Source organism: Oryzias latipes, chromosome 7 (assembly GCF_002234675.1).
Source record: "Oryzias latipes chromosome 7, ASM223467v1".
Classification (NCBI taxonomy): Eukaryota; Metazoa; Chordata; class Actinopteri; order Beloniformes; family Adrianichthyidae; genus Oryzias; species Oryzias latipes.
The window spans coordinates 16,387,520-16,448,467 of record NC_019865.2 but is presented as its reverse complement, the minus strand read 5'-3'; the positions used below and the strand labels follow the sequence as shown (position 1 = coordinate 16,448,467).

The following is a 60,948-nucleotide window of genomic DNA, read 5'->3' as shown; positions in this document are numbered from 1 at the left end:
ACAACATCGCCACCATATCCAGAGCTCCGCATTCCACCTGAATAGAAGTTTCTGCGGGAATTGGTTTGATGGAACAACCAACATAATAATAAAAGCTGTGAAAAAGTTCAGGTAGACCTTAAGCAGGGGTGGAGAAAATGAACAAAAATATGTTAAGCAAAACGGAAAAACACATTTCATTCTATTTTGACTGTATAGTTTCAAATTTTGCAGAATAAAAAAACAAATATCTACATATATATATATAGGCTTTATTTTTTACATGACATGGCAGGTGGGATGCACCATTTGTGATTGGAAGCATCAGTGCAAAGTCGTCAGGGAGCACTGCTTGTTCTTCTTTAACCAGCCATATCAATATTCAAAGCAGCCATTCTTTCACTCATTAAATTTTCAAACAGGTTCAGACACGTGATACAGTTGTTGAAAGCAGCCAAAGCGGGAGAAGTTCGACGGTGCGTCCTTAGCAGACGTCTGTGAAGTCCCACAATCCTTCACTTGGCTGCAGGTTGGTCAAGAACTACCAAACCATCTGCTATCCTCTGCTGGTACTCCCGTTCTGATCGTTTTCTGCGGTAGACGTCATCTAGAAGAAAACAACAACATTGTTTGTCTGATATGCCTTTATTCTTCATCGATATATAAAAACACAACACAATCTAAAGAATATAAATAGTATAAGCAACCTTAAGAGCAATCAGAGTTGAGAGCTTCAACAAATAATGGATGATATAAGCTCATTTCAAACGTATTGCCTGATGCGGGTCACTAATTTATGACACAACTGCAACTTTTCTGGACAGTACTATGAGATTCTTGAATTCTCCTCAAGAAATACACATAGCTTTCACAGAAAGACGAAAAGTATTTGCTCTAAGATTATGCCATCAGAGATACAGACTCTTGAACTGAAATCTGGTGACACACAAGAAGAATTTCATCTTTCACCTGGAAGACATGGAATCCACAATTTGCCTGCCTGACAATAGCATATATTCCCATTTCTTAATAACCAACCTTGACCCTTCTAAACCATGTTCATGGTTTACAGGCTAACTTCTGTTGGGGTCTTTGACAACACTGGTTTCTGGGAGGAATCCTTCAGTAAACACTGACACCAAAATGCAGAGGAGTCATTCAGTCATAAATCAAGCCTATTCAAACAAAAGGTCCCCAACAAATGAGTGTTTTATTTTATTTTTTTACAAAACGTTCCGTGTATATGTATATAAATGGAAATATGTATTTGTTTATTTATGTATGTATCTTTTACCTCATTGTCAAAATGGCTTTTGTTCTCTTAATTATTTTTTTATCTGTAATATAAATGTTTTACTTAATCACCATATGCACATACCTGTTTGTATTTTGTATGTATTATTTTTTTTTGCAGATATGATGACAGCCGATAATCTCACTGTTAATGTGGACAGAGACAATAAATGCATATCTATCTATCTATCTATCTATCTATCTATCTATCTATCTATCTATCTATCTATCTATCTATCTTTCTATAAAAAAGGAGTGCTCTTATTTTTAAAAAATTATTTTAATGCAATTTGGTAAATATACATCTTCAAACTGATTTGAACTGTTTCTCACTGAAGCTTTTTGCAGAGTTCACCATTAGATAGACACAGTACTGTAGTATTTTTTTAAACAAAGTAATACCAAATTCAAGTAGTAAAAGTGCTAAAAAATAAAAACACATTTCAGTAATTCCCCCAAATAAAATAATTAATTTAAAAGTCATTTTATGCTTTAGGAGCAACATTTTTTTCCGTTATTTACTAAACATTTTGACATATTACAATGTTTACACAGCACAACTGTTTAAACCAGAAGTTTCTAGAGGATAATCTTTGGCCACATCACCAAAACATGCAGAGCAGCATAAAAGTTAGCATCCTTTACAGCAGACATTTTAGGTTTCCACTGAAAAAATCAAAAGCAGAAGCTGAATGTACCTTGCATTCTCAGGGCTCAGTAACACAATGGCTTTGTGGCTTTTCTGCACACGCACTTTTTTAAAAATCTGTTTGTCTTTTTTCCCCCCACAAAACTCGTATTCATTAGGCTGCAGTAAATGATGATGACCCTTTTAGGTACAGTGTGCAGAAAATTTTCATAAATCTAGTTCATAACCAAACCAAGTTAATCAAATGAGGAATAAAAGTGGTCCTTTTTTGGGGGGCTAAAACATACAAAACAATCGGTTTGTGCCAGAGGAAATAACAGGATTAAGCCTGTGGTTGAATTATTCATTTATTTGTTTGTTTGTTTTAAATCACAAGAGGATTTAGAGCCCTTTTATTTCTCCCATAGCAGCACACAAGCACAACTAGAATAATGCCAAACAAGTTTTCAGTGGAAATAAAACCCTTTTTGGCTTACACTGCCCTTTTTGAATCTTCTTTTTTTTGTGATTTTGTGTCCTACAGCCGTGTTTTTAAAGCACAAGGACTTTCAGGCTTCAGCAGATAATAATCATTTTTCCCTTTTTAATAATCATTTTATTTGCAAAAGAAACAATAAGTGATTGCTCACATTCCTTTGCATCAGGATTTTTCAAAATGTGATGCAAAATACTATAAATTACAGTAAGCAGTGGCTCCTAAAGGCTTTTTGTGGCTGTAATTGTATTCAAAAATATATTTATTGAAGCAACAGCTATCCATTAAGCCTACAGTAGTGGCTAAAGTTTTTGGGAATTACATAAATATTGGAAATTGGAAAAGTTCCTGCTTAAGTGTTTATAATAGCAATTTGCATATACTAATATTTGAACTTTTGGCCACAGCTGTACTTGAAGTTTTTTTAGGTTCGTTTGTCAAGAATGTGTTTAGTGTGATTGTTCCTGCTTTTCTTTGTGTCATCTGTGATTTTTAACAGTCTGAATCAATGTTGTGTTTCCTGATCTTTCATATTGGGACATGATTTTTGAAAAGCTCTACGTTTGCATCTATCTGTGCTAAGCTAGAACTTGTCTTCTGACCCCAAACATCTACACCTAATCCTCACACATTAGTAATATCACACTAATAGCTTTTCTTTTTGTCCCTAAGCAATATTAACTTTGACAATTTCTTGCACCGTCCACCACAGCTGTTGGTCCATGCATTGGTCACATCCCGTATTGACCACTGTAAGCTTCAGATGGTTCCAAACTCTGCATCCTGGTTCATATCCCGAAAGCTCCTCCACATCTCATTGATGACATCTCTCCTGTCCTACACCGAAGTCCGTTTCAGCACCTCCCTATCTCTGATCTCTTCCAGCTGCATCTACACTCTCACTCCCCACGATCATCCCCAGGTTCTCTCCTGTCCCCTCCATCTGCTCATCTCTCCATCATTAAGAGCATTCGGCGGATCTGCCCCTCGCCTCTGGAGCTGACCTCTGCACCATAAACGATCAACCAGTGTTTAGATTATGGCTTAAGATTCACCTTTTTTGGGTTGGCTTTCAATTCTTAAGATGTCTTAAGATTAAAAAAAAAAGGTACATACAAACAAAATGTGATATTATAATTACTAGTATTGATCTAAAAATCAGCTGTTTGGAACATATCCCTTCCCATCAATTGGCAGGCTCCTTCTTGCTGTGCTAAAACTATCATTCATCTAATTTGGACCAATCTAGTCAACCAGGAACAGCATGGATGACTACCAGGTTAGCATTATAGAGCTGTTAATAACTATTTCTTTGTTAAATATATTTTTGTGTTGTCTTACCCGAAAATAGAGGATCGTGGGGCTCATTTTGTCAATAGGAAGAAGAAAATTTGGGGATCACCAGAAGAACTCTAGGATTTATGTAAAAAAAAAACTACTCTTTACAAGTGAAGGAAAATAAATTTAAAGTTGCTCTCCTCATTTTATTAATTATATTTAAATGATTTCATATTTGTTTTTTCTGGGAAACTCATCTGACCTCTTAGTTTAGTTCATGATCAAAGATGAACTCAATTGCACTCTAACAGATTTACCACGAGGCAAACTACACGACGTTCCCACAAAAAAGATGAGCGATTTGACGACATGTCACATCGGCATAAAATGTTGTTTTTGAAACACACAATGTATGAGAGGTTGGGTTCCGGCTGCACTTACAGAAAGTCTCCTTTCCTATCCTCACATTGATCATGATCCACTCCATGACTCCTCCGATGCAGAAAAAGATAGGAAGGAACCTGTACGCTCCCAGGCGCCGTTTACCCGGGACGATTTCCAGCAAACCTCTGATGGTTTTACTACGATAAAACATAGTTTGTTTTCAAAATACACATCCGTGCATAACCGCTCACTGCACCGTGTGACTCTTATGTGTCCTCTGCTTGTTATGCGAGAAAGTGACACAGCGTTTGCTCGTTTTTGGCAAGGCCGAAATGAGACGGGCGGAGACCATCAGAAACAACAGATGATCCACTATTTCTTCATGAAAGTGGATATAACGAACGCACACATGTCGTGACGTAACATCCGGTGTAGATGAGCTACATAAATGTTTAAGCTAGTAGCGCGGCCAGTCGGCAGCCCACCGCTCCCCCAGGGAATGATGCTCCAACGCGGAGAACAATTTCCCCATTGTGGGATAAATAAAAAAATTAACAAAACAAAAAAATGTTTAAGCTAGTAAATCGATGAAATGTCCCAAGAATGTATGTAACAGTTTAAAGTCTTTTTTTGTAACAGTTTAAAGGTGTTTTTTTTTTTCAGAGCGGTGCAATTCAAAGTTTATATTAAAAAAAATTTATAACTACAGTTATCGGGAAAGAAGGTCCAGTTATGTTGTTTTATGGTTTTGAACAGACCTTCTGTTTCATTCCTACATGATGTACATCTTCAGGAAATCTCAGTGTTTATATAGACATTAATTATTCTGCTCAGTACGCATGTCTATTTTATTTGTTTCTTTAAATACCAGAGGTTTGAAAAATATTACAAAACGCAAGGCACTCTTTTTATTTAGTAAAGAACTTAAGGCAAATCTAATTTTGCTGCAAGAAACCCACTCAGATGAAGTATTTTGGAAACAACAGTGAGGAGATCCAGTCCTTTACTCAGCAGGAGTCATGATTCTGTTTAACAGGTTTTCAGGGACGTTAATTAGGCATCTTGGAGACAGAGAAGGCCACTGGTTATTAGCAGCTACTGAAATGAATGAGCAAGTCATTATTGTGCTGACTTTATATGGGTACAATAACAAATCACAAAAGAATATGTTGGAAAAACTTAGCTAAGATTTTGGTGGAATGGAAAATTTCTCATCTAACAGATAAAATAAGTATTGGAGAAGACTTTAACATTGCGTCAAACACCTGGCTTGATAGATTACCTGTCAAAGGACCACAATCAGAACACAATGATGTCATCAGAAACTTCTGTTTGTCACCAAACACATTTGATTACTGGAGATAAAAAAAAAATTCTATAAACTATACTTGGATTAGTGCGTCAAACAATAACCAGCGATCAAGAATAGATTATTGGCTTATTTCTCAACCTATATCTGGAGATGTAGAAAACTGAAGCAGAACCGTCTCCACTTTTTAACAATACACTTTTACTTTATGATATATTTACTAAGGAGATCAAATCTCTATATTTGAAAGTCAAGGGAATGGAAATGACAAACAAAGAGAAGTGGGAATGGTTTTAATTCAAAAGCAAACGTATAGCAGGTGAAATGGGCAAAAATGTTGTAAAAAAAATAGAAAAATAAAGCAAAAGGAAATTGTCAGAAATGTGAATATTTTATGCAACAAGGCTGATCCTTCAGAGGAAGAGTTAAACATGCTCCAAAAACAACTTGATGAGATTTATTCAGAAAAAGCAAATGGTGCGTTTATCCAGAGCTAAGTGGATTGAAGAGGGAGAAAAAACACAACATAATTTTATGGATTAGAAAAATGTAGACAAACAAAACAACAAATAGGTAAAATAAACACAAATGGAAGGTTAATTGAAGACCAAGAGCAAATAAAATCTGAAATATTTTCATTTTACTCAACTTTATGTAGCTCAAATTTTTGTAAAGAAAATTGCAACATATTTTTTACCCAAATTAAAGAACACATCCAAAAGACAGAAGACGATGATAGAATTAGTTTAGAAGAAGATGTAACTATATCAGAAATTGAAATTGCATTGAAAAATATGATTAATCATATGGCAAATCACCAGGAATAGATGGACTGACTGCAGAATTTTTAAAGTTTTTCTGGCAGGACATTAAACATTTAATGATTAATGCTTTCAGAGATTGTATCCAGGAAGGTTGCCTAAGTCCATCTGAAAACTGGACTGATAACCTTACTCCCTAAACTTAATAACGACTTGAGAAAATTACATAATTGGAGGCCTATCACCCTGCTGTGTAATGATTATGAATTATTGGCACTGGTTTATGCAAACAGGATTAAACTGGTTCTAGACAAAGTAGTGGATAGTTTTCAATCTGCCTTTGTAAAAGGAAGAAACATACAAAATAATGTTAGATTAATTCTGGACATGATGGATTATCAATCTATGCTAGAAACAGAAAGTCTCATTTTATTTGTTGACTATTTCAAAGCCTTTTATTCTGTAGAACATAACTTTTTATTTTCAAACGCTGGAACATTTTGGATTTGGAAAAAAAATTTGCTCAATTATAAAAATGTTCTATACTGAAATTTACAGTTACATCACTGTTAACTCAGAATTAACACCCAGAATAAATGAAACGTGGAATAAGGCACGGATGTCCAATATCACCAACAATTTTCATTTTATGTACTCAACTCCTAGCATACTTAATTCTGAAGAACCCTAATTTTCAAGGCATTAAAGTTTTTGATTTTGAGTTCCGCCTCAGCCAGTTTGCAGATGACACAGTATTTTTTCTAAAAGACAAAAACATGGTAACGAAAGCCCTGCAAATTATTTCTATTTTCTCAAAAGCTTCTAGTCTTTGAATAAACTTACAAAAATGTGAATTACTCCCCCTGTACTCTTGTCTGGAAAAATAAATTTGTTTTCAGTCCCAGTAAAACACGAAGTGAAATATTTAGGAATTAAATTAATTAGAGATGAAAAAGAAAGATAAGAAAAAAACATGATGGAAAAAAACAACCAAATGCAAAAATCATTAAATCATTGGTTAATCAGAGATTTAACAATTTCTTGAAGAAATTTGTTTTCCAAATCAGAAGGAATTTCAAAATTAATATATCCATGCCAATCTCTCTACATTAACCCAAAGAATGTAAAAAAAAACTCAATTATTTATACATTTATTTGGAGAAAAAAGACCCGTTACATCAGAAAATTTCAACGAATTAAGGGATATAATTTGGGAGGTATAAATACGACTGATTTTGTATCAATGGTTGAAACTATTAGAATAAAATGGTTAAAAGACTTTGCGGCTAACCCTGACTCAATATGGTTTCATATTCCCAAAAACATCTTCAAAAAAGTAGGTGGATTAGATTTTTTGCTGAGATGTGACTTTGAAATTTCCAAACTTCCCATAAAGATTTCAGAATTTCACAAACAAATACTTTTCCACTGGAAAATGATATTTAGTCACAATTTCACCCCTCACGTCGCCCCCTGTGGAATAATAGAGTAATTACCACAAACAGGAAGACAATGTTTCATCAGAATTGGTTTGACCACAAGATTCTTTTTGTAAGTGATATTCTTGATTCAAATGGAGAAATTCTTCAGTTAAGATACTTAACTAAAAACTAAATATGATATTGAATGCTCAACCAAAGAATTTCAGAAAACCTGCAGAGCAATTCCAATTGCTTTGATATATTTAATAAAAATACAATATTGTCTTCCAATGTTCAAATTAAACTACCAAATTTAGTAATAGGAGAAATAAAACTTAGTGGAAAAAAATGTGATAATAAACACCTAAACAAATCCTTTAAATGTCAATTATACAATGACTTAAATAGAAAAGTAAATATAAAATAACTGAGACAGCTGTCACATCAGGTGCAATTCATAAAATGGAAAGTGGTCCCAAAAAATAAAGAAATGCAGTTCAAAATTATGAACAATTACTACCCATGGGCAGAGACATGGAGGAGTAGATTTGGCTTTGAGGTTGATCCATTACTGTCATACAGCCCCAGAAACAACACAACACCTGTTTTTTTCCCATGTCCAGTGATCCAAAGATTCTCATCATTGGCTTAGTCAAAGAATTAACATCATACAATTCACAGAAAAAGATATTTTGTTTTATAACAGTAAGAGACAACAAAATTAGTGAACATCCTCCTGATTTTGGGAAAACATAATATTCATAAGAAAAAGTGGAAAAAAGATCGGCTGAATTTCCAGTGTTTTAAAAATGAAGTCAGATTGTATTTATCCTCATTAAAATGTATTCACAACTCAAGTCCTTTCATTGATGACATTTGTAAATCTGCTACAGAATGGTTACAGATCTAGGGTCCAGATTGTTAATTGCATTTTAATTTTGTATTTTAATTTATGCGGAAAGCTTTTTATATTTTTTATCTATTTATACTTTTTTTTCGTGAAGAGCTGTGCCTTCCATCATAGTGTGGTTGTGTCGGCGAGAGTTTTGTAATGATTATATTTCAATTAAAAAAAAATGTATGTAACATACATAAATTCAAATAAATATGTAAATATATGAATACAATTTTTAAAGTTATTTTATTTAAATATATATTGTACATTTAGTTTGTTTTAACGCAAGCTCAATTTTGCTATTAGAGAAAAACAACAATATTTACCCAAAAAGATGGCAGAATTTTACTTTTGTCAACGATTAATAGTTGAAATTTAATTGGACAGTGATAATTTTCATTTATTTTTAACAACACTGTAACTGAGTTGTGAGAAAGTACTAACTACCTATGTAACTTTGTTAACAGATCAGTTAAATATTTGTTTGGAAGCAGATGTAGGGATTTATTCTTTTGGGCCATTATTTTTTCTCCCTATAAAAACAAAAGATTAGAAACTGTCTAGGCATAAAATATTTTTTTAATGATTTTTTGTGTGTAAGATAAGTCAAATAGCCTTAACATTAAAATAACTAACCCAAAACCAGCTTTAAATTTTCATTTTTTTAATCGTTAAGTCAAAAGAATGCAAATATGTTAACTACACTGAAATTAAGATGAAATTTTTCGCAATATCTGTAATCTGTTGAATCTGTAAACAAACTTGTATTTTCTGAAACGTATTTATTCAATGATTTCTATGTACAAAGAAAAACTTTGGTTTACAAAAATGCATCCAGTTCAGAGAAATTATCATAATAGCTGATTCCTCTTTTTTGGATTCCAAACTGCAATGACTTTATAAACGCACAAACCTTTAAGTGTTAGATCTGCAACTTGGATACAAAATTTGTGCTCACAAAGGCAAATACAACTAAGAACTTCATGAATAAAATGAGACAGCAATTGGATTTATTCTGGCCGGGAGGATGGAACACATCCTCTTTGATATGACAGCTAAGCAGAACATTCTAAAGCGTTCACAGCAGATACACATAATACACAAGACACATGCAACAACTTTTAGGGGATTGAGAATCAGTACCATACAAATGGGTTAAGAGGTCTAAATTACCTATCCTACTCAGCACAAGTCTATTGGAACAGAAATAATCCTGGTATAATATTTACCATAGCAAAAGTACACAACTAACACCTCCAAGTCCACAACTGTGACTGTTTTAATCAAGATCAGGGGTTATTTGGAATTGAGTACAGAACTATAAACTACATAAAGCAACTAGGCTCCTTATAATAAATAATGGATCATTCATAAACATTTTTATTATGAACATCTAGTCGTAAGATTAGTTTCTGGGAATTAAGTTTCCCGAGGCATAAAACTTGAGTTGTGTGGTTTTAAAACTAGGGCGCCAAATCCTTATTTCACAATTAATTTGTTTTTATTTTATTGCTTTGTGTATTGCACCATCATTTCTAAAATTAGAAATATGAAGATCAGACTTTACTGCAACAGAATAGAGTTTTGCCCTTTCCGTTCATTTTTTTTTTGTTTTCATGACTTTATTAATACAATGTTATTTAACAGTAATGTCACAACAACTATGCACTAAATCAGTCTTCAACTTTGTGTGCTGGCCTACAGAAAGTCCAGTGATGCTCCACAGTGTTCTCATTTGCACGCTCGCTCATATGGTGCACACGGGTGTTCCGGATGGTGAAACCTTGCTTCATTATATAGTCCATGAGATGAACCCGCAGTGAAACCTCTTGATGATAGTCACATGGTCCAAATGTAAATGACACCTGACAGTCTCTGGTGTCCATCATGTGCTTGTTCCACTTGGTGAAGTTGTTCGAAATCCCCTCTAGCAGGGCGTGAACTTTTGTTGTTATAGTTAGCTGTGTAATGATAACAGCGACCGGGTTGGAGTATTTGGACAGTTTCCGGGTGCTAGAAAGCTCCACCACCTGCTCGAAGATATCAGGAGGATATAGGGGTTTAGGATCATTAAGGCACTGAATCAAAGGTTCGATCTGGTAGAAGTCAGCCTCTTTCCGCAGCAAGTCCGTCTCCGTGAAGTCCACGGGCAGTGTAAGCTCAGATGTCCTCAGGAAGTTCAGGATGTACCTGAAAAGTGTCCCATCTCGATCAATGAAATAATTTCCCTGAGCGTCCCGAGCTGTAGGGAAATCCCCCCGAAACATGGCTCCCAGCATGGAGTCTGGATAACGCTGCAGGGTGGATAGACTGGTGGTATATAAGTGGCCTCCCACATTCAAGGTAACAGGAGTGGTCATCTAGAGAGGATAGCAGAGTTTGTTTTGTTAGCTCACACACTGGAGTGTTGTATAAGCAAACGTTTTATTAGAAATTATTTCCATCTGAGAGGAACTAATGTTTGCTCAACTACTTTTTGGCACACAAACTGAAAGAATAGTTTCATTCAATTGATAATCTTATAAACACTCACAGCTTGGTAAAAAGTACACAGTTTAAGATGCATCTAAAACCATGAACAATGTTGAAATTAACACCAAATGATATCTTTCACAAACTATGCAAGTTTCTGACTTGACTTTCAATAAATGTAAAGTATTGAAAGTCCAGAAAGTCAGCTTCATTTATCATTGTGGTGTTTGTTGTCAGTGTGGAACAACAACCTAGGTTACCCCACCACAAGAACAAATGAAGGTGAATGAGAAACAGCCAAATTAGTATTGATGTAAGGTCTTCTGCAGAGTTGCTTCGGCGTTGCAGCATAAATGGTTATAAGGGGAATATAAGGAATTGGCATTAAATAACTCATTCCTAGCATTTGTTTACTTCCATCGGTATGTCTCTGACCAATATGAATATCTTTAAAATGTGCCACTGCTGCTGAAAATGAAAAAGAACTACACAACTACATATCTGATCAGTTGGTGAGGATGTAAATGTTTAAATCTGATGCCCAACAGAGGAAATGAGAAATCAATACAAAGAGAAGTTCTGTAGAGTTTGCTGAGACTGGTTCTTCTGTGACGCGGTTCTGGTTAAACAAATGAACTGAAAGGCAAAATGATTATGACTTTCAACTATGTCTTACCCTATGGCCCCAGTCTCCATTATCCATTTGTAGAATTTCTACCAGGTTGAAACCAAAGTAGGGAGAGAACTTGATCAGGACAGACTCCCTTTATTTGGACCAGTAAAACAAGCACAAGAAAAATAATTACATTAATACGAGGCACTAAGAAAACTTGTCAGCAGAATGGGAGAGAAGTTTGCATTAAAACTCAAGTAATGCTTTCTGTAGCAATAACTACTTACATAATCAGACAATATTAAAGTTCCACTCCTATCATCTCTTGATCTTTTTTTAAAGCATTCTTAGTGTTTTTTTATTATTATTATTATGCTGCTTTTAGCCTAAATAAAAAAGAAAATTCAAATAAAAACCTGTGTCATTTTGGAAAAGGTTTTTTGAGCCAGATGCCAGCTGAGACGAGGAAAACAAGACGTAAATGGGTCTATGGTCTGCAAGTGGATGCATCAGAATGGAGCGGAGCAGGGAGCTTATGGCCGGCCGATTGTGTTTTCTTTGTCACAAATATGATCTTTTTCAAAATGCGTTTTTTTTCTGCTCCTGATTCCCCAAAATTTGATTAAAGAAATACTCAGAAATGCAATTTTAAGCTTAATTTTCTTTAAATATCCCCTTCATCATCAGAAAGATGCCAAAAGGACATGTTAAAGGTGCATTTTTCATTGGAGTGGGTCTTTAATAATGTCCCAGTGAGCTTGATTTTGCTTAATGTGTTTGTGTGTGTGTGTGTGGGGGGGGGGGGGGGGGGGTGTTAAAGCTTTAAAAACAAAAATAAATATACAAAACCCAAGTAATATTTTACTGCATTAGTTTATTATACGTATTAATAACAACAAATACTGATGTAAAACATGCCAGATTTAGTCTAGGGATCATTAGGCCAGAATGAAAAAAATTGCAAAAGACAAGATAAGCAAGAAACAGGAAAACCATTAACCTAATCCTAATCGGACAAAACTACAGTAAAAAGAAGAGAAGTGTCGTGTTACAGTTAGGATAAAGGTTCCCATATGTTTTGGTCATTTCTAAATAAAATGGATAGAATCCTCCAAAATCAAAGCATTAAATATATGACTAAAGTGACAGAGAGTTAACTATTTGTTTTCTGAAAAACAAAAGCCAATCTTGACTCCTGGTTATTTGGCATTATCGAAGTGACTGTGTAATTGACTGCAGCGCAGGCATAAATAAATGAGAGAAGCCGGCAGAAGAAATAACACAAGCTTTTAGTTAGAGGTAATAGTGTGCTTCTCTGTAAGCTTACATTAAGTACAATTCTGAAGAAAAAAAGTGAAATAAACCGTGAATACTAACGTTGAGACATCAAACATACGTGTAAGTGTGAAAGCTAGCAGCTAGGTTTTTCTTTTAACTAGCATGCTAGCAGCTAGCAATCCAAGAACGTTAGCTGCGGTCTCTACTGAGGTTCATGATGGTTTACAAATCAACCAACCAGGTAGACAATAAAGCAAAGACTCACCAGCTTTAGCGCCTTTTTTTTTCCTTCCTGAATGGCTCCTAAGAAAGACTCCCCCGCTGTTCTCCAGTAACGGTGGATCAAATGACCACTGATAGGATCCTTGCCTGCGGTCTGTCTCACCGGGCAGCTGCACTCTGCTTCAGGCTGCAGCGGAACTGCGCACACTGACGGGGGGAGAAAGCAGGAGGGAGGAGGTCCTGCTGCAGCTACAGCCTCCTCTGCTTCATCCACGCATCCATGGACAGGGCACTTCACAGATTCACAGGCCTACCAAGCATGGGATCAGGAGCGCAAGGATTCCTCCTCCAAGTCCAACCCATGCGCTTTACGCGTCAAAATGACCAAACAAAGCGGGGAAACACCTCAATACATTATGGTGGCACAATAAAGGACTGATGATTTTTCTATGTAAATTTAAACATTGACCAAAAAAATAAAAAACGGCGAATGCCTAAATAAATGAAAATATAAAATAAAATGTAAAATAAAAATGTAGACATGGGCTATTACAGATTCAAAGCAGATATCTTTTGAATTGTCAGCATAAAAGCAGATTGATCAAGTTTTGGTAAACAAAAGACCACACATCATATCTAATCCAACTTTATTAGTCAAATTGGAGACACAAAACAAATAAATCATTTTTCATATTTTTCTCTACTTCTGTGCTTCTTCCTCACATAGGCTACATATTTGATCTGTTCCCTTAATCTTCTATTCAGGACGATTTCTTGGTACCACCTCTGGCATTCTGCTGCAAGATAATGAACTCCAGGATGAGTCTGGCTGTCCGACAAGGCTTCTCCATAACCACGGAGTGACCACAGTTATCCAGCAGGTCTACCCTGCAGCCAGGCAACAGCTCTGCAATAACGCTTGCCCCGGAGACATCCACCACCTGGACCAAAAGGCAATCTCTTTTGGCATTTCATTACAAATAAAGTCAACTGTTGTCTTAAACTGACATTTCTATGTTACATATTGGTACACCTTAATGAATATATAATGAGTAATATATAAATAAATCATCACAACACTCACCTAAATTGAACCAAACAAAGTTATTATTGGAACATGATATTTACCTGATCTTGTTTACCCCAAATCACTTGTAGAGGGGCATTTATGAGATGCAGGTGCTCTTGCAAAGCATATCTTGAGTTCTCACTAACAATCTCCATAAATACTGCAGAAATGAAAAAAAGTTTTTATTTTCATGTTATTTTAGTAAAAAAGTAATAATTATTTTTTTTACAACAAATCCCACCTTCTTCATAAAACGTGTTGTGAGGCAGTCTGACGTCTACCAATCCTTGAAGAATCTAAACAATAAAAAAATAAGGTTAAAGTATCCATTAAATGTAGCAAACATTTTTGTGATTTTATTTCCCCGTAGATTGTCCATTTTTGGTGTCTATAGTACACAAAGGGAAACTTGTGTTACAGGTGTGGACTTGACCTGTTGAGGAATTCTAAAACGAACGTGGGAGCAGAGTCTGAACATGTCCTCCATCTCCTCCGGTGTGGTCGGGATCAGTGGGATGCTCAGTGAGTAATTGCTGTGCTCCAGGTCCTGTAAGTGATTGTCAAACTTGGTCTCACACGGATGTCTAATTCCTGCAGCAGAGAAACTATTGTAAACTGATGTTTGAACATTTTTTTTCCTCAAGAAATTAACCTGGAAGCTGTTTGGTAGAAAAGAAAAAAAAAAGTACAAATAAATACAACTGTAAATCTCAAAAGAATAATGGATTAGGAATGAAATTATGGTCTCAATAAAATATTATGCCTTGCAAGGGGCACTGACAATTTCTAAGATTTAAATAAAGCCTGAAAAAAGCATTTATGCAATTGGTTGTAAAGGAAGACTCTACTGGTATATTTTTTCAACTTTTCAGATGTGGTATTTTTAAACACAGCACTTCAAAACGAAACCATGTTCTAGTCCTTCTGATTACCAATGATATATTTTTCTGAAGTTTTTTGTAGTTGTATTTATGAATGCCACACCCTTTAAACATTGTAGTTCTCTAAAAATATCTGTGATGTGCATAAAACGTGCAGGAAAACATGTGCCTAGTTTTACTTTCAGAGTGCCTCTGCTGGGACTTTGTTGATTTTACAACATCACATATAATTTTGGTCATTGCAACATTTAAACAAAATTTATTTGTCCCAGGTTTCCAAAAAAAAGGAAAAAGGCCACACGGGGAATACCGTACACTCACCCTCAGTTTCAGTCATAAAAGTTTTCCAGAGTTTTCGACACTCTCTTGTGAAAGTTTATTTTAAACTGTGAAAATACTTTTTCTTTGGAAAACCTAATAGTTCTGATGCTAAAATTAAATTAATTCCAATAAAAGTATGTTGCTAAAATAAGTCAAAAACATAAAAAAATAGGCTTATGGCCCCCCATGCAACCGTTATTGGTATAGTATGTCAGATGGACTCAAATTCCAATTTACTTTGTCCCGTTCTGTGCTGAACCATTTCATCTGTTGTCAGAGAAGTAATTTGAACAGTTTGTAGAACAGAACAATACATACTTTGAATGCAAAATACAGCCAACCAATATCAGCTTTTAGTTTGTAACACAAGCCAAGCACGTGTTTTGGCCTAAAAACAAACAGTCACTGTGACATTTAATATTTGTCTTTTGGAAGTTTAGACCCGATCAGGTGACTGAGCAGACTCTGGTGATGTCCCTTTAACTAAAGTGCCACAAATAGACGCATGCAGTCACTGACCGTCTGGACAAATGAGAGTCATGCTGCAGAGTTCTGAAGGATAACAGGCTGCATAAACGCCTCCAACATTTCCCCCCATGGCGGTTCCAACCAGATGAAATGGTTTCCTGTTCAAGTGAATGGTGTCTACAAACTGAAAATATTGAGGGAGAGAAAAGGAATCTTTTGAGTATCTGATGTGAACTTTTCTTTTTTATAGCATTCTCCTTTAACATACCTGATGGATCCTCCTGACTTGGCCCTGAATAGAATAGTCATCAGTGTTGGTGCGTGTTGTTCCTTCGTGGCCTGGCATGTCCACGCACACGATGTGCAGATGTTTGGGTAGATACTAGATCAATACAAGAATTACACATTCTAAATGTTATTATTTCTAGTGAATAGTAACTTTCAACGAGACAAATGTTTTTAAGGTAAAGACCAATGCTGAGAAAACACATGTATTGTACAATTAACTTAAATTTGGACTTTTTTTGAAAAAAAAAGAAACATTCTGTTGGTTAATATTTATAAATCATTTTTAGACACTTTAAATAGAAACTGGTCTGAAAATCACAGAAAGTAACTTTTAAGTTAAAGGGTTAACTTTTTCAGAAAAGTTTAAGCAAACGTTAGCTCCATTTTATTTTTTTCATTGGACAGCCTCATTTATATGTTACTCACAGATCAGAGTTATTGTTACCTTGACGACAGTCAGCCATGTGTCCTTGTGAGCCGAGAACCCATGAAGCATTAAGATAGTAGGTCTAAATCCAGGCTTTCCTCTGTAGGAGTAACAGAACCGATAACCCCCACAATCTGCATAACGGACCTGCAGGCCCAAAGTTCTCCTCCAGTACCTACACAAATATGTACACCTCATGTTAAATATGAGGACTTATCTTGAAATATATATATAATATATATATTTGGGCCATTTCAATAGTTCTGAATTAAAGAATGTTTTTATTTATTCAATAGATTCTACAATAGCAAACAAAAGTACTTAATATAGATCAAAACCACAACATGGGCCCACAGAAAAATGGAAAAAGATTTCAATATAGGAAACAACTTTGTCAAAATGTACAAGGTGCTCGCTATTCATTAAAAAAAATCTTGCATCTCTACAAGACATTGTCATGAGTTTTCTTTTAAAACTGGGAAAACAACTTAAATGAAAGTGCCTAAAAATATTTGAACTATATAATTTTACCCAATACAAAACATATCATAAAATATTGCAGCGTAATTGCTGGTTATACATCTAATCAGTGTATTTTTTTATAAGTATAGATCATCAGGAAATGCAGAAATTTCCTCTATATTGATAACTAGAGCATTTACTGCACCTACCAGTAATAGACTTTTATGAGTACAGATGGCCAGAGAAGGAAGGAGGCCAGAAAAGCCAGAATGGGAATAGCCAGTGTTCCTCCAGCAATAACAAACAGATTAACCACGTCTAAATCAGCTGCCATATTTGACCTAGAAATAGATGAAACATGCCCGTTACCATGCAATACCACGAGAAGAACAACATAAAAGTTACATAAGCTAAAGCTTTAAAAACCATGTGGAGAAGGTACCAACCATTTAAATCTATACAACAGAGTCCAAACTTACTTTCAGATAATTAATTCCTTTCTTTGTTTTTTTTCAGCCACTTGCAGGCATTTGAACAAAGGTTTTGTTGATTAGTTTGACAAAGACTCTCAGAGATTTCTTCTTTTTTTGTTCAAAAAACAAGTTTAAGAGAAAGAATGGTATTCTGAAAAAGGAAATGCGGGAGTTCTGTTTCCCCAATCGGTGTATGGTTGCTCTGGTTAAAACTTATTGATTGGTATCTACCATGAAAGAAATCCAGGCCACTCATTCGGTCAAACTTTTAAAGTGAACGCAGTGATCAGACATTGTGTTTGACAGGGAAAAGGATTATTCATATTAAAATGTCTGATACACTCAAGCAAAGATTCACAAAAATGGATGTTTTGTGATTTGGAGTAAAAGTCAACTGCTTAAATGCTTATATGTTTTAACCCTTGCCCCCAAAACAACGGTTAGCTTTTAATACTGTGGATATTAGTTTATAAATATTAAACGTTTTCAGTGACAAGTTTAGAACAAGATCATGTAAAAGGATAATGATTTGTCAAACTGGATTGTTATCATTGCAATTTGTCTTCCCAGCTCAACCAGAAAGCCATTACTTACCACTGGGTGTCATGGTAGAGGCAAGCTTTGATCTGTCTACACGCTGGTATTTGCTGTTTTGCATAGATCAGTAGAGATTTAGCTCATCCAAAGACAACGAGAGGCCACTTCTGCTTCAGTTGGAGGAGCAGCTGTGAGCAATTTTTGCACTTTCGGATGCAGCTGTAAATGACACATCCAATCCTCCTGTTTTTACTTCATTCAAAGGCACGGTAGAGGCTTGTTAGAGACTCAATCGGGGCTCATTGACAGTGAATTGACCAGACTACAGTCTCAAACTGACGGTGATTCAGTGGATCCCCTGATGATGCCCCAGTATCTCAAATATGAGTGCATAAAATACTAGATATGCTAAGAAAAACTTGAACACAAGAGTTTTATAAGCACCAAAAAATAATTATTTATTGGTTTCATTGACACAGGTTTTTCAGCATGTTTTCATTGCTTCTTAAACAGTCATTTGCTCCTGATAACACTACAGTAGTGCTGAACTGTCATCCTGCAAAAATGCTGGTCCATTAAGGATGACCTACATACAAAGTAGAGCAGAAAAAATGGAAACCGAAGCTGTGCAAAGATGCTTAGCCGACATTGGAAGAATTCTCCTATTTGAGTTTATAATAAAACAGAGAGGCTGTCTCAAATCTACTCACATGTTTCTGTCCAAACTTGACTTTTACCGCATCATGCTTTATGCAAAGTGGATCTAGAAAGGAAATCCTGACACAGCAGAGCCGATAGAAAGAAAATGCCACATCACTGTCTGCCACTGATAAAGTCAGACCATAAGGGTTGCGAAATTAAAAAAAGGGCCTTATAACACAACGAAATTTGACACTTTTTGTCTTAGAACAAGCCGCTTTGTATTTGGAGTGCTTAAATATTTTCTCTTTAAAATTCAGAGCAGTTCTCTTATGAGGTCATGATCAAACTGTTTCATTTCTTAATTTCCCTAAAGAGCTGCGCTAGAATTGTTTGCATTTCTATAACGTTTAGCAAGAGACATAGGCAGCCATATGAGTCTCTTTGGTTATGTCAAAGAAAAAATATGTGGGGTTTCTCCCATTCAAGCAATAACTCTGGTTACAGTCTCACGAAGAATTTTCATCTTATATATAAACTTTGTCATGTGAAACTGTGGCCAACAGAAATGGAGTGACGAGAGTTAATGTTTAGATTTAAAAACATCAGAACATGTTTTCTTTACTATTTCTCGTGAGAGTCCTTCTGAAATCCACAACTAAATTGTGCGCCTTTGTAAAAAACAAAAAGCATAATGCAAAAAAGTGGAAAATAAAAAGAGCATAAGCTAATGTGTACATTGGCCAACAGGACGAACCTGATTTGTTAGGAACAAACACGTTGGGTCTCTTGCTGTCAGCACAGAGCAACTGTTGTAAATGTCATTGGAAACAAAGCAGGAAAAAGGCAAAACAGCAGCAAGTGAGCTTTAACTACTTTGAAAAGAAATGACACCTATACATGAGTTTTTTAACTGAGTTTGCATCCAAAGCAAATCCTAGGTGGAATAGATTTTTATTGTGAAACTTAAACTTTTGAGACATGAAAGCTATTCATTGTGTGGGTTCAGTGGTTGTTTGAAGCGTTGTGGATGATAACAGTATTGGTGAGTCTCACGAACGTTACCCAATATGTTCCTAACTATAAATCTTTACATTATTAGAGGCATGTGCATATTTAAAAAAAAACCTACAATAAAAATAGTGTTTTAACATGTTCTTTTGCTATATTTTTATGATGGAGGACATAAAAACGTAAGATTAAAATTGCGTTTCTGAGTATTTTTTAATTCATATTGTTGTGAATCAGGAGCAGACGAAAAAATGCAGTAAAACAAAGCTTGTAGTTGTTACGTACAAACTGCAATAGCCAATTCCTGCTGTACTTCCTTCCAATGCATTCACTTACAGACAAATAGATCCATTAACATCTTTCTTTTCCTCATCTTGGCTGCCATCTGGCTCAAAACAGTACAGCTGGATAGCTCCAATATTGGCCCCTATTTCTGTTGCCCTGCTAATGTTAGCTTGGGGTTGTAAGGGGCTGCAAGCAAGCAGGACAGTACCATAAATGAACAAAGGGATGATGGGAAATGAGGGCAGGCTTATTCCACATCTGCAGTTTTGCTCACAACTCAGAAGGGTATTTCTGCTGACCTACGGCCTTTAGGGATTGTCCTAGAAATGTCACAAGTTTTTTATTTGGGCTAAAAATGGCATAATCATAACAAAAAAAAACTCTGAGAAGGTTTTAAAATAGATCAAAGGATGATCAGAGTGAGACTTTAGGAAAGAATATATATTATTACAATCAGATTGTGCTACATTTTGTTGTACGTTGGCAACTTTCTTTTATTGGAAGCTATAATTGATATACAATAAATGAAATGTGTTTGAATTTTCATTGAAACAATGTCATTTATCCTGGCGACATTGTCGTGAAGTTGAGTCACGGCATCTGAACTTCAAATCTTTTTTCCTTAAAACGTTTCAAGATATTGGAAAAAAATGGGTCAAAAATAAAGTAGCACCATTATGTGTCATATTGCATTTGAGTGAACTGCAGCTAGTACAATATGAATTTACCGTCTGTGCTTCAAATGAAAAGCCTCTCTGGTTTTACAAATCAAAGTTACGGCTCAGAAAGGAAGTTGTTTCATTTGTGTTTAATGATGCTCCAGTGGAAGAAACAAAATGAAATCAAAGAATTCTCTTTCAAACTTTGACATTTATCCATCTTTACATTTCGCAAGACATCCATTGACTAAGCAAACACCCATCAGTGGACTGTTACCCATCATCCTCCGGTGGCTGAGACTATTTTATGATGACAAACACTCTAAGCTATTTGGGGAAGCAGTTTTACATTCATTAATGGATGATCCTATGAGTCAAATTGATAAATGACATGAAACATAGCTAAACTTCCCTCCAGTAACAGACACACAAACTTACTGATTCACTCAAAAAAAGACCAACATTCGTTTGTTAGCATCCCATCTAAGATAAAGCGTCTTAACAATTATACTATTAAATAGGAGCCCTCCCACTTATTAGTGAAGATATGATTAGGGGGCAAGTTTCAACATCTGGTGACAAACATGGGTTTCCCGAATGTGCGTGTGAATGTTTGAAAGCGCTCCCCTTAGGTTTTGAAGATCACAGCAGCCGTCACAGCTGTCAGAGCCACCGCAACCATGGTGCCCCAGATCATCCACGGTTTCTGGAAAAGAGAGGGACAACAGGGAAACAGCTCAGCATCACCCTTCCACCAAAAGGTAGCCTATCCCTTAAGCAAGACAAGCTTTGAGTCTGGGAAAAGCACGGATGATAGAAAGCCAAAAGACAAAATAATAAATGTGAACAAGGACCAGGCAAGCTGAGCAGACAAGTTGTTAATCATTAGCCATTCGGACAGGACAAACATGTCAAACGATGCATCTGGATGACTAAAGAGGTTAGATTTTTAAGGCAGCAATTTTTAGATTCTTTTTTTAAAATCTCCCCATGAGGAAGGCATTCAGGGAAATGAAGAAAACCTGACTAGGCCATGCAATGATCCAAAAGATACTAATGAAAATGACAGATGTAGGCCAACTTGACAGTAGTAATGTGTACCTTTACTACCACAATGCGCCGAAACACCAATACAGCAAAGCCAGGATAAGGCCGATGACTGTGGCTTGAACAGGCAGCAATAGGGAGGTCTACAGAAGGGAAGGGACACACTGGTTGGCCACAGCTATATTAATAAGTTACGCAGTGAGTAGTATTGGTGTTTAAGTGGTGTTTCAGTAGATCCTAAACTAAATAACATCTGTTTGCGCTCATGATTTTGTAGTCCAGGCTAAAATTATGCTCCGCTATCTAAAAGAAAAACAGTGTTGTTACTTTTGGCCCTTGGGTGGAGCTTGCACCATGTCTAAGAATGTCCACATAAACAGCCATTTTCCTATTGTGTTTGTGTGTGGACTTAAAGAGTCACTTGTGTTCGACTGGGCTGCACGGAGGGGGGCATTTAGCTGCTGCATTTAGCCCGTCTTTCAGAATCTGCACATGTGAACGGCCCACCAGACGCTACAGCAGGATGAGAACAGATGAGCAGGTTGCTGAAATAAAATAGGAAATCGTGAATCTTCAAAGAGATTCACATTTCATGGCAAACAAATGCCCAGGGTAACGTTCTTGCAGATTTGGGGGCATAGCTTAAGCTCCCATGACAACACAACTGGTGAAGGTGTTACCATTTTAATAATGCATCTTTGTGTTCAAAGTCTTTTATAGCATTTGAAACAGTTAAAGCACCTCCTTGAATGCTTGTTTTTTTGCTCCCACTTGATTACGCAGTATCAGCACTAACCTTAGATCCCTTCTCCTGTATGTCACTCAGGCTTGCTTTGCATTCCTCGAGCTGATCTAAGAGTGAATGCTTTTCCTGCTGGCTGTTCTCCAACTTTTCCTTCAGGTCAGATAACTCAGTCTGAGCACCTTCGAACTGTAAGACAAAAAAAAAGGCGGAATCTTTTTTTGAGTTTCAAACCAAACAAATCCCAGTTAACATTATGACAAAATGACTGAAAACAGTCCCCTTTCTATTCAGTGACTGACAAGGCAGCAAAAACGCAAGAGGAATGAAATGCAGTTGAGAATAACTTCATCTTGGTTTTCTTCCTGTTAACAATGACGCTGCTGTTTTAGCATAGCAACAGCAGAGGATCACTTGTCAAGCTTGCTTCTTCTGACTAAAAGCATGCAAGAGTGCAGGAGAATTTAACACACACAAGTTTCACACAAAATTACACATTTTTTTTAGGTTTGTGGCTTTAGCAGAAATCTTAAAAATTCCCCCCAGAATTCACATGTACTAAATTCTTGATTTGCCATTGCAGTATTTTCTGTTTTTTCCAAGAAGCCACAAATGAAGTTGTGTTGATAATGTCCAACGTAGGCATCATAAGACATCACACTTAGTGAAACATCCCTCAGTGGTTTTGAGGATCACATTACATCTCTTGAGTGGCTCACAGTTCCAAGAACGTTGAACCTGGGGGAGGAACATAATTTAAAGAATTTTGTGGTGAGTGACAGTTACTGGCAGAATGATGTCAGTTTATTTCGATTTTCGAAAGGATTTCTCAACCGTAAACTGCTGCTGTTCATCATGTTAGAAACAAACAGGAAATTCTTCTTCAAAATTGATGTTTCTCAGTTTGCTCTCACATAAAATCATAACTGCAAGCACAAATGGAACTTTGAAAATACTATGAAACACATGTGAAATAGATGAACTGATGCAGCTTTACTACAACAGTCATTTTTATCAAAATGAAGTCTTTTGATCTATTTTAAAAGTGTTTCCAGTGGTCTTTTAATTTGGATTATGCAGTTTTTAGCCAAAATCAAAAAATATGTTGTGTTTTTTTAGGACATAGTTTCTGCAGAGCGGCAGGAGTTCGTTAGAAATTTACCTCTGAGTTTTGTTCTTTCATTAGCTTACAGATTCTCACAACCCCAACATGACATTACCGGTACAACAAAAATGGTAAGCAATATTTTAGCTATCCAGCCATACAGGTTTGAGCCAGAAACCAGCTCAGATGAGGAAAACGAAGATGTACATGTATCTAATCGTCTGCAAGTGGATGCATCAGAATGAAGTGGAGCAGGGAGCTTGTGGCCCACCAAGAGGATTTTCTACGCCACAAATGCAGTTTTTTCAGCACCATTTTTTGTCGTATTATCCTGATTCACAACAATTTGAATAAAGTAATGCTCAGAAATAATTTTTCTTATATATGTCCTCCGTCATCAGAAAAATGCCACAAGAACATGTTAAAAACACCAAAAACGCCATTTTAATCGGAATGGGTCTTCAACTAGAATTCTTTATGTAATGGAAATGATGTGTTTCCTGTGTTCAGTTTTAATTGTTGTTGCTTTTTATATCAAATTACTGATGATGTACTCAGTGTAGATGATACGATTTGTAATTCTCCATTGGAAAAGTATGGAGTGACTTTCACAGACAGAACTTCCTGTCCTTGCTGTGAGTACAGAAATTCCCCTTTCATTAATATTGTAACTCTGCATCAACGTCAGCCCTGTAAAGTGGCCTGCTCAGCATCTGAATCTATACTTCATCTTCTATTCACAGATGGACCTATTTGCCTGATCTCTTAAAAAAGGGACCTGTCTTGATTTTGTATCCTCAGCAGAGATTTGGAAAAAAAAAAAAAAAGGAATACAATGCATAGGCGTTAAAGTGTTGCAAAAGTGGAAAGAATCATAGGTATGTTGATCTGGAAAATTGCACAGATGTCTTCGGTTTGAAGGCCATACCTCTCTCTGCAGAGCTCTGCAGCGGCTGTCTGCCTCTCCCAGCTGCGTTTGCAGCTCGTTGCTATCCTGCTGGTGCTGGAGCTGCAGGCCCTCCAGCTTCTTCAGTAACTCCTGCTGAGACTGTTCAATGGCTCTGAGGCTGTCATTCAGCTCAGCGTTCTGGTCACGACAACTACCCCCAAAAAAAAAAGAATAAATGCACTTATTCACACGGCAGCTGAGTCAACCGAACGGGACAGTGGGAACAAAAGGAGGGAGGATGGGCAACGCTGAGCTATAGGTAATGTAAGCCGCTGCACTGACCTAACAAGGTCCCTCTGCAGCTGCTGCTGTTTCTGCACCGCTTCCTCTTTCTCCGAGCACAGTGCTGCACATTCGCTCTGCAGGTTGGCCTTCTCTTTCTGGTGACTCTTCAGAAGTTCCTCCTTTTCAGCCCGGAGAGAGGCACACTCACTCTGCAGACTGATCTTCTCTTTCTGGTGCTTATTCACCATGTCCTGCTTCTCAGAGCGCAGGACAGAACACTCCTTTTGAAGGCTGTTGCACTCCATCTGAACTGACTGCAGCTCATTGGCTGTAAGGGGGAAAAAAGTTTGATTTAATGACACTTTACATGAACAGACAGTCTGTTCTTAATTAGCTTCAACAAAGATTCAAAATTATAAATAAAATAAAAATAGAAAAAAAATTGTTGGCATGTTTGGCATTTTCTTCCATGGAGTTTTCAATCCATTTTTCTAAACAAAAGCCTAAAATCAAGCAGTTCCTGAGAATTGATTTTAGTAAAAAATCTGATACCTAATTCACTTTTTATGTATAAATTTAGGGATCTACATGAAGCTCATTTCCTTTCTTGGTTGTTGAGCAGATATTTTATCCAAAACTATTGTAGTAAATTTTTGAAAGATGTGTTTGTCTAAATGAAGTTTTCATTTGCAACATACTAAACCTTGGATTTCTGCAGTTTTCTGCCACTGCTTGCTCTGCTGCTGCAGATCCCTCTGTAGGTCGTCAATCTCACGTTCATATTTGTTAGCGGTCTGGCGCCACTTGTCCAGGTCATTTGATGCAGCAGCCAGGTTAGACTGGATGGCAGCAATGTCTCGGTCGCGCTCAGCACTGGCCACCTCCAGGGCTTTCTTCAGGGATTTCACTTCGTCCCGGGCGATCTGCAGCTCATTGGCTGAACTGGAGGCGACGTCCATCTGCTCCCTGAGAACACCCATCTCCTCTTGGAACTGCTGCAGCTGGCCTGCCAACACCAAGATCAGCGAGATAAGCTTTTACGGCGTGCATTTCGTTGAACTTTACTGAGTCCACAACTAGGCAAATTTACCTTGAAGGTGCTTTATCTGCTTTGCTGATTCATTTGCTTGTTTTTTGTTTTCTTTTCGCTCTTCTTCCAAGACACCTTAAAAAAGAAAAATGCATCATTTGATTAATTTAAAGATAGCAGGACATGGATGTATGTGTGGGAGTAGTTGACATGCATCCACCTTGCAGTTCCATGCATTTATGTTTCTCTGTATTGGCCATCTCCTGAGCCTGTCGCAGTTCTTCATTCAAGCGTTGAATCACTTTGTCCGAGTCACCAGAGGATTCCATGTTTGATCTGGTCAGATTATCTGACGGCCACAGATAGAAAAAACACAATCGAGTTGTGCCAGAATGGAGAGAGCCCAAAAGTTATTAAAAAAACGGGTTACCCCAAAAATTCAGTTGTAAAAACATTTGATCATGATAACTTTGCAGTCCCATATATAAATAATTTCCCAAAATATCCAAATAAGCCTATTATATAAAACTAATTGCAAATCAAGACATAGACACAACTACTGCATTCTGCATTTTTTAAGCAAGCTATCAAACTAAAATTCCCATCCTCCAGTCAAGTTTCAGAGTTCCAGGTCCAAACTTCCCTGTACTGTTGACAGTCTGTTTTGTTTCCCAGAGACGGCAACAAGCTCCACTAATACTTGCACTTTTCTAAAACCTTGATCCTCTAATCTATCTTGACCAGAAAAAGAGATGACCTCATCGCAGAGAGGCATTTGCTGGAGGCTGCAACAGCAACCAATACGGGTCAAAGTTGTGCGCCATAAAAGGACACATCACAGGAGCTGGACTGCAGTAAAATGCAGCAGATGTCGTGGAAACATTGCTGTCACTGAGTGTATTTGTGGTGCCACAGCCTTGATGGAGCTTCACCCAAAATGAAACGACATGAGACAAAGGCTAGGAACTCTGACTGAAGCACATGACCACCTCAGCCATGTGCCAGACAAAGGATGAGAGGGCAGAGCTCTGCCCAGTTTGTGGTTGCGTGCTCCCCCATGAATGCATATGCATGAGTGAGGGTCGGAATGTGAGTGGGCTCACTGTTCCTGTTCACTTTGTCTGGAAAAGTATGTCCTTTGAGGAATAGCAGACGGCTTGAAAGGATATTTCACCAAAAAAGGTGCATGATGTTATCTTTAGAAACATTGGTTATAACATCCGCTGTCTGTTTTTATACCACAGAATGACACCTGACAAAGCAGCACTGGGATTAGCTTGAATAAAAATACCTTTCACATTAGTAGGGAAGACTGAACATCACATCGCCTCAAGTGGCAACAGAATAAATGTAGGATAACGTCTTTTTTTAGCGCCTGTGCTGTAGGCTGGAGCCATCACGGCCCCTCTTTTCCCTGCTGTTTGTTTTCTCCCTAGTGTGATGGCGGTCCAAAGCGCAATGCACTTCTCGCTCCAATTATCAACAATTTTATGTTTGAACACAAGAAAACAGAACTTCCCCATTGCCAGCTTGTTCTGTGAATCGTGGCATCCTTCAGAGATGACACGGTGGACACTGTCTGCTTTGTGCTTTCTGTAATACTCCTTGCGGTACCATCACAAATTCATTCATCATGCAAAATTCATTGGCTCACTGTGCTTGACCATTTGCTTTCTGGAGATTTTCTAGATATCCGAGTCACCAAAATGTAAAGATAACACACATCAATGCCTCCTGTCAACACAAGACACTCTAACCTCCAAAACAAGGCCATCTTCAGAACTGCATGTAGGTCCAAACCCAGTGACTCATGCTTTCTTTCTGTCTTTTTCCGCCCCAGTATAATAATTTGAGGGATGCTGCATCAAGTAATAACTCTAGAAGGAGCAAATAAGTGCTAATATACAAAATTTATAGTAACGACAAGAGATGATTTACCTTTTATCAGTGACACATTGTTCAGAGGATCGCTCATCTCTTTCTGATCCATTTGCTCCTCTGCTAAAACAAACTGCACACAAAGTTTACAGATTTAAATTTAGCAGCAATGTTAAAACAATCATTGATGTAAGTGTTACTTTTAAGGATTTCCTATTTATTGAAAAAAAAGTAAACCAAAAAATGCTCTAAGTGCACCTAACCACTAAAAGAAAAGATATTAAAGATCCTAAGAGAATACATTTAAAAAATACAAAATAAAATATAATTACCTTATGTGAGGAAGGAGCTACAGTACTCAGCTGAGGCCACAGTCGTCCGTGACATGGAGAAGAACTCTTCCCCAACTGTCAGGTTTTTTTAGACCTGAAATGGAACAGTCCAAGCACTGAAGGGGGGACTCCAGCAGGAAAACAAGAACTGTGAGCTCCATCATCATGCGCTGGGCAAAACAGAGGTAAAAACCTGGTTGTAGTAAAGTGATAAATATCTAAGGATGATATAAAAGATTTACTGAGGCAACTGAAAAAGCTGAACTCAGCTGTAGGAGCCTCCTTTCCCCTGTTTTATGGCTGAAGTCCTAAGCCCCTCCACACTGGGTCATGTATTTGTGTAGGGCATCACGGAAGCTGCAGCTGCATTCTGACACAGAGAGGTTTTGTTTGGGGTGCTGAGCTGCTCTCTAGCTGGATGGTACTGATGTAGAAATCTCACCCAGGCATTCGATTGTGTATCACTTAGACTCTAGAACACACTGATCTTTAAGTAGACTTCTCGTTCTGAGGTTGAAATTGTGCTGAAACTATTAGAGGAATGAATTACATGCACAGCTTAGATCCTTTTAAAATAATGTATACCTACATAACTAGACGTGAGGTGTGCTATATTAATACATTTTGTTTCTGAGATTTTTAGAAGAACAATTTTGGAGTTATTATAAAAGTCACTGACAGAAAAAGTCTAATCTATATGTATTTTTGATTAAGTAATTATACTTATTAGGGCATGTACAGTTTCACATCAATGACAAGGATTTGAGGATAGGATAGGATTTATTAATTATTTTCTATTAAATTTTGCTTAATTATGGCAAAGATTATGCATGTGATTCTTTTCAAAGATGTACAAAGAACCCATCACATTGTACTTAGATAAATTAAGTCTGCACATATATTTATAAGCATCATACATTTCCATAGTTGGTCAAAATATTGACCCTATACCTAACTAATATTAGGTGTCTCAATTAACATTACGTAATTCGGTTGTGCAGATAGTATGTAAGATAATGTGTCATTTTAGGCTTTTGTGGTTTAGAACCCACAACCCACAGAACCCCTCTATTGAGGTATCTCTGTTTTGCCACAATCACGACTTTGTGGCTCCTTTTGGGATTGTTGTTGACAAAAGTGTGAATGTAACATTTCAAAAAAGATAAGGTTGACACCTTTTGAGTCGAGGTGTCAGTAAAAATAGCAAATACTCTGAAATTACAAGCTGTCTCCGCCTATCTCAAATCCAAGGTATTGACCGCATTTGAACTTTGAACTCGTGATGTGAAGCAATCCGAATGTTGCAGTGTAACTCTATCTCGCTGAAATATTCTTCCCTTAAAATGCAAACAGTGTTCTGCAGGAATAAAGCATGCTATGGTTCATTTCAAAGATTGTCTGTTCTTAGGAAACTCAATAGACTGTATCAAAGCCGTTGGAGTACATGTAATGGATATTGCCAGACGAGGTGTCCATTGTTAGAAATAAATTGGAGGCAAGAACCGTCTAACGCAAAGATATCTATATGCAGATATCTTTCAGAACACCATTGGAAGACCATCTTAGAGTAACACAATAGAGTTGTCTGAGATGTCCAGTAGACATCTACAATAGAAGTAGTTATCTAATCTAGGGCAGACATCTTGTGCTCGATGGGTTACAACTATTTTTCTTCACTAAAGTTAAACATGCTACAAATGTTAAACCACACTGTCAGACACCTAAAACATGCATTTCCCAATGTAAATTTTCATTTTTATTGAACACTAATGGATTTAGTACTAAAAATAATAGAAAATGAGATCTCACAAAACAGGAGTTAAAGAAATACATGTTTATTCATTGAAAACTTCTTTATTATTTGCGAAAATTATGTGTAAGTTAAAAACACTCAAGATTGCTGTGCCTCTACACTGGAATATGTTAACTTAAAATGGATTGAGCAAATGTTATAAAACAAACATTTTGACCAATTAATAACACTATTTTGCTGCATAAGCACCTTACTTTACAACTCAACGAACACCATCATCGTTTCAATGAATTGACATTTGTCAAACAAGCGAGGGGTTTATTTTTAAACTAAAATATACATTTTTTCCTGAAATAAACTTTATAGAAAAAAAATGCTTTGTTAGAAATTATAAAATGTTCAGTATTTTTAGTAACTTACTAATACTATGTAACTTATCAGAAGAAAAAAGGAATCAGAGAAAGAAAATCATTATTTATAATTATAAAGGATAATTTCTAGCTAGTAATGACCATGAGTTCTGTGTAGAGAGCACCTACTTTGGCTTTTTTTAAGAAATATAATATATTAAGTAACTTTAGTATTTTTCATTATTTAAAACACTTCATGACTCAGCATAAAAAGTAGATAATTCCACTTATCTACATGCTTAATTAATATTCCTTTTTTCTTGACAAGAAACAGACCTTTGGAAATCCGGTTTATTTCCCCCCCAAAAATTGGTTCACAGAGTCACAGCATGGAAAAAAACTCCAGAGAATGTTTTGCAGATTGCTGCGTTGATAGAGTATAATCAGTTGGTGGAGGTAGTGTCATGGTGCGGGGCAACATTTCAAGTAATTTAGAAATCAAGCAGGTCATTGTTGGCGGCAACATCCATGGAGAGAGATATAAAGATGAGACTAAACAATCAGTGGCAATCCCTTTTTGTCACACCCTGGTAACAAACTATTACCCAACTGAAATTTCCTAAATGGAAAGTGGAAAGGAGAGATTTGAATGTGCTGTTAAAGCCAGAGTGACCAACAGATTCATGCTGGCTGGCATCCTAAAAATGCTTATTAAAGGAATAGGATAAAGGTGTGTGACAAGAATGAAGGGACATTGGACGGGAGGGGACGAGTTGTAGCTTTGTACAACTCGTCCACACAATACACAAGCTCTGATGATCTATTCATTTAATTACTATTATGCTTTTTTTTTTTTTTTCACTTCAGCCATCTCGTTCATCAAACAGAACCTGATGCTCTTAAAAGTATCTTAAAGGAAGTACATTTTTCAATGTCAAATGTAACACCTTTTTAGGATATTTGTAATACCTTCGACTCTTTTGCAAGACTAACATACCTTTCTGGGATTTTGGGGTCTTTCCAGATTTCCACTGAGGAGACTTCTCCTTTGGCATGTTCAGGTTGAGTGATCCATGAAACCCGAAAAGTGTCAGTTTACGAAGATCTGGAAGGACAAGGATTGTCAATCTGATACCGACTTCCACATGAAATGTAGGTTTGTGTAAAGTTAGTCAAGGGATGACTTAAGAATTTACAAGCTTTACTTATCAGGTAATGACACACATATATAGACAGATGTTCATCAATAGCCTAAACTAAACATGCCATAGCCTACACCTCTTTTAAATAGCAATGATTTACTTTAATTAAGTGTTTTTTAACATATAGAAAAATGTAATCGTGCTTATAAAGACTCCACTCCAAAGAAAATTGTATTACTGATGTTTTTAACATGTTTTTGTAGCATTTTTCATATAATGGAGGATATTTATAAAGAAAGTTAGCATGACAATAGTATTTATAAGTATTTCTTTAATCAAATAATTATGAATCAGGAGCAGACGCAAGAATGTCATTTAAAAAAATTCTGAACTCTGCCCAGGACGCTATTTTTTTCCACATAGACTTCACCAAAGCTATCAGCTAAACTCTACAACATCAATAATTGTTGTTGTTGTTATTAATTTATAAAGCGTATTTTTTATTTATTATCTATTTACTGGTTTTATAGAGCTATGGTATCCAGGTAATTTCCCCTGAAACAGAAAAAGAAAAGAAACAGAAAAAAGGTCATTTCCTCATTGTCACACAATGATTGTGTGATCAATAAAGTTTTATTTTATTTTACAAATAACTTTACAAAACTCGTTTTTACATTTTTGTACAAAAAAAGGCTATATAAAAATAAAACGATGGGTGGCAACATTTGTCATTTTCAGCAACAACAAAAAAGTATACATGTGTATATTTATAAAAAAACGTGATCGGTTATGAACTGTCGAAAAGCAGATGAAGGGAATAGTGGGTTGGTTTTAGCAATGGCGCGTGATTGGCCAGCTACAGCTAAAGCCCAACCTCGCTCAGCAGCGATTCATCGAAGGTAAATCCACACTGGCAAAGTTGTGGGAGTTGCTTGTGACTTTTGCGCGTCGAGCTACAAGTCGCAGACGCAGTTTGCTCAAGAGAGATTAGCAGAAGTGATGCTAACTCACTGCAGCGCTGTGGTGACGAGGCAGGGCTCCCAGGACTAGCTTGCTTCACCGCGGACTCCGCGGTTACCCTCTGCTCTCCGATGACTTCCTTCATCTCGGACTGGATTTGGAGCGAGAGATTCTGGCTTCCCGAAAATGTGTCCTGGGCCGATTTGGAGAATCCACCACCCGGCGTGGAATACCCCAAGCTGGGTCACATGGTGTACGCTTTGCCTTTGGCGGTGGGGATTTTACTATCGAGACTACTGTTTGAAAGGTAAGTCAGACCTGAAGTTTACCGTTCATCACTTTCATGACTTTTTCCCCCTCCTGAGGCGCGTGAGCCTGTTTGATAACTCGCAGTTGTCTTCTGCATTATACATTGACGGAAACAAAAGTCAACGTTTCACAATTCTCTAGGGGAGAGCCCGTCTCCGCAGGCGTCATGTATCCAAAACAGAGACAGGCTTCTTCCCATGTGACGTGGCATTCAAAGTAAAATCCAGCTGAACCTTTGCAGGAGTCACTGCTGCTGGAGGAGTTAGCATGGCTGTCAGATGATGCTACCTTCAAATCTCTGCTGAGCTTTTTTTTCTCCACCTTTTTTTGGTTTGTTTGATTGTTTAAAGGTTTGTTTCCCAAACTTACTTTCTTGCAAATAAATCAGGTAAATTAAAATCTAGTCAAAGTTCTATTCACCCCAATAAATTCCGATTATGTTGACATGTCTCCAAGTTTTTGCCTATCTTGAGGTCAGCTCAACCGGATTGTCTTGTGACACCTATTAGTATTTTGGTCTGGCCCGTCCTGCCGTACTCTCACATGACGGGTCATCTTGGTCTGTTTGGATCTACATTCTCCAGGGAACTCGTACTTCTTGAATTTGCCCTATAGCCATGCTTTCTTTCTCCACCCCTGGTTAGTTGGAGTCAGTTGGCTTACTATAGTTTTTTGACTGGCTCAATCTCACTCATAATACATGCAATCCCTGTGACCCCACCCTCTCTTTTTTTGCACCTCTCTGTGTGTACACAGGCTAGTGGCCAAGCCCTGTGCCCACATACTTCAGATTCAGGCGGGAGTGCCTCGGCGAGTTCAGCCCAACGCCGTTCTGGAGAAGCTGTATCAGTCCAACACGGTACACAAGCACTGTGTTTCTCCACACGCTAGCAGCATGGATGGCATTATTGCACGGGAGCAGCACCTCACCACAGTCTCCCAGTTACACATTCAGTGAAGACCTTGTTCTGTGTTATGCAAGTGTTTACTCTCAGGGGAAGCCTTTTTTGATCTATCCGTGTTCTTCCCAGTCTCCGAGCTCGAGGGACCTGGAGGGACTCTCCAAGCAGCTGGACTGGGATGAACGGAAAATCCAGAGGTGGTTTCGCGTCCGTCGGAACCAGGACAAACCCAGCATGCAGACCAAGTTCTGTGAGAGCATGTAGGTCACTAAAAACGCTGTACTTCTGCTCCACACGAGTGAAACATGTGACATGATTGACAAATCTGTAATCAATGACATAATTAAACAGATGGCAGCAGATAATAACAAAATAAGAATGGGATTTTACATATTACTTGCTTAAATTCTTAGAATGAGTAAATATAATCTCATAAGGAGAACACAGTCATTTAAGTCAGGCATACAGCCAAGTTAAGGTCCAACCACATCATTTGAAAGGTTAAGATCTGGACTTTGGCTGTTGCAACAGTTTTCCTTTTCGTTTTATAGTGAACCAGTTATAGATTTCCACAAAGTTACCCTATCTGCAGATCCAGAGTTAATACAGCGATTTTGTACCCAAACTGCATCTAATCGTGAGGTACAAATTAGGCAAATGTGTTTTAACTTTACGTTTCTGTTACGGACGCGTTTCAGGTTTTGCCGTTGTGAGGAATGTTTGTAAAACGTCTCTGCATTCCTATCAGTTTAGTTAATGTTTCCTCTGAACAAGTTACATCCTCATTTAGGCCCATTGCTTTTGTCTGCCTCCAGGTGGAGATTCACCTTTTATCTGCTGATTTTTATCTATGGCCTTTCCCAATTGTGGGTGGTAAGTTCAACTTAGCGCTCCATTGACATTTCAGCTGTGACTTTTGTTGATGTGAAGTGGTTCTTAACTTTATATTTTAACAATATGTAGTCTTTTACGGAACATTTCATTCTTGCTTTTCTCTCTAAATCATTTACTTTACAAACTTTCCTTTATTTAGTCACCTTGGATGTGGGACACCAGACAGTGCTGGCACAACTACCCTTTTCAGGTGGATATATCTATGTTTTAAATGAATTCCAAAGGCAGAATTATGCAGTTGTGATGATCTTGTACCTTCAGCAGTATTTTGTTGCCAGGCCATTATAAAAGCCACATTAGTCAGAGGTGTGTTTTGTTTTTACTTCCCTATAAAGCATCGGAGTCCTGGGCAGTTCTACTACTACCTTGCAGAGCTGGCTTTCTATTCGTCTTTGATGTTTTCCCAGTTTACAGACATCCGACGTAAGGTGAGACCATAGCAGCTAAACGCCAACAGCCATGCTGCCTTGTCATAGTTGCACATACATGTTGGAGTTTGTTTCAGGTTGAAATTGGTCTTAAAAGTGACACGACTCCTTAAAAATGTCCATAATACTTAAAAAATAATTTGTACATTTATTTTTCTTCCTTCTCGCATTGCTGCAAACAGTTGAAACAACTTTACAAATAAAGCAAATACACAGAAGTTTCTCTTTTTCCTTAACTCAACTACCATAAACCCTTTTACACTTGAAATAAGAAGGCCTGACGCTCACAGCCAGATTAGTCTATTTACTTACAGATCAGCGTAGGTGTGTTTGTGGGATTTTTTTAATGACACTTTTCCACACTCATTCAAAAAGTAGCCATTACAAAAGGATTATTATTGTAAAATAATGTAGCTACAAGGCTTTAGTGGTTTTAGAGATACTTAAACAAAACTGTTGAAGTCTTTGGAAGAAAATTATACAAAGTGAGAGAAAAATAAGTGCATCTGCCTTGAATACTTTTGTTAATTTGTTTAAAAAAAAGTAAGTTTGAAAGTAAAAAAAAAAGGGAATATGTTTGGTGGACAAGTAAAGTGAAGCTAAAACTCTATTAGTACGGTAGATAGTTCAGTTATAAGTTATGTAAGGGTTAATGGCTGACGAAGTGTGCATTATCACTTTTTAACGCACGCTGTGGAAGCCTGAACTGTCCGACGCGAAGCGGAGGATGGTTGCAAAAATCCATGCTTATACCATGGTCACTTACAAAAGAAATAAATATTAAACAGTTTTTAGTCCTTAATTCCTGAAATTCCCCCCGATTTTGATCGCTTTATTTCACGAAAAGCTGACTATTTGTTACGTGGTGTGTTGTCATGGTAACATGACAAGGCACTGCACCACTGTTGCAGTCAAGATTCGGCGATATAAAGCGATATAGATATCTATGCTGATCGTCCTGATGGGTTAAATAAAGCATCAGTTCAGAGAGAAAATTCACCTCTTACCGCTTTTTTTTGTCCAGATGATGAAGCTAAAGTTTGTTTTAGAGAAGCCAGCGCAGTGATTAAGAACAATTATGCTATGTGACCGGAACTATTTTTTTAGGCGTGGTATATCACTGTGGTAAATCACTATTTAATGCACACCCAGCAACCAATCAGAATCGAGTATTCACCCAGACCATGGTATAAGCCCATGTTGGAAATGGACCAATCTGAATGAACCCACTACACTTGGATGCCATACTTTTTGTGTTTTCATGTCAGCATAATGTGCCTCCTCTGACACATTATGACACACAAATGTCTGTGATGCATCTACCAACACCTGTGAAGAGAAATGACCGCATGCAGTTGTGGGTTTGTGTGAAGTGACTCAAGTGTTTACCGGCACCGGGAAGCTGATGCTTACACAAACCTAGACCACCCGCTTTTCTCTCTGTTGTTCTGGGAAAAAAGAGAAAGTCAACTTTTTTGTTTTGTTTTAGTAAATAAAGGGAAGGGTGTATATTATCTGAAATGTGTTAACAAACTACAAAAGCCATTTAAAGGCTTTGAAAGGGATTCAAGCATTTTTAGTGCATTTGATGTTCACCTTAAGGCTGCATGCGACAATTTCAATTATTCTCCATTTCAACCATTTTTAATACATTTACAAAAAGTCTTTTGATTTTTATCCATAAACGTCAACAGGACAGTATTTTATGTCATTTGATCTTCCAGTTTGCAGAATAATTGACACTCATTCATATACTCATCTTTCATTCTCATGCCCCTACTTTTTTTTGTTTGTTTGTTTTTCTTTTCCTACGACAGGATTTTTTCATCATGTTTGTTCACCACTTGGCCACCATACTGCTTATCACTTTTTCCTATACCAACAACATGGTACGGGTCGGCACTATGATCATGTCTCTGCATGATGCATCAGACATTTTCCTGGAGGTAAAGACATGTGGGTTGGTGGTGTTATTTTTTTAGTGGGATGTATCTAACTAAGTCTACTAAGTCTGTATGTGAAATTGCTAATTCTTAAAAAAATTGCCGCCTTTTTTACCAAAACATTTTATGAATGTGTATTTATGAATGAATTTTTTTTACAACTGTTTTATTTTAAAATGACTATAACCTTAAAATATTTTAATTTGTTTGAGTTGTGAATAATTCGATATCTTCTTCTTCCTTAAGGCAGCCAAGCTGGCAAACTATGCCAAATACCAAAGGCTGTGTGACAGCATGTTTGTGGTTTTCACGCTGATATTTTTTCTCACTCGACTTGTCGTCTTTCCTTTCTGGTAAGATCCTATCCGTGCATCGTAATTCCACGTCACGCTGAAGTTGTACAAGCTCGGTGACGTCATAGGCGTCTTGTTTTGCAGGGTTATTTACAGCGTACTGTTTGAGAGCTGGGAGATCGTGGGGCCGTACCGAGCATGGTGGCTGTTGAACGGGTTGCTGCTTGTGCTGCAGTGTCTTCATGTCATTTGGTTCTACCTCATCGCTCGTATTGCAATCAAAGCCATTTTCAAGGGAAAGGTTAGTACACCTTCTAGCCTTGTGTTGAGGCAATTTTCTGTTACGGTCAGTTGTCCCTTGGTTTGCTATCGATACTAAAACCTTTTGGTCACTCTGATTTCCTCATGGGGAACTCGTGTACTTGTGTCATCAAGTCAGAGAGGAACTGAAAGTGCAGACATTATGCTATTTAACAATTGTTTTTTTTATGTAGTCAAATACATTCAGATTTGCATTTCATTATCTGAACTTCTGGTTGTAATGTTTGTGTGCAACCTGCGGCTAATCTGAGACAGCAACCTCGGCTAAAAATCGAGGAACGCGTACCACAACTTTTTGAGAAAACTGAAAGAGTTTTTAGCTGGTTTTGGTATGAGACTAGGAATCAAATACTTAAAGTCCCACGCCAATCATCTTTTAATCTATTGTAATGTTTTCCCAGTGGTCTTTTTATTATAATAATGCTGTTTTTAGCTAAAATAAAAAAAAATAAAAAAGTTTATTTCCAGGACATAGTTTCTATAGAGCGGCAGTAGCTCATTAGAAACTCTGCTCTGAGTTGCCGTTGGCGTGGAGCATCTCCGCCCCCCTCCCCATTGCTGAGGGCTCTTTGTTTACACACTTTGCTGCTAGCTTACAGGCCCAACCTAACATTACCGGTGCGTCAAAAAACAGCGGGCAATATCGGAGCTATCCAGCCGTACAGTTTTGATCCAGATGCCAGCTCGGACGAGGAAAACAAAGACCTACGTGGTTCTAGTCGTCTGCAAGTGGATGCGTCCGAATAGATGTTTGTTGTATTTTCTACGTCACACTTGCAAGCTTTTGTCAACTGGATTTTTTCATCTGATTCTGAACGATTTGAGTTGACCAATACTCAGAAATGCAATTTTAGAAATGCATTATTAGAAATGTGTCACAAGAAAATTTAAAAACTTTTCTTCAAAAAAAAAAAAGCATCTGGAGCTGCAAAGGAGGTTAGGTCAGTTTTGTTCCACACACATTTTGCCCTTTCTTTTCTAAACCCCCCCATACTCTAACTATTTATTTTTTTGCCAACTAGCCATTTCAACCATCCAAAACTAATTCTGACTGGAGCAGATTCAGTGTAACAGGGAATTATGGTCTAAACATAAAATATCCAAGTATGTTGAGACGGCTGTAGTTTTACAGAGCATGGGCTCCTAAGTAGTCATGTCTCAACCTGAAGTCCTTATCTCCCTCTGTTTTTCTATTTTTGTTTTGTTTTCCCCCACAGGTGGCTAAAGATGACCGCAGTGACGTAGAGAGCAGCTCAGACGAAGATGTTTACTCCAACAGTCATGGGAACCCCAATCACAAGAAGACCTAAAGGACAGCAGAGCCAATTGTGACTTCAATAGAGGAGGGGTGTTTGTGTGTGGCGGGGGATCATTTATTTCCAATTTTTTCCAACTTTTTCCAGAAGTGCCTGTCAGACCCACTTCTCTATGCTGACATTTTTTTGTTTCTCCAAAGTGAGGTGCTGAGATTTTCAGGAAAGTGCGGCACCCAAACTTTTGAGTTTTCCAGCACGATGTTTACACTTGTTTGCAAGCGGCAGCAGAAAGTAAAGTTTGTTTGGGAAAAGAAAAATCCCACACTGCAAATGCTCTGAGTTTAGGATTTACTACATTGAAACAAATGCTTATAGTACTGCAGAGAAAAAGGAAATCGCTGCATCAAATGTGTATGTTAATGTAAGGTTTTTGTGTGTGTATATTCTAATTTAAGAATACCAAGAAATTCATGCTGAATGTGCTGCTTCACCTTTTGTACTTATGACATCAAATACCAAAAATCAGAAGGACTACTTGATGACAAATCAGTGTATGAGTCTACTGTCTTTCAAAATGCAATGGAAAAAAATGAAAGTTTTTGTACATCTGCTAGTTTATTGTTGGATCTTTTTTTTTTCAGACTGAATTGTCATCTGCATTCTCAATTGTTTCCCTTTTCAGAGATAAAACTGGTTTGACAAAGACTCAAGTTTACTTTGAAAATAAAAAAAAGTATCTTCAGGGAAATTGGAGTCAACTTCCTAAAAGTTGTTTTTCTGTTCTGCCAGCTTCTGCATTGCTTGACAAGTGCATCTCTGGGTCCCATTTGTCACTGGGAATGGTCTCTAGGGTCAGGTTTTTCCTGGTGCATTTCTGAGTGCATTACCGCCCCTAGTTAAAGTTCACAGCTAATCACAGAACCGGTTTGTTTCTAAGTAAAATGGCCAAATTCATCTTTACACTCCAGACTTCCATCAATGGTTTCGATGAATCAGTCATTCCTGTAGCTTTTTTTTTTTTTTTTTCCTGTAGCCTCTTTTGCCGTCTCGTCCGGCCTTCGCAGATTCGGATGGTTCAGGACGTCCAAAAATAGAATGTGCAGTTGGGAAACGAAAAGACACTATAGTTTGCATGAATTTTCAGACCTTTTGCAAAAGGGGAGAGGTGGAGAAACACGACCGGTTAGGCTTTGTGGCTGTCCGCTCTCACCGTCCTCAAGGCAAAAAGGCTTTTTCATTATTCAGTAAGGGAAGATGAAAACCTACAAAATACGTCATTAGAATGATGTGTTTTTGTCTAGTCTTTATTGCAGGTGTCGTGGCTCCATAAGCACTCCAGTACAGAGAGAAAACAGAGACCACAAGTCAAAAACAGGCCTACTGGTGACCTCGGCACATTATCTGCTACTGAGTGCAGGAATCAAGCATATTTCTGCAATACAATATACATGCGTATAGAATCCATTAAATGCATAATAAAAAGATCATAAAAAATATTATGGAACCCCTGTTCACCACCACACCTCCTGAGGCAAATAGGTGTTGGCCTCCTTCAGTATTGGATTTTTCCATTGGCTACCATGCCTAGAACATCCTCACTGAAGTCATTGTACCTCAAGCTGAAAGTGAAACCATTCTCAGATTAGAAGAAGTGTCATTTTCTCGATAACTTCTAGTTAAAATTACCAATAGGTTTAAATAAACCATCCGCACTTTAAGTCCTGCATGACGTCGCTGTCCTGCATGACTTGAACGAGCGCCGGCACAGAGACATCCGTCAGGGAGTTGTTTCTCATCTCCAGGCTCTTCAGAGTCTTGGTGGCTCTTATAGCAGCACACAGGTCAACGACGCAGGCATCCGTCAAACCAGTCATTTCAACACTGCAATACAGAGGTAATGGTTTTTAGAAGAAAAATAACAAATGCTTTGTAATGTCATCTTTCTCTGTCAACTCACTCCAGCTCCTCCAACAAGCAATTTGGGTGCGCAACAGCCTCCCAAAGATATTTGGCCCCTTGGTCTCCCACGTCATTGATACCCACACTCAGGGATCTAAGCGTCCCGTTTATCCCTTGTGCTATCCTAGGCACTTTACCATTGGGAGTTGGGTCATCTAGACCCACTAGACAGTGCTCTGAACCTTTTTTCTTCAATGATTTGTGATCTTCACTGGTGTCCATGGATTACATGAAATCTTTCCACCTTTATCCACCTTTGTCATGGTAGGGAGAACACGTCAATGTAAGGGTGGGGTCATCTAAGATAGCACAAGGGTTATTAGGAGTGACGCTAGCTCCTTGAGGACGGACTGAGATAACCCGCATCGTTTCAGACTGTTGGGTGAAGCAGAGTGTTGGTTAACGCACACGTAAATGAATCAGAATTACTTTCAAAAAGCAATGGAAAACTACAGTACTGCTGCTCAGGCTGGGTTCAAAAAGGTCAAATCTCCCAAAATACAACACAGATTCATTCAGTTCATTAATAAATGTTTCTTTTCAAGGCAATGAATTGTATCTTTAAGCATAAACTCCTTTCAGGTTGGTTTTAAATGTTGTAGTTTCCATTAAAGAATATCCCACTTTTGTACACTTTAAACCAAGACTTACATAGATTTTTTTCCACAACCAAAAAGAATTGGCCTTTTAAGGGAGTAAAAAAATGAGTTGCTATATTAAATTAAGTTAAATAATAAACATTGGTAGTTAAAATCATTCCTAGTTAAGAGTTAGGGACCCACAAGAGTTTTTCAATCGGGCATCCGGGTTGGTGTAAGCCTTGGCAGAGTAGCAGCGCCCCCTCCTGGCCCAAATCATTCACCGACAGATCCAGCTCCAACAGCGAGAAGTGCTCTGACTCCAGGGCTTCTTTCAAGTAAGAGCAGCATGTGCCTGTTAGCTCATTATCAAACAGTCTGTAAATAAAAATCACATCAGGACAGATGTCAGGAACATCCTTCACAGCAGGATCTTGTGAAACAAAAAATAAAAGGCACAGAGTGGAATTTTGTCACCTTAGAAAAGACTTACATGAGGCTGTGCATCTTACAAAGCGAGTGCTGCAGAGATTTAGACAAAGCTTTCACTCCACTGTCTCCAATCTTGTTGTTTGTGAGGTTCAGTTTTCTCAGCTGGGATTGACCGGAGCATAGAGCTTCTGCAAAAGCCTCCATGGATGCGGCAGTCAAGTTGCACATCTCCATGCTTTAAAAAAAAGAAGCTATTTTACTTGCGTCTAATGTATTCACTCAAAAATATTCAGGCGTTTTTTACATACTCAATCTCTTGTAGTCTGCAGCGAGGACAGTATAGTGCTTTGCACAGTTTTCTGAGGCCATCATCTCCGATCTGATTATACCTGATCACCAGCGTGCACAGCTGAGAGGTCTGATAGGTCAGCAGAGAAACCAGGTCTTCACAGCAGCCTTCTGTCAGGTTGCAGGCATGAAGGCTAAAAGCAAAACATGAACACAACCATGCATACATATTCACACACTGATTGCAGCTCCACTACCACGCAAGGCAATAGATAACCTGTCACCAACAAAAGCAATGTGGGGTGTCTTGCCCAAAGACACTTGGATGGGTGGGCAGAAACGCTTTAAGATCATTCTTCTTACCTGAGCTTCTGGAGCTTGCTGTTTTGGAGTGATGTGCTAAGAATGTTAAGCATTTCATCACTGAAGTGGGAATTGGACAGACTCAGCTCGCTGACGACTCCACTGCTGAGAGCTGAGGCCAAGTGAAGGATGGCTCCTGTGCTAAAGGTGCAGTGTGAAAAGCTAGGGTGGAAAGAACATTTTTCATATCATACTAACCATCAAAGGAATTATTGAAGTTTAAAAAGTGTTTTTTTTTTTAATTAATCAGGCTTACGTCAGAATGTGTGAGAGACTCATGGTTGGAGCCAGGACTTTTGCCATCTTTGTGAAAATGTTTGTGCTGGACAAACTGAAAGTCGGTATTGTATGGAGAGACATGGCAACGTAGTTCAGAGCCACGCCGTCCAAGAGACTCAGGTTTTCATGGTAAACAACGTCTTGTGCTGAAGGGGTGATGATTTCCTTAACCAAAGCTTCATTCTGTACTTGGTGTAGCAGATGAAAACATCTATAATGTTTGGCTTTCTCATATCCCCTCAGTGCCTCTGTTGAGCTGCTTTTCAACCAGTACCTGAAATCCTTGATCTGATCAGGGTTTGCTTTTCCCAGCAGGGTCTCCAGTGGTCTACATTGGACTTCCTCTGAGAGCCCAGACAAGAAGAAATCTAGAAACTTTGCCCTCTTTTGGTGTTTTTTCAGCAAATGTTCTACACCTTCATCTGTTGACTCGCTCAAGAAGAAGGCTAAAGCCAAGAGGAACTCCTGCATCAGTTGGGATTGGAAGGAGAAGGTGCATTTATCCGACCCCAGGTCCCCGTCTACGATCAGGAAAGCATCAACTGAAGTAAGAAGCTGTGGACAGCCAATGGATTTTATTGACTCCTTGGTGTTTGAGTGTTGGTCAAGCAAGCAAAGGGAGGCCATCCTGCCGAGGGCCAACACAAGCGCTCTGACGCTGGCTTCATTCAAACACAGCGTCTTCATCAGGTGGACCAGAATGTCTACAAACATCTGAGATAAAGTCTCTGGAAGTTTAGCACCCGAATCCAGGAGGAGCTGGTAAATTGAACAAACTGTCCAACAAAACCTTGGAGAAGAACAGAAGTCGTAAAATTCTAATGTCCTTTCCATGTGGAGTAAGGCTTTGTCAGCATTGGCATCCTTAAAGAAATTTTTAAAGTAGATCTCTCTCTGTGGTTTTGAAAAACCCAGCACTTCTATGCGAGTACCACTCAGATATTCAAAGTTGCCTGTTGGCCTGGTGGCCACAATGAAGGCAGCTCCTCTGAGCATGGACCTGTGAAGCAGGCTGGCCACCAAACAGGAGACAGAGGCCTCCTGGTTTGGGTCAGAGCAAAGGGCATGGATGGAGGGATCTAGACTGTGCCTGTACTGATCAAGACTGTCAAGTACAAACAAAACCTCCTCAGACCTCTTTGGTACCACGGCCGCAGAACCAGCAGTGAATGAAGGGTGACTGCTTTGCAACAGAGCCTTTAGAGAAAGTGTACCTTCAAAGGAATTGAACTCTCTCAAGTTGAAGTGGAAAACAAATGAAAAACTTTGAAGACGCTTGTCTTGGGCCCAGTCCACAGCAAGCTTTTGCAAGGCGGTGCTTTTACCTGATCCTTCTGGCCCGATGAGTACGACGCTTCTGATCTCATCGAGCAGAGCAGCCTCCACGGCACAATCAACAGTGTTGTCACCCTGGACTGCCCCGGCGAGTAGTGGTATGTACTTATTGCCCCTAATTACTATACAGTGATAGGACTCTCTCCACCAAGTAATGCAGATGTCTCCTTTGTCCGCAGCATTTGAGTCAGCACAGCAGCTTTGTCCATGCTTCGAATCACTGAGAAGCACAGTTACAAGAAATGAAAACAATCTTTTCCTAACAAAACCACACTGTAAGATCAACTATTTTTGTGATCTGAGACCTGTACGGTACTTCAAATAGTTATTTTAAAAATACAAAGTTACCTTGACAGGATTGGTGATGGAAAACAGACAAAACTTGATGTAAAAAGTCTGGGTTTTTTTTTTAAAGTTCAACGTGGGGTTCCTGTGTAAACCGTGACTACAGGCCAAAGTATGCAAAAAACAGGAAGTGCAGTGGACAACTGAAACCCTGAATTAGGTCTTGCAGGAAAGGAGACCTTAGGGGCGGGGTTTCAAATCTTCCGATTTACATTAAATAATCAGCTATGGTCATAATGTCAGTACAAAGGCTATGTGTCAATAGGTTAGATTCAGACTTTAACACATTTAATACATTAAAACTTTCAACTTGATTTTCTAGATTTATCTGAAAAAATGTTCTTCATGTTTAAATGCAAACATAAATAATATGCTACAGTACAAGAACTGTTTTTTTTGTATGAAGGAAAAAAAATCAGGAAATGTTCAGTTTAAAATCAAATAAAATCAATCTTTATTGATATAAACAATGTTGCAAAAAGTGCCATACAATACAAAAAAAAAAATAGACAGTGACCCCCCCCCCCCTTATTTCTCCCACCCCCTGAACCCATAAAACATGAAGTAAATATTGGTTGAAAAGCCAATGAAGTATACGGGTGGCCCAGCTTGTGGCAGTTTCCAAGAGTGGATATAATGTTGACTTTTTTCGTCCTTTTCTCTATTCTTCTATCACCCTCTATGCATTGACAGTCACACACATCCAAATGGTTTAAATACGAGTTACTCTCAAAGCAAAGATGAATACCCGTTTAGCCTTAGCCAAAAGCAGTCTATTTGAGTGTACCACAGGTATACTTGGTCTATGGACTAAAAGTGAGGGAGCATTTAAAGTTGTTTTATTATATCCTGTAACAATCCAGCTAGCAGGTCACTTTAGCGGGGATACAAGAGCTAAGCCGCCTCAGTGGCTTCATCCGTGAGCTGTCCTTGTCCAATTCGAGGCACGACCCCGAACAGTGTCAGTTGGGAAGATGTAGACAAGGAAGTAATATCGCCTTTTCAGCATCAAAGTCCATTTATTCAAACACACCACAAACAGCCAAACAGCATGGAAGTCACTTATGTTCCCAGCCCTCTCACTCATGGTTTTCACCCAAGATTCCTCACTTCCCGTGAGTCTGAGGGGCTGAAGGCGGGGCTAACTCCTAGGTTGCTACACTGCCCCCACTAGGGTTAAGTGTCCCCACAACCCTCACATAGCTGAGAACCAAACAACACAGACAGTAAAACACACTGGCTGAAGACTCATGCTCACAATTCTGGGTTCCAACCACCACCGTGCAACAATCTTCCTCCCAGCTAGCTGGGTTCGCACACCTGTTACTGACACAGTTCCGTGCCAGTAGGTGCCCAGCCAGCAGAATCAAGCACTGTCCCCACAGCGGTGGCAATACTACCCTCAGGGTCCACGTCGCCTTGGTGGAGTAGACTCTCTCCAAGTGAAGAGCTGCACATCAGCAGCGAAGGTCCCCAGGTGTTCGTTGTCTCTATGGCGACGAAACTCTAGCTGCTGTCGGTTCCGTTCTGTCGAACCCTGCTCTCCAAAGCGTCGCTCTAATGCTGCTGTCAGTGCCGACAGGTCTCGCAGCTCTGCAGATGAGAGGTCCAGCAGTACCTGGAGTGTAGCGCCCTCCAACGCCAGGCCTGGGTGTGTAACAAGTCTCCTCGGGACTCCAGCCCTCATAGCCGGTCGCCAAGTTGACCTGAGCCAGGTGTGGTTCCAGTGGTGTTAAGCCATTGCATTGTGAAAGTTTGACTGGGCTGCGCACCGTCATCATCAGACTGCTCTGGACGGTTCATCACTGGCGTGGATACCTGCAGGGACTCGCAGGGACAGGCTGCAGATGATGGCGGGTGCTCGTACCATCAGGGAGATGATTTCGCCCTTACTGTCACAGTTGTCTCCATGATGGGAATTTGTTACTCCATCTCAGCCATCTCTTGTTCCATGTCGTCGCTCTTCATGGCATAGCAGAATTGGCTAAGGATCACACTTCTGACACAAATGTGTTAACCCAGCTGGAACATCACTATAGCAGAAACACGAGAGCCAAGCTGCCAATTAATTGGCTTCATTGGAGAGCTGTCCGTGCTCTTTACACCACATGACCCCAGCCAGTGTCAGAGAGGAAGAAGTAGTCAAGAAGCAAAATCTCCATTTCAGCATCACTGCCCATTTAATTGAATACACAACAAACAGCCAAACAGCATGGATGACACTTCCGCTCCCCAGCCCTCTCACTCATGGTTTTCACCCAAGATTCCCCACTTCCCACGAGTCTTAAGGGCTGAAGGCGGGGCTAACCCCCAGGTTGCTACAATACTATCTATACATTGTAAATCTAAAACTTATATTGGTCTACGAACGTATGCAGTTAGAATACTTCCTACACTACATGGCCGTGGTCTAAAATTCACCTGCTAAACTTATACTCAAGTATACTTTATAAAATATACCTCAGGTGTACTACTTTTTGCTAAGGGTATGAGTAAAGTATTTCCTTAGTTTTATTCAGGACAAAGCAAAATATAAATATTTGTTTAATGCTTCCTGTGTTAAATTAATTCCCATCATTATTTCAATAAAGATAATACCAACCAACAACTGGAGTTTGATGTTTTAGTGATATTAGTTTGGATGTCAGTGTTTTTCAAGAACCCATTAAAGAAGCATGCACTCTGGTGTACATGCTGATTCAGCATATCCCACAACAGGTGTGCATCAAAATCTCTCTGCAACACAAGTGATTAATTGGGCTTCAAAGTGGTCGCCATTAATTTCCCAGCAGTGCTGCTTTACAAAAGCTGTTATTAAAGGAAGAAGTAAATGTCTGTTGATCACAGATCTATATATATGAAAAAATGATTTCTGCTTCAGCTGTATGTTGTATCATGGGTCTCTATTATCTTGATTAGAAGGGCTCCCGACTTTGGTGATTGAACAGGGGTGACTGCTGTGAAAAGAACACAAAAGTCAAAGAAAACTCACAACTAAGCTTTGCAGCAAAGTTCACTGAGCTACCTGTGAAATACTCACCTCTGGCAACCCCTGCTCTGATGTTGAGAAAGGATGGATTTTGAATCCTGGGAATAAAGTAAGAAAAAGATTGTGTGAACACTGCTAAATGGTAGAGAAATTTACATTAGGCAGACTGCAGGGAGCAACGTTTTGACCGTCTAACTGCAACTTTATGAGAGTCAAAAAACGTAAACACTGGCATGCTAAAAGCAAACGTTTTTATCTTGTAAATAAAACTAGTAAACTGGTAATCATTTTCCTCCTGTTCAGTCATAAATGGTTATCAAGGACTTAAAATGAAAAAGTTTAAATTTGGGCAGATAGCTCAGTTGTTTGTGGAGGACTGGTACATGGGAAACCAGGGTTTGATTCCCAGAGGGCGCAATGAGATTCGTTCGATGTGGGTCCTTGGACAAGACACTTCATGCTACTGCCTTACTATGTAGCCAAGGGGACCCAAGTCTGGGTCTTCCTGTGCCGGTCCCCAGCCTGGATAAAACACACGGTTGTGTCAGGAAAGACTTCTGGTGTAAAAATCTCTGCCAAACCATATGTGCGAATCAGTGAGAGCTGATTTGCTGTGGCGACCCCTGAAGGAACATGCCCAGAGGTGAAGAACAACAAGACTAGTTAAGAATCCAGAGGCACATCTTACTTTTTCTCCTCTTCTTCCAGTAGTTTCATGTATGTGGATATCTCCATCTCCAGACCCATCTTGACATCCACGAGGCCCTGGTAATCTCTGATTTGGTTTGCCATGCTAAGCTTTGCGCCACGCAAAGCTTGCTCCAGATCCTTGATGTGGCTTTTGGCTTCCATCACAGCCTTGTCCCCTCTCTGTTCCACCTCAGCGAGCCATCTATTGCTGGAAGAGATCTGCACAGAAGTGAAAATAGAACTAAATCTGAGAATCTTTCTTTCTTTCTTTTGGACGTTTTTGTTCAGATTTAGTGAAACAAGTACTCATAGTTTTCTACCTGTGATGATACAGCTTGGATTTCCATCTCAATATGCCGGATGTTTTCTTTAAGTTCAGTTACTTTGTTTTTGTTGTCATGTAGCTCTGTGTCATTCCTGCTTGCTTCAGCTGCCATGTAATTTAACTGATGTAAGTTGAGACCAAAGAGAGAGACAAAGAGAAACCAACAATTAGGGCGTTTTCAAGACAAATTCTTGTGAAGACAGATGAGTGTTTGCCTTACACAAAGGAGAATATGTTTGACTCATTTTACTATGTCAAAAACCTCAAATATGCAGGAAGTGTAAAAAAGAGTATAGGTCTGTCACTGTAAAACAAACTGCTGCCTGTTTTGTGGACTTTGGCAGTTGTGCATGTTGGAGGAAACCCAAAAATGTTGCTGCAATACCCCTTGTGCTCTCCTATGACCCCAGCCTTACGTTGACGTGTTCTCCCTACCATGACAAAGGTGGATAAAGGTGGAGATGATTTCATGTAATCATGGACACCAGTAAAGATCACAAATCATTGAAGAATAAAAGGTTCAGCGCACTGTCTTGTGGGGTCTAGATGACCCAACTCCCAATGTTAAAGTGCCTAGGATAGCACAAGGGATAATGGAAAATCCCCACCATTCATTAAAGCCAGGCGTCATACCCCTGTTTCAAATATTCACCTTCGCCTTGTACCAGCTTTCCACTTCTTCACGACCATGAGCAACAAGGCTTTTATAATGAGCCTTAACTTCCGACATGATGTCATCCATGTTTAGCTTGCGACAGTTGTCCATCTCCACCACCACGGATGAGGGCGCCACTCTCTGCTGCTGCTCATGCAGCTCCTTTTAGAGGAACGACATGGAAGAAAGTGAAATTCAGAAGAAAATACTGTCACTTCATTTTTTTTATTCAGTTTTAAGAAAAGCAAATATTGGGGTTATTGTGTACCTCGTCATGGAGAGTCTTGAGGAATTCCTCTTCATTTTCTAATAAAGACAGCTTTTGATGAAGGTTTGCCGTTGACATAGTTGCAATATCCACTTCCTGTTGGCCAAACAGTTCCACAACTTCTGTCAAAGCTTTATCTGTTATGTTTTTATTTCCAAAATCATTCAGTTATAATAGAATAAAGACTCAACTTGCCCAATCAAACCAAATAGGGAGTTGTTATTTACCTGTTTCAACAGGACAAAGGCATTTTCTGCATCACTCCTCGTGTTGTACTCTTGCTCATATCTAAAACATCCCAAACATTTTGTTATCAATCCTAACATCTTTCATATGATCACTTTATTTGTTAAATTAGACTTTGAATCACCAAATTATTGTTTTTTTCTCTCACCTTTCCCTGTATTCTTCCACCTGGTGATGCAAAGCCTCCCTCTGCTCCTCGCAGTGTTTATTGGATGTCATCAGATCATCCAGCTTCCTTTCCAGGTGGGTGATGTACAGTTTCAGTTTGGACTCTATGTTGGAGTGAGAGTCAGTCTGCTCGTTCAACAGTTTCCATTTGGTTTGCAGCATTTTGTTCTGATGCTCTAGGGTTCTAACCTGAGCACAAGCAAAAAAGCAAAACCTTATTTAGAAATCATTATCTCTGAGCTACAGACATCAGATCAAAGATCAGTAAAGAAGCCTGTCAAAATTCACAGAGGTCACAAAAATGGTCCAACATCTCGTTTTGTTTTGGCTTCTTCTTACCTTATCAATGAATGAAATAAAGCGGTTGTTTTGAGTCCTGATCTGCTCTTTCTCTTGGGTGTAAGCAGATATAACACTGGGGTCGATCTCCAAGTTGAGCGATTCAAGGAGGTTTTGATCAGTGGCAACAACCATGGCTGGAGCTACAACACTGACAGGAGCGCTGGTTTTTGGTGAGATGTGGGATCCCATAGATTTACTACTGAATCCCTGAGAGTAAATGGGAGTTCCACGTGTGCTCCTGTGCCTTTTCCTCACACTCATGGCTGTTCCTGACTGGAGATCTCACTGCAGAAGAAGATGGAGAGTTCAGGTGCTGGAGGAGTTTTGTTGAGTGAGCTTGGTCCGTTTTTGCCACTTCATAAAAAGAAGAAGGGTGTGGTGGAATCAAGTTATGTGAATGTAGCTTAACCAGTCTGACACATGTCACATTCTCCCACCTACCCATCTTCAAAGTTGCATTTTTCTTTTTTGAGATGTTATTACTTTATCTCGTTCCACAACTTGATGTGTGTTGCAATTAGAGTTGTTTGGTTGAAAAGGATGCGCATACAAACAAACTTTGAAAAGTGATTTCAAAAGCTAACAGAGTACCAAGTGTTCATGTTTAGAAATGATTCTGTTCATTTCTTTTTGCAGCATCGCTCCTCCTCAAGAAATATCACGGGGGTTACGTTGTCATTCGACTGGCCCTCACAGGACATAAACAAGCTAACAGACCTTTTTATCGTCCTTGTGCAGAAAACGTAAAACAAGTTTTCTTATGAAACAAGGAAGATGAAAAGAGGATAAAGAGAGTTTTTTAAAATGATCTTCAGAACACCACGATGCAAAAAACAAGTCTAGACAACCTCCCAGTTACTATGAAAACAGATGGCAATCTACCCCATACTGAGAATTTCACTAGGATTAATAGAAAAGTATTTTACTCTTATGTTGGCTTTTGGTTTAGTTTGGGGTTCTGTTTTTACCTTCAAGCTGCAGTGTGGTGGTCAACACTTTCCCCTCACATTAAGATGCTTTCTGGTCTACATTCTGCCTGGGTCCTTTTTGCTGGGAGTTATGGTGTCCCTGCACATGAAAAGGTTTTCTTCGAGCACTTCCGCTTCCTTGCAAATTCCAAAAACTTGTTTTGTGAGCTGATTAGAGATACCGAAAATGTCTCTTGGAAGTGTTTGGTTAACTGTCTTTGTGTGTGGCCTTTCGACAGATGGACGACCTGTCTGAGGTGATAGCAAAGAGGAGTTGGGTTCCAACGTTGTTCCTCGTGAGCTACTGCCCTTCTTGTTTTGCAGCTAACGCTGTTTCAGCAATTACTGGTCCCCCTGGATCAGGTCATAAAATGGGCTCACTCAGTCCAGCTACCCAGTAATTACCACAGCAGGGTTAGCTGCAACACAAACAGGGCAGTAGCTCACGAGGAACAGGGTTGGAGTTGCCAAGATTAGACCAGCATGAAAAGTTCAGTTTAAACCAGCTGGTTGTGTACTGTTGAAATAATGGTGTGTGTGCACTCACAATACATACAAAGGACCCTGGTGCCTGGCTCAGGGTGGAGTTTGTAAAGACAATGAACATATGTTAAATATTTTATTGATAAGATTAAAGTATTATGATCTGCATTCAAGAACGCACTAAACGCAATTGGACCAGCAGGGAGGGGCTTCTTCTTTCTCTTTTTCTACTGTTTACTAGCACATGTCCACCACATTCAGTTGGAACAGACTGTGCAAATTGTTGAGGCGGTACAAATCTTGCTCCGAGCTTTTTCTTTCACAACTCTATTCCAATAGATGAAAGACTTGGAGTAATATAATTCCAGCCAGGCAAAAACTGCAATTATTAATTTCTCCTCCATTATCAATTTAGAAATAGCTGGCACCTTTTTAAATTAAAAGGGATGCCATCCATACGTCAGTACCATATCAAAGTTAAGACCCATAAAAGGTCTTAAAAATGTGCACAGCCATGCCTCAAAACAAGAGTTTTGAACTCACATGCCTGAAGCACGCGTTTGCGTGTGTTTACTCAGACTTTTCATTGGAAGTGTTTCAAAAGCAGACGGTTGGCATTTTTAAGTGCTTAAGCACTTGGGTTCTTAACCATGGAATCCAGCCACATAAAGTTGGTTCTGTAAACTTAATTTGCTGGTTTAACTTGGTACTTAAAAATAAATTGAATTTATATGTTTTCCCTTTTAAGACTCCGGCTAATGATGAGAAAGAATAACCTTTTTTCTTGAGCTTAATCAGACTTTTCTTTTTGTATTTTTTGAAACTAAAAGTCTGGAAAAATATGCCTTTTTCCCCACAAAACACGTGATTTTCAAACATAAATATTTTTGAAGAAAACTTGTAAAGAAAGAAAGACCGTGTTGAAAACAACAGTGTTGTTATCAGAGAAAAAGGCTCACTTTAAAGCTTCTTAAGATGCTTTCATGGTACACAGACACTTTTGGTTTTGAGGTCATCAAACCTTTAGAGGGAAATCAGTTGTCTTTGACTCTTTAAACATTACAGGTACACAAATTAATATTTCAAGTCCTGTTTGCTTCTATAGTCACACATGTGAGCAGATCCATTAGGGGAACCAAATTAGGAAGATCACAGGAGGTTTAAGTTTATGATCAGGAACAGTTTTGCTAGCTCCCTTTGGCAGCGCATCTATTCTGCCCCTCAGACCAAAAGCATTGACAAGAATCTGTCAAGCTTGAATAATTAAACACAAGGAAACACAAACAGAACACACCAGTTAAATTCCAGACCATTACAGCATTACTAGTGAAGAATGCATAGGAGGCACACATTTTAAAAAATCTTTCTGCGTAAATACTAGTGCCCATGCAAATACATTCTTGATGGTTTTTGCAGGTACACTATGTTCCCACCCCTGAACTCTTACAGTTGCCAGTTGATGATCATTGTTCAGGAATGAAGCTGTTGTACAATCCATGAAGATCTTCTATGACGAAAACTGTGGCCTTTTGATGTGCATCACGGTGAGAGGAATTTTATCTTTTTTCTTTTGGTAAAGTTTGTGTTCCTTTAAAGGATTTTTATCTAATACATTCACATACACAAGTTTTGAGCAAAGGAGATTTTTTTCCCTTCGACATTAATGTAATATATGCATGACCTGAGAGTATATAAAAATTAAATATTTTTTAAGTTTAAAAAGTATGTTGGCCTATTTTAGGTCTGCAACCATCAATGGGTGTGAAGAGCTGACACAAGTTGGACTTTAGGGGAATCACTATCATATTTTTTAGGACTGATAGTTATGTAAAAGAATTAATGAGAAAAAAGAATTTGTGACATAACAGTAAAGACACTGACAACTACAATTTTAATCTGTCTCAGGCAATAAAGGAGAGCAAATGATTTGTTTTCTTACATGTCTGTATGTGCCATAAATATCACATTGTTAGGTTACTTCAAAGTAATATGAGGCATAAAATGATAACACCAGAGTTGATTTATCATAATGCTATCGTCTCAACAACTGTTTAAAAGGGGGGGAAACAGGTTTTTGTAAGTAGACAGGACGTCTGATCAGTATTAAGAAAAGGATGAATGGGGCCATGAATGGTGATATTTTGGGCAAATCAGCTTAGTCCATTAAAAAAAACTTAGGGAATCTCTGGCTTTTCCACATCTTTTAACTGCTGAAACAAACCTTCACAATAGCCTTTGAGTTTTGACGATTTCTTTTCGATCACAATAATTCTGGATGACATGGTTGACAAAAATGTCACCTTCATTCACTTAATACTGAAAAACAGGGTAAGTATTTAGTGTATTTATTTATGATAAAGTATATTTATTTATGATACTGCAGTTGGTACCAGTCTGTTCTGCAGGCAGCTCTTACTGTAGTAGGAGCAAATGCAAAAACAATCTAGGTAACCGTCAGCACCACATGTCAATGTATTGTAAAGCAAACTTTAACAGTTTGTTGAAACTCAGTATTTTTTATTAATTCTAGGGATAATATGGTTGACATGATTGACTGCATTTGATCAATAAATCCATCAATCTGTTTATTTATAACGTTAATTAAAAACAACCTAATTAAAAACAACTTTACCAAACAATTAAGTGTAAATTAATGAATAAACAAAGAATTATCCTACAGCATAACATCTTGACTGAACGTTCAAAACTATAGATATAAATAAATAAAATCAAAAACTATTTAAACAAACAAAGGTGAACAAGAGAAGTTCAGAAATTAACTAAAAGCTGGTGAGTAGTATTCAAGCTGTCTTGAAAGACAACTTTCCAGCAACTAGATGAGGCCTAGTTGTCTAAATCAGATTTAAAGAATGCCTGCACACTTTATGCGCCAGTGTTTGTGCTTTGTTTCAGGAAGGAGTAAACAAGGTATGACGGGGAGCCGTCTTTTCTCAGGAAATGGGTGTGCTGGATTTTGGATTTTGACGCAGCAAGTTTGTCAAGTTCAATCAGGGTACTTGTTGCCTCTGAAGTTCTTTTACGTCATGGTAAAAGATGTTGTTATGGTATCATGGTAGTTTTTTCACATTTGCCAGGAAAATACACAAAAATGTCAAACAGCCACAATAATAGCAATAAAAAACAGGTTAAGCAAAAACAAAATAAAAATAATAGAGCTAAAGGAATCTGGTAAAGTTTCAACTGCTTCAACTGTTCTAAAAGCTTTTTTGTTTGACATACAGAATCATTTTCTTCTGGAAAACATAAAAAAACTGTTTTTTGTTGGCATATTTACACTTGTGTGTGAAATATTTAGCCGTAGTTATAAGTAAGTTAAATGTTCTCTGCGTTAAATCTCCGTTGTGTTAAATATCCAAAAATAATATGTATATAGAATAATTTATAGTCTTCACATAGATGAGTTCTTATAAAATGTGTCAAATCTTTCCAAAATGCTTGAGTGACAGAGCAATACCAAAAAAGATGAGGCACAGTTTCTGGTCAGGAATGACTCAATGAACAGTTTTAGTCCAGATCTTTTTAAAATTAGGTAAAAAAGTGTTTCACTGGATAAAATGTATGAAGAATTTGAAAGAAATTTATTTAATTCTATTGGTGATGAGATATTTTTGGGGCAGGGACCAAACCTTTTCCTACTGAATTCTACAACCAAACCTATTCCAGTCAGAGATAACATGCAGTTTTGTGGCAATCTCAATTTTGAAACAAAGAATGGATGCTTTGATGATATCAGCTTGCTGAAAAAGATATTTTTCCACACCACAATTCTGTTAATTTGGGAGGAGGACATGGAGTATTCGAAGGAAAACGGCTACACAGAAGTCAAACACCACTTGGGATGGCTCCAATAACCAATGCAAGCTCTGCAGGTGAGTCATGCAGATTATTGGTGGACAGAAACTCAACATATGACATCAGATTACCTTGAGGATTAATCAAACCTGTCACAAGAGAAATGTTTCTTTTCAAACCAATTTTCAAGAAAAATACTCGTTTTTGTATACAAAAATAATGCAGATATTCTGTACACTGTAAAAAAATTGGTATATTTAACTGTAGAAAAACGTAAAATGCAGAATATCTGCATTATTCCAAATACAGTAGCGCTGGAGAGAAAAATTATGTTTGTGGATCAGAGTCCATGCCATAAAACCTGCTTTGTGAAAATTAGGCAGTTTTAACAGAATTTTGTCTATTTTGAAGTTACACAATAGAAAAAAATGGCATCCAAGCTTATCAAATACATATTATGGTATGAAATTCCAAAAGGAAGTTTCAATTTTTAAGAAGTTTTTTAACCATTTCATTTTTAGGACATTATTTATGCAGGGGTGCTCACACTTTTTTGGCATGTGAGCTACTTTGAGTCATCAATGTCTTGAAGATCTTCCTTTGCGCGTATATATATAAATACTATTAGTAAGTAGTATTTTACTATTTACTAACATTTACTATTAGTAAATGTTTGTTTATGAGTTACATATTTATTTGTACATTATTGTTTATGTACTGATGATTGAAAACTACACAGTGAGATTACACAAAGATACTTTTGTATTAACAGATAAGGCATTTTATTACAAAGACAGAAAGCAGCGACTATCGTATGTCATGCTCTGTTGTAAACAATGCAATGCGGGGAGCGTGACATTTCAAAAGCGCTGATGGTTTTTTAAGAATAACGTGGTATCATCTGCCAGCTGACTTATAAGAATGTTTTTTCCCAGAAATAGAAATCCCAACAATATTACTAGATTTTATATATCTGCAAAATACTTGTGCAGCAGAAGAAAAAGGTACACAGAAACAGATCACCCCTGTCTTATTCCTCTCTGAAGACAGAATCTGCAAGTGGTGCCAGCCAATGAGTTATATCGCTAGAAGAGACACGCCCGCTTGGGAAGCCTGGCCACCGCCACCGTTGATGAGGTCGTCCTCTAGCCACATGACAATGCTTTCTATTGCCTTTGGTGGCCTCTAAGTAGCTTTTATATACATATATACTAAGTAGCTTATATATGTATATGTATATATATATACAGTATATGGTCATCAAGACCCACTAGACAGTGCTCTGAACCTTTTTTCTTCAATGATTTGTGATCTTCACTGGTGTCCATGGATTACATGAAAGCTTTCCACCTTCATCCACCTTTGTCATGGTAGGAAGAACATGTCAAAAAAGTAAGGGTGGGGTCATCTAAGATAGCACAAGGGTTAAATATATACATACATATATAAATATTTATATACTATATATACATATAATGTATACACATCATTGGTTGGTGTTAAATAAGAGAAACAGTCAGCCTTAAAAGCTCAAACTTTAATGAAAAATGCATAGTTGCAGGACTTCTGACAAATAAAAAAAATCATTACAAAGAACTTTCAAAAATTATTCTAAACATTTAGAAGTTTTAGACCTCTTTCACACGTAATTTTAATTATTTAGAAAAGCCCAAAAATAAGTCAATAATATGATAATAATAATAATAAATAACAATAAATAAATAATGAGTCAATAATAATAATAATAATAATAACAATAAATATTTAACAAGTCAACAATAGTGGAAAAAAAGAATAACAATAATAATAAATCAGTAATGAGTCAATAGTAAATAATAACAAATCAATAATAGGTCAACAATAAGTCAACAATTGATTTATCAAAAAAAACAAAAACAAAGAAAAACAATATATTTACCTACTGATTCGTGTCAGTGATCAATTTGTGTAACACAGATGGGATGATGCCAGGTTTCAAGCGAATAGTCTGGCCAGTCTTATCAAAATCTGTTTCCACGTAAGTTTTCAACATAGCCAGACTGTATTGCTAGTAGTTGGTAACCACAGTGATCCATCCGGGTTAGCTCTTGTGATAGCTAAGACCCACATTTTCCTTAAGTCAGAATCCATTGGAAATCTGCAAGAAAAGTTCAGTCACTGAGTCCGAAATTTATAAATCGAAATTACTATAATAGCCTAGTCCTAGTATACTGAGTATAGGTTTAAAAAAATAAAGTTTACATTTATGTCGACAGCAAACTATACGTATCATGCAGCATATTGTTGATAGAGCTGCAGTTGTTGAGCATCATGCATGTCAACATGTGTACTGAAGCCCCTGCAGCATTGAAAGAAAAAAAAATATAGTACTTACCTGTGAAATGTTATGCCTTCCTCCTTCGTGGACTCATTTATCTGATTTTGGCAGTTGAAACTCTCACAATGAACTGGCATTTTGCAAAAAATGTGTTCACATGTATGCACTGTGGCAGTGACTTGACCTCACCAAGATGGCGACGCTCTCCGCCCATGAGGTATCACGTGATGTCTCCTCTCGCGATACAACTTAGTGGTGCCAGCACTCAACTTAACAGAAGTATTTCTCCGATGAGTTATTTAAAAAAAAAAAGCTTCCAGACGTTTATTATCGCCCCTCGTGTACAGCTCAAGAGGCCCCCTCATGGAGGTGGTGATGAGTTATTTAAAATAGTTTTCAAAACAAACCGTATACGTAGCATAATGGCGTCTGATGCGTTAAATGTCCATCGTTATCTCGCATTCTTTCAATTTCAGGCTACTAACACATAAGGACAAATACTCTCTTTTTAATCATCGAAATCCACAGAAATAAACTTTTAAAAATATTTATTACCATACAAATGTATCGAAATTAATCAAAATGTGGCGAGTTATTGGTGTAGAATAATTTATTTGTTGGTATCTTCGGAAATCCGTAGAACACTTGAAGAGGTATTTGGTCACGTGACTCACTTTCCCATCGACCAAAACACAAGGAAGGTAGGTTGTCAACAACTGTTCCAGAGGTTGTGTGAACCGAGCAGCTTTTCCAGGGTCCACCGATCGGCCTCCGAAGAAATATCCAAGCACTGCTCACCTGTCTGGTAGACAGGCCGTCTCAATGCATTACAGAGGACCGAAAACACCGAGGCGATGGACGTGTGCGATTTGTTTAGCAGTTGCAGAAAGGGCGACGTTTGTAGAGTCAGGTAAATCAATCGCTCTGTTCTCATCAGAGTTTCGCTTGCATGAAAGAGAAATCTTCCTCTTACAACAAAATGTTTAGAATCCTCACATTAACCTTCTTTATTCTATCCGTGGTTCATGCCAAAGTCAGTTTCATAAACAGGAGCGGCAGCTAATGTAGCTAATTAGGAAAAATGACCAAGCTTGCAAGTTCAGCTAATGACACCTTCACGCATTCTTATTTTACTCTGAGAGTCAAAGTGATAAGTGATTAGTTAAGCCTCATTGAAAGCTCTCCTTTAATGCTAACCAGTACTTTGTGCACATTCATGATTATACGATCATGTTTTTAATCCCTAGTAGATCATGTTCGTATGAAAAAAGGGATATAAATAGGGGTGTAACAATTAATTGGCTTAATCAATGAATTGATTTATATTCATATAATTCAACCAGGTCGATCAGTCTGTGAGAAGTTTTTAATCAAATAGAATGATATCGTTCAATACCATTATACAATAGTTTCAAAATACAATAAATCGATTATACAGATATTGGAAAATACTGTTTGGATTGAGGTGTATTTGGTTTATTTTACTGTAACATAAAAACGACCAAGTGCATCACAGTGGACAACACATGTCAACAAAAGGGATCAAGCCATCATTACAGTCTAAAGTGAAGGAACACTTTGAATTTAGCAAAGATGTGATCATACAGTGTGGTAGAACGTTCTAATAATGTTCCCTTTCTATCGTTTTGATGTGGAAAAACAACAGTGGGCTGAACTTTATGACACTAAAATGGGAAAGGATTTGACATTCATTCTTTAGTTGTTTTGTACACATATTTACACTTGATTATCTTGCAAGAAATACAAGTAATCTCGAAAACTTCCACCTGGTCAGTACCCAGATATTTCTATCTGAGTCACACTGGTAGAACTTTTGGCTAAAGATGTCCTAGATTAATTTGAGGTCAGAGTTCAAAATGAACAAATATCGACTATGAATCGTATCAGCTACCACAAATTACGACGACGAGTCAAATCCTTGCAAAATGAATCTGTACACTCCTGGTTATAAAGCAGATGTTGGTCAATCAAAGAGGTAGAATAATTAATAAATTCCTCTCTAAAAAAATCAACATCAAGGTTACTTCTTTGTGTTTGAACCTCTTTAAGATGAGTCCTTTTAAGTTCTATTCATTACATCACTGTTTTCTGTTTTTCCATCAGATACCTTGTTGAACAAAGAGATGTGGACCTCAATGTGAGAGACAAATGGGACAGTACTCCTTTGTAAGTATAGTTTTCCCAGTAAACCTTTTTTTTTCTCAAAATACAAACACTCCTCTTGCCCCTTAGGTATTATGCCTGTCTCTGTGGTCATGAGGAGCTGGTCCAGTACCTGTTGGCTAGTGGTAGGCCTGACTATCAACTCATGAACTTGTAACTGAGGTGAGATCAACACAGGTTTAGTCTTTTTGTAACCCGTCTCCATTTTTAAATGGATTGACTTTCAGGTGCCAAGTGTGAAGCCAACACGTTTGATGGTGAGAGGTGTGTCTACGGCTCCCTGAATGACTCCATTCGCCGCCTGCTTAAAGATTACAAATGCGTCAGCGTTCGTGCCATGCAGCGAAATGATTTCAACTACTTTCTGCACATGTAAGAGCCATGTTTTCCAGATTCTTCAGATCCTCCCCTTGAAATTCTAACAGTTCACAGTTATACATTATTTTCATCAAGGTGCATTTATCTAAAAAAAAAATCCATAATCTGCTTTATCTTTAGGTTATTAGAGCAGGGTCAGCACAGCGACGTCAAGTTTCTGGTTCATGGTCAAACATTTCAAGCCCATCGGTGTGTTCTCAGCGCGCGCTCAGAGTACTTCACTGAAATGTTTGAAACCAAATGGAAAGGAAAGAGCCTTATCACCCTCAAGCACCCACTGGTAAACAAACGCATGTATTCACTCTTAACTTGTGTCTTTAAATGATCCATTGTATTGACTAATACATTGCAGCTTGCATCAATACAGATAAAAGCTGTTTTGATTTCAGATTAATCCTGCGGCGTTTGGAGCCATCTTGCAATATTTCTATACAGGTCAGTGAACGTCAGCAGCAGAATTCTGATTTTAAAAACTTCACAAAGTGAAAGATTAATTAGAAGTATTTATAATCTTCTGTCAAACCAGATTTGGGATGATTTTATTTTTTTTAAGTCAAGCTTTCCTCCTATTAAAGGAGAGCCAAACAGCATTCTAATTTAAATCGGTTTTGTTTAAACTTTGACTGAATTAAAAATTAGTTTGAGGCTTCAAATAGAAACTTTTCTGCTGTCGTGAAAAGCAGACATGTGCCACAGTGCGCACTGTGGTGTAGTGGTTAGCGCTCTTGCCTCACAGCGAGAATGCCCTGGTTTAAATCCCATCTGGAACGTTTCTGTGTGGAGTTTGCATGCTCTCCCTGTGCATGCATGGGTTTTCTCTGAGCACTGGTGCATCCTCCCACAGTCCATAGATTCGAATGTATGCCTTCTGGTGTGCATGTGAGGCTTTGTGACAAACTGATGACTTGTTCAGGGTGTATCCCACCTTTGCCCAAATGTAGCTGGGTTGGCTCCCAAAAAGGATTTTGTGGGGTGATTGCTGTTTAGCCAACTTTATTAACACAAAAGAACCATTTCATTACTGATGCTTTTAATTTTTTTGTTAATCTAACTGGTTACATTTTGACCAAATGGCTCAGGACGAATGGATATTGATATTAGTCTGGTGGAGGAGAGCAGACGCCTGGCTAAGCAG

The 60,948-nt window shown here is 38.1% G+C and overlaps 8 protein-coding genes across 12 annotated transcripts in view; 2 read left to right on the top strand and 6 right to left on the bottom strand.

The window, feature by feature from the left end:
• Nucleotides 1-231: 231 nt before the first annotated feature.
• smim4 (small integral membrane protein 4) lies at nucleotides 232-4,373 on the bottom strand. The gene is made up of 2 exons (XM_004070522.3): nucleotides 4,116-4,373; nucleotides 232-586 (listed from the first exon to the last, which is right to left on the bottom strand). The coding sequence occupies exons 1-2, from the start codon at nucleotides 4,267-4,269 to the stop codon at nucleotides 495-497; spliced, it is 246 nt and encodes an 81-aa protein (XP_004070570.1). The 5' UTR covers nucleotides 4,270-4,373; the 3' UTR covers nucleotides 232-494.
• A 5,051-nt stretch (nucleotides 4,374-9,424) lies between these two features.
• On the bottom strand, nucleotides 9,425-13,406 carry kctd6 (potassium channel tetramerization domain containing 6). The gene is made up of 3 exons (XM_004070521.4): nucleotides 13,073-13,406; nucleotides 11,593-11,680; nucleotides 9,425-10,804 (listed from the first exon to the last, which is right to left on the bottom strand). Exons 2-3 carry the CDS (start codon nucleotides 11,617-11,619, stop codon nucleotides 10,118-10,120), a joined length of 714 nt encoding a protein of 237 aa, XP_004070569.1. The 5' UTR covers nucleotides 11,620-11,680; nucleotides 13,073-13,406; the 3' UTR covers nucleotides 9,425-10,117.
• A 253-nt stretch (nucleotides 13,407-13,659) lies between these two features.
• Nucleotides 13,660-20,550, bottom strand: LOC101167454 (monoacylglycerol lipase ABHD6-like). 2 transcript variants are annotated; one of them, XM_020704737.2, is made up of 9 exons: nucleotides 17,392-20,550; nucleotides 17,155-17,286; nucleotides 16,502-16,658; nucleotides 16,037-16,150; nucleotides 15,820-15,952; nucleotides 14,532-14,689; nucleotides 14,340-14,394; nucleotides 14,158-14,258; nucleotides 13,660-13,970 (listed from the first exon to the last, which is right to left on the bottom strand). In XM_020704737.2, exons 2-9 carry the CDS (start codon nucleotides 17,277-17,279, stop codon nucleotides 13,791-13,793), a joined length of 1,023 nt encoding a protein of 340 aa, XP_020560396.1. In that variant the 5' UTR covers nucleotides 17,280-17,286; nucleotides 17,392-20,550; the 3' UTR covers nucleotides 13,660-13,790. The 2 variants fall into 2 exon arrangements, with proteins under 2 accessions (XP_020560396.1, XP_004070818.1); XM_004070770.4 differs by having other exon boundaries at nucleotides 17,425-20,550.
• A 133-nt stretch (nucleotides 20,551-20,683) lies between these two features.
• Nucleotides 20,684-27,964, bottom strand: LOC101167207 (sarcolemmal membrane-associated protein). Of its 2 annotated transcripts, XM_011477240.3 has the most exons (10): nucleotides 27,858-27,964; nucleotides 27,586-27,658; nucleotides 25,868-25,996; nucleotides 25,708-25,782; nucleotides 25,321-25,623; nucleotides 24,675-24,945; nucleotides 24,372-24,543; nucleotides 22,393-22,527; nucleotides 21,651-21,739; nucleotides 20,684-21,255 (listed from the first exon to the last, which is right to left on the bottom strand). In XM_011477240.3, the coding sequence occupies exons 2-9, from the start codon at nucleotides 27,635-27,637 to the stop codon at nucleotides 21,656-21,658; spliced, it is 1,221 nt and encodes a 406-aa protein (XP_011475542.1). In that variant the 5' UTR covers nucleotides 27,638-27,658; nucleotides 27,858-27,964; the 3' UTR covers nucleotides 20,684-21,255; nucleotides 21,651-21,655. The 2 variants fall into 2 exon arrangements, with proteins under 2 accessions (XP_011475542.1, XP_011475543.1); XM_011477241.3 differs by lacking the exon at nucleotides 21,651-21,739.
• A 4,016-nt stretch (nucleotides 27,965-31,980) lies between these two features.
• Nucleotides 31,981-39,113, top strand: LOC101166550 (ceramide synthase 5). Its single transcript, XM_004070520.4, has 10 exons — nucleotides 31,981-32,369; nucleotides 33,128-33,230; nucleotides 33,403-33,533; nucleotides 34,089-34,146; nucleotides 34,307-34,357; nucleotides 34,503-34,595; nucleotides 36,413-36,541; nucleotides 36,785-36,891; nucleotides 36,976-37,132; nucleotides 38,370-39,113. The coding sequence occupies exons 1-10, from the start codon at nucleotides 32,194-32,196 to the stop codon at nucleotides 38,460-38,462; spliced, it is 1,098 nt and encodes a 365-aa protein (XP_004070568.1). The 5' UTR covers nucleotides 31,981-32,193; the 3' UTR covers nucleotides 38,463-39,113.
• Nucleotides 39,114-39,691: 578 nt separating this feature from the next.
• LOC101166300 (NACHT, LRR and PYD domains-containing protein 14) lies at nucleotides 39,692-45,765 on the bottom strand. Its single transcript, XM_023956242.1, has 11 exons — nucleotides 45,606-45,765; nucleotides 45,308-45,437; nucleotides 42,285-43,862; nucleotides 42,029-42,190; nucleotides 41,686-41,859; nucleotides 41,439-41,612; nucleotides 41,150-41,323; nucleotides 40,688-40,742; nucleotides 40,366-40,478; nucleotides 40,122-40,289; nucleotides 39,692-40,027 (listed from the first exon to the last, which is right to left on the bottom strand). Exons 1-11 carry the CDS (start codon nucleotides 45,763-45,765, stop codon nucleotides 39,961-39,963), a joined length of 2,955 nt encoding a protein of 984 aa, XP_023812010.1. The 3' UTR covers nucleotides 39,692-39,960.
• A 379-nt stretch (nucleotides 45,766-46,144) lies between these two features.
• On the bottom strand, nucleotides 46,145-50,022 carry LOC101166961 (keratin, type II cytoskeletal 8). Of its 2 annotated transcripts, none has more exons than XM_023956682.1 (9): nucleotides 49,668-50,022; nucleotides 49,309-49,517; nucleotides 49,142-49,202; nucleotides 48,915-49,010; nucleotides 48,644-48,808; nucleotides 47,987-48,112; nucleotides 47,665-47,885; nucleotides 47,028-47,074; nucleotides 46,145-46,944 (listed from the first exon to the last, which is right to left on the bottom strand). In XM_023956682.1, exons 1-9 carry the CDS (start codon nucleotides 49,929-49,931, stop codon nucleotides 46,865-46,867), a joined length of 1,269 nt encoding a protein of 422 aa, XP_023812450.1. In that variant the 5' UTR covers nucleotides 49,932-50,022; the 3' UTR covers nucleotides 46,145-46,864. The 2 variants fall into 2 exon arrangements, with proteins under 2 accessions (XP_023812450.1, XP_011475541.1); XM_011477239.3 differs by having other exon boundaries at nucleotides 46,145-46,941.
• Nucleotides 50,023-57,905: 7,883 nt separating this feature from the next.
• abtb1 (ankyrin repeat and BTB domain containing 1) overlaps nucleotides 57,906-60,948 on the top strand; it is a 5,963-nt gene continuing 2,920 nt past the window's right edge. The window contains exons 1-7 of one of the 2 annotated variants that reach the window (XM_004070518.4): nucleotides 57,906-58,161; nucleotides 59,376-59,438; nucleotides 59,505-59,560; nucleotides 59,663-59,807; nucleotides 59,934-60,093; nucleotides 60,203-60,248; nucleotides 60,893-60,948. The exon at nucleotides 60,893-60,948 is cut by the window's right edge and continues 61 nt beyond it. In XM_004070518.4, the coding sequence (XP_004070566.1) occupies nucleotides 58,106-58,161; nucleotides 59,376-59,438; nucleotides 59,505-59,560; nucleotides 59,663-59,807; nucleotides 59,934-60,093; nucleotides 60,203-60,248; nucleotides 60,893-60,948 (582 nt within the window). In that variant the 5' untranslated portion in view covers nucleotides 57,906-58,105. Of the gene's footprint in view, nucleotides 58,162-59,375; nucleotides 59,439-59,504; nucleotides 59,598-59,662; nucleotides 59,808-59,933; nucleotides 60,094-60,202; nucleotides 60,249-60,892 lie in introns of those variants that run through there. The other variant, XM_011477238.2, reaches the window with a different exon arrangement.

Bases quoted from the DNA above. Each gene is read 5' to 3' on its own strand.
- smim4 (XM_004070522.3), bottom strand. From the start codon at position 4,269: ATGTTTTATCGTAGTAAAACCATCAGAGGTTTGCTGGAAATCGTCCCG. The intron at 587-4,115 runs GTAAGTGCAGCC...GTTTTCTTCTAG, and splicing joins GATAGGAAAGGAGACTTTCT to ATGACGTCTACCGCAGAAAA.
- kctd6 (XM_004070521.4), bottom strand. From the start codon at position 11,619: ATGGATAATGGAGACTGGGGCCATAGG. The intron at 10,805-11,592 runs GTAAGACATAGT...TATCCTCTCTAG, and splicing joins ATGGAGACTGGGGCCATAGG to ATGACCACTCCTGTTACCTT.
- LOC101167454 (XM_020704737.2), bottom strand. From the start codon at position 17,279: ATGGCAGCTGATTTAGACGTGGTTAATCTGTTTGTTATTGCTGGAGGA. The intron at 14,259-14,339 runs GTGGGATTTGTT...TCATTTCTGCAG, and splicing joins CAACACGTTTTATGAAGAAG to TATTTATGGAGATTGTTAGT. The intron at 13,971-14,157 runs GTAAATATCATG...CTTTTGGTCCAG, and splicing joins TTTGGGGTAAACAAGATCAG to GTGGTGGATGTCTCCGGGGC.
- LOC101167207 (XM_011477240.3), bottom strand. From the start codon at position 27,637: ATGGATCAGAAAGAGATGAGCGATCCTCTGAACAATGTGTCACTGATA. The intron at 25,783-25,867 runs GTGGATGCATGT...TTCTTTTTTAAG, and splicing joins TAAATGCATGGAACTGCAAG to GTGTCTTGGAAGAAGAGCGA. The intron at 24,946-25,320 runs GTTTAGTATGTT...TCCCCCTTACAG, and splicing joins GAAAACTGCAGAAATCCAAG to CCAATGAGCTGCAGTCAGTT.
- LOC101166550 (XM_004070520.4), top strand. From the start codon at position 32,194: ATGACTTCCTTCATCTCGGACTGGATTTGGAGCGAGAGATTCTGGCTT. The intron at 33,231-33,402 runs GTACACAAGCAC...TGTTCTTCCCAG, and splicing joins AGCTGTATCAGTCCAACACG to TCTCCGAGCTCGAGGGACCT. The intron at 34,358-34,502 runs GTGGATATATCT...TTCCCTATAAAG, and splicing joins GGCACAACTACCCTTTTCAG to CATCGGAGTCCTGGGCAGTT.
- LOC101166300 (XM_023956242.1), bottom strand. From the start codon at position 45,765: ATGACGGTGCGCAGCCCAGTCAAACTTTCACAATGCAATGGCTTAACA. The intron at 41,860-42,028 runs GTAAGAAGAATG...TTTTGCTTTTAG, and splicing joins AGCAAGCTCCAGAAGCTCAG to CCTTCATGCCTGCAACCTGA. The intron at 41,613-41,685 runs GTATGTAAAAAA...TTTTTTTTAAAG, and splicing joins TGCAGACTACAAGAGATTGA to CATGGAGATGTGCAACTTGA.
- LOC101166961 (XM_023956682.1), bottom strand. From the start codon at position 49,931: ATGAGTGTGAGGAAAAGGCACAGGAGCACACGTGGAACTCCCATTTAC. The intron at 48,113-48,643 runs GTGAATATTTGA...AACTTACATCAG, and splicing joins AAAGCTGGTACAAGGCGAAG to TTAAATTACATGGCAGCTGA. The intron at 47,886-47,986 runs GTAGAAAACTAT...ACTTCTGTGCAG, and splicing joins TCCAAGCTGTATCATCACAG to ATCTCTTCCAGCAATAGATG.